This window comes from Pollicipes pollicipes, unplaced genomic scaffold (assembly GCF_011947565.3).
Source record: "Pollicipes pollicipes isolate AB1234 unplaced genomic scaffold, Ppol_2.1 Scaffold_4881;HRSCAF=5763_pilon_pilon_pilon, whole genome shotgun sequence".
NCBI classification, from domain to species: Eukaryota; Metazoa; Arthropoda; class Thecostraca; order Pollicipedomorpha; family Pollicipedidae; genus Pollicipes; species Pollicipes pollicipes.
Genome location: NW_023596576.1, coordinates 50631649 through 50703737, shown reverse-complemented (window position 1 = coordinate 50703737; position 72089 = coordinate 50631649). Strand labels below are relative to the sequence as shown.

Below are 72089 nucleotides of genomic sequence, written 5' to 3'. Positions count from 1 at the left end.
CGAAGACAAAGCATAGACATACATATATTTCAGTTGTTCGGGATTTGTTGGAATTCAGTAGCCACTCCTTGCTATGAGAATGTTCTGACCGCTCTGGGGAAAGCAAGATTCGTAGCGTTTTAGTGGGCCGCCGATCCTCTCAAAGAAAGACCGAGAACGGGAGCATGCATGGCTTGCACTGCAGCGCGTGTGAACGGCTGCACATATCGAGTCACCTTTGCGAATGCACTTGTTCGTTCTCCTTGCCACGAAGCGGCGGTGGTCCTGTTAAGCTGAGAGGCTCGTCCGTCAAGCTACTGCTGTGCTGACAATGTGCTGACAATGTTTGGACAATAGAGTGGTCCACCAATTATATTACGCCAGACGTTTCTGGACATTGAGTTTTCAGACGTCATTGCAGATCATGCCATCGGCGTCACGATATTTTCGTCCATATAAAACCACTTGAAGAGATAAAACAATGCACCCTGGTTGAGTGAACCAAGGCATAATGATCCCAGCAAAAACTTTTGTGTTTCAAATATGGGCAGAGTACTGTGGCAGTTCGTCTTGAACGAAAGAGATTGTCGAGTTGGAAGACTGTTCGATCCTAATGCTGCGAAGTTATGCGCACCGCTGCTTCATTCATCGACCCTACTTCTGACTGGTATACCGGCGGTGCCCCAGCATTAGGGTGCGGGAGCATTCGAGTAATATTCTAATACAGCTGCGCTCGACAGGAAGTACCTGAACGCACCACCTTAGACACAAGGACCCAGTTGGCTGTTAAGATGGTTAAGCTTGATGTTAGCGATGTTTTTTGGATATGGTCAGATGTTCCAAATTCGCAATGCAAGTGCTCAGCTTTGGGCCCCGATAACACATTTCACAACATCGGCTCAAATATTCCGCGGGGTGTGTTCGGAAAAATTTGGCATGCCCCTCAACGCGCATTAATATCCTAGCTTAGAAATAAAACCCGTTAACAAACATGGGAACGCATAAACAGAGAATACCCAGCACGTCATTTCAGCCTCAATATGTCTTGAACGTTACGGTAGCCTATACGGTGTTACGTTGTTATAACGGTTATGCGGTGTAACGGTGCTCTATACGTGCCTTTCCCGGTAATAACACTCCGGTGATAATTTACACTTAGGTTTGGCAATGGCTGGCCACAGTTCTTCTAAATAGAGGTGGTACTCCGAGTAAGTCGTGTCACCACGCTTTATTTATGGCTGTTTTATGTCAGAAATCGCGTACGTTCAACACAATATTCCTTGTTCTAATCTGATCCAGCACATGGTTGGTGACAAGAGATGTGTGCGAACTGATAGTCGTGACATCCTGTTCGTGTCCGTTTAAGTAGCCGCGCTGTAACCATGTAGTGTAGTATCTACGCTAATGTACTTTAGGACAGCCCATTTCACGGCCCCGGCCTGTTTTGGCAAGAATACTAATGGACAGACGCTAAAACCCTGGAACATTGTCGGCCATTCATATGCTAATATCTGTGGGCCGAAATTGGCCGCACTGTGTATATTCAGTATATGGTAATGGCGAAGTATCCCAATGGTTTCTGAGCGGCGCGACGTCTTCCGTCGTTTCTTTTGCCTGGGGAAGCACTTTGTCCCATGCATCGGTACAATGTGTTTGGTCATTGTGTTAAAACAGCTGTCTTGCGGATGGCCACCATTCATGTTTTCCGTGGCCTTGTCCATCCAAAGGGCTTTTTCGCACTTGGTCGGGGAGCTCAGACAACTCACAAATCGCGTGGTTTGGCTGGGAATCTCCGGGTTTGCCGTGCTTGTCATGTCTTGGCCTTGACGGACGGAGACCACGTGCTTAGGTACCTGAAGGAGCAGCTTGGTGCGCCTCGGCATCCGCGCTCCTACCGCTGGGTGAGGCTGCATAAAGGTGAAGCCGCTGCTACCAATGCATCGCTACATGTACGAATGTAGGAATGTAGGAATGTAGGAATGCTACAATGTAGGAATACCTACATTGGGCGAATCAAGTGATGAACGTAGATGTGGACATGGAGGATTTACAAGATCCAGATGTGATGTTATCCAGCTGATCACATGATGATCCAGATCCGGATGTGAATGTCCACCGTATTTTCAGATTCACTGTCATGATCATGTGTTGAGCGTGACCTGTCATGCTCAGCAATGTGTCCGCTTCCAAAAATTGAACGAACCGGTTTTGTCTGTAAGTCTAATACTGCATTATGCTCTGATATGGGCTACTCACATGCTGATTACGAATCGCCGAGCATCTGTTTGCACGCGTCTTGGGGTACACAGGCTGGAAATACCTGCCTTCTTAGAGGAGATGTGTGTAAGATCAAATCCCATGCGATTTCAAACAGTATCAGTTTGACACAGATTCTCTGACATCAGACATCGATGGCTTTGCAATGCCCAACAAAATATCAGCCTTACTCCGTTTGGCCGCTGCATGTCATTGTTGAATGATTTTTCCTTGAATTTATATTTTTCTACTTCTCATTTTCAATCATGTACCATGGAACCGGCGACAACTGCAATTAAGCATGGCTGTCTTCTTAATCTTCATTTATACGTCTGCCTCTTTTAAGAGGTTTTTGGAGCTTTTATATGAATACGATGTGGCTGTGCTGCCAGATTGCTGCCTGTTTAAGAGACCTACCCTTCAGGTGCCCATGGACATAGAAACATTAAGTGTAAGTATTCTATCAAGTCCAAATTACTTGGCACCAACTTGCTGCAGTTTAAGAAATAGCCATAGCAGCAAGATGCACTACAAACTGCTAAATAAAAAGATGGACCTGCATGAAAATATCATCTGGTGGGTTTGAGACCATCTTGAAATAAGCTAAGACTTATTTCAGGCCGACATCCGATGCTACCCAATTATCGCCTATATATGCAGTGTGCAGGGAGAATCCAGTGCAATAATTGTTTGCAGTTGTTATCAGAGCAAATACCGCTCAGAAGATGTATCCCTATTCATTTTAGTTTTGCCACCTGTCCTGACATTTCATTGTTGTTAAACTGCTCTTGAAATATGGTGATTGCCCTACCAGCAAATGAAAATGTGAAGAACGCTGCATATTTGCCGAAATGGGACAGTCTCTACTCAGACAAGATTTTTGGTCCTGAACTGGTCTAGGATATACGGTCTTTGGCTGTTATGCAGCTGTTACGTCGCTGGTGGGATGGGCTTAACCACAGACCAAGAATGGCCAGCAATGTACGTAGAGTACCATTTGATACGAGCTTGGATGGGTTAACTAAGGCATGGGAGGGTTCCGCCCAGAATCTGAAGCTGATCCAGTGTAAATGCATTAGTTGAAGGCTGAAAAATGTATTGGAAAGCGTTTCTAAGAGACTGAACCAAACAGGCACTTAATATTGTCGGTGCCTTATGAGCGCCCGTGGATTTTAGCTTTTCGTGAACTTGTATAGAGTTAACCGTGCACACGGCGCATGGCGTCGCTCTGGAAAATGACCTAAGGAGCCCCACATCACGCACGAGCCCACGTACCTGCCCGAGAGGATTCTCAGGCACCAACAAAGTAAAGAGCTCCGAAAGGATGCCAAATTTCATATCACGTACTAGAGCAGTCAAAGCGTGATATCAAGAGACATCCAGAAAATATCACAAAGACAATGGAGTCCGCAGCAAGTGCTAGCTAGAAGGACAGCAAGCGCTCCTGTCCCCAGCGATCTCAATGTACGTGCTCTAGTCCTTTTCCCTATTTATCCTTCATCGAAAGTCCGGCGTGTGCGTTTAACATACACGAAACCGCATTCAGTAGCGTATGCATAATCTGTTATATATAGTAAGTTATATATAGTAAGTGTAATAAGTTATATTCCTTGCTGATGTTTTTGTTTTTGGTTGAGTCTTCTGAACGTCCGCCGACCAGCCGCTGTTACCCCTGCCAGCCAAGTCCAAGGACTTGGAACCAGGGCCTTAGGTTTCGGGCTTGGACTCTGGCTCATGGTTCTAGCACTCGGAATCGTGTTGAACAACTCAACAAACTCGCACTCAGGTAGTGCGAAAAGAGATTCTCTCATCTCTCTCTCTCTCTCTCTCTCTCCTCTCGCTCTCTCTCTCTCTCTCGCTCTTCTATCTCTCTCTCTCTCTCTCTATCTCTCTCTATCTCTCGCTCTCTCTCTCTCTCTCTATCTCTCTCTCTCTATCTCTCTCTCCTCTCTCGCTCTCTCTCTCTCTCTCAGATCCAAGCCCCCATAACTGCGGCGCATTCAGACTCGAACGCTGGCGTACGACTCAAATGCAAACCCAGTCAAAATACGTTTCTGGTTAGAAGGAAATGTGAAATATATGCACTTTGCCTCTTAACCGTTTGGAGGTTCCTCAAGTTCATTATGAAGTTTAAGGCCATCCTGTCATGTCCTGAGTGGATGCCAACATTGCAGAGCGGATTGATTGGCGAATTTCACCAGTTTGGCTCCCAAGTGCGTTAGCCTACACAGGATTTTGTGAGTAAGTCCATAGGCATATAGGCATAATGCCGTTTTATGCAGCTTGTGACCTGGTGCTGACCTCATATAGCATGACTGACCCCGACTAACTCGTATCAGTCAAAGAGCTGCATTAAAGCTGGCCAGAACAAGACATCCCGCGAGATGTTGCCTGCAGAATTAAAAATAACCGAGCAAGCCCTCGCTGATGGCATAACTCTCTAACTTCACACCAACTGAATGTGTCTGTTCAAGAATGTGTCGCATTGATCACTTGACAGGCACTGCAAATTCGGTGAGCCTGACTCAATGAGCGTTATGTAGAAATAAATGTCATCAAATGGTAACGTGCTAAAGGGTGCGAACGTTAAACACCTGTTTGTGACATCCCCGGCATTGCCTACGCTAACTGAATAAAAGTGTAAATCTAATCTGTCGCCTTCCCTATGCTGCTGTATCGTACCGAACAAGCGCTCCAGTCGAGCCGCCAGGATTATATACTTGGGCACCCCTCTCGAAACGACAGCAAAAAATGCTCATAATATCTAGAGGGAAATTTTGTTCTTCAGGAAGAATAGTGAACAATTGTATTGGGTCGCAAGGCCCGCAACAACTTCCAATACATCTACACATCAATGCAGATTTTAAACATGATTTGGAGATCCATGAAATCCTCGATAAGGTACCACCTTGCGCTGCAGTCACGCTGGTCACAGGCTCAGCGTGACATGTCATGAGATCGCGTGGGCCGTCCAGGGACCTCTCGTCACCATTAAATGCAATTCTGATCTCGCATCGCTACAGTCTTATCCTTGCCATCCTTGCCTCAGTCTCGAAGAATGCGTGAAATTTCCTGTGCGACCCAAACGCTCCAAATAATCATAACTAATTAGTATGTGGTAAAGCTTGGTGTTATGCTACCATTTCCCGTGCAAAATGGTGTTCTTGCACAATAATAATGCAATCGTTGACACCAAAGTTGTGCGCTAAGATGGCTGCCAAACTGTAGTGCCTCTTTTTATTTGATCAGCAACAGCACATGGTCCCGACGGTAGCAGCCCCTTCAATATTTCATTTGCAGCTCATGCTGACAGCGGGGAAGTCTTTGAAATGCATACTAATGCATAGCGGCAGCGGCATACCTCATCCAATAATCCGACAAGAACCAAATGTACGGCGCTAAATACTTCAAACAAATGTTATGCGCAGGCACCGCCGACTCCCCCCCCCCCCCCGCTCAAGATAACCCTCGTCTCTCAGTTACTGTGGGGCGTCGTCATGTTTGGATCGCGTCATTGCAGCGAAACAAATCGGACTGCCTGTGCGAACACTAAACGACTATATGCGGTTCTTGAACCTAGTTTCATTGCGGAGCGTCGCTAGAACAATGTTTGTTGGTAAGTTGCATTTCAACCCGCTGGTAGGAGGTAATTTTTTAGTGCTTGGATAGCCATTGATATCATAAGAGATGATACACCACGTCGACATGTTGTCACTGATATGCCAGGTGCTATATAGTAAGTGAGCGTTGCTGGGGGCCTACGTGCTGCACGGGTCAAATAAGTTCGCCCTCGTGGATGCACTTGCGGGCCACCAACATTTCATGAAGACTTCGTGTAGGCCACACAGTCCACCACCTCAACGTGCTATGCGTTACATTGTCAGACTTACACTAAGCACGTCAATACCATAGCAACACGACACACCATCCAAGGTCACAACAGACCAGCCCAATGTCACGCAAACGCTGCCAGCTGCCCAGAATCTCCGAACGAGGTGGCGTCTCCGAGCGTCAGGTACGCAGAATCTCCGGACGGGTTGGTGTCTCCGAGCGTCAGTTACACAGAATCTACGGACGGGTTGGCGTCTCCGAGCGTCAGGTACGCAGAATCTGCGGACGGGTTGGTGTCTCCGAGCGTCAGGTACACAGAATCTGCGGACGGGTTGGCGTCTCCGAGCGCCGGCTGCGACCAGCACCTCCGCATGAGGCGGCGTTTCCGAGCGCCAGCTGCGCCCAGCTGAGCCGCCGGCCGACGGGCGGCCGATCTCAGACACCTGGGGGCAGCAGGCGGTATCGGCGATCTTTAGTGCGCGGCCCGAGGAGCCCCGCCGCGGCACCGCCGGCCGCAAGGCGGAGGCAGCGCTGCTGCCGCCCCGACCCGCAGTAAAACTGCCGCCGCGCAGTGTCGCGCTTCCACCGACACTCTCTGAGATCGGAGGCATTTGAGAACCTGGCTTCCGGGATGTCGCACTGATGAGGATGTAGCGTCGGGTAGAGTCACAGGAGAACGCTTAAGCATTGACTTCTGTTACTCTTTCTGTTTATTTCTGATATTACTCCTTTTTGAAGAGGTTCGTGGCTGCGGTTGTCCAGATGACCGCTGCAGGAGCTGCCACCGACGTTAGCCTGTTCGAGTCGGCGGGCTGTAGACCATCCACCTGGGTGACTCCGCTGCGCCTAGCCCGTCGGCGGGCTGTAGGAGACCACCCGTCTGGGTGACTCCGCCGCGTCTGGCCCGTCTGCGGGTGTACCTGGCAGTGTATCGAGCCGCGCCGCAACAAAGACGCTTTGTTTCCCGCATGGGAGGATCCGCGAGAAAACAGCCACCTGTACTCCTTTAGAATTTCAGATGAGGCTGTGCGGGGAGGGTCAAACGCGGAGAATGAATGACCAGACATTCCTGACCGGAGGAGGGGGGCGGGGCAGGGGCAGGCCGTCCGTGTTGTGGTTCCCTCTCGGCGATGCCTTTGTTCGAGTCGCGGGGCGCAGTCGTCATTCCTGGCGGCCATTGTGAGTCAGGGCAGTTTGTTTTGGGACAGACGAACCCTAATCCAGTGAAGTGGACTGCCGGTGAACCCCTTCTGTAGAATGGGGCAATCAGAAGACCGGTTCTACCTGGGATTCGTGACAAAGGCTGTAATAGCAGGTCTGTACAGGTTTTACGTCGTGCAAATGCGCTCACACATTAGAGTGAATCATCCTTGGGGGGATTTCGGTAACGACGTAAAAAGGGGACTCTTCAGGACATGCCATCGACCTTGGTACAGCTATATAAATGCTGATATTTACATGATAAGAGGTACGTGAACAGTTCCATGTGATTCGATGTGAAGAAGGGTAACCAGGGGCCGCCAGCGCCGCTTCTATCGCCACTGTGGCTCCACGGTCCGGGGAAGTCCTTTTGGCTGATGTCCCGCATATACCGAGCAGCTAGCTGACAGAAAATCGTTAGTGATGGCGTGCGTTAGTGTGCGTGCGTGCGTGCGAAAATCGTTAGTCCCGTGCGTAGATTAGATCACCAGCTTACCCGCCCACCATAGGATTACCTTCCAAGTGAAGCAGATGACAAAGGTGATGAATTATCCACGCAGCTGTTGCCATTTGGGTCGCCCAGCATACTGAAACATGCAGGTGAAGACACCAGGAGATTACCTGGCGGTGCATCTTGGAGCATGACCATTCAATATTTGGCGGAATGTCATTATTAGGCTGTCCAGTTACTAGGAAGACGTCAACATCATATCAAGCGCCGAATGTGCACCCTGACAGCTGCGATGCTGATTGAGATAGCTTCTTGAAGCTTCAATGAAGCTCAGAATCTCATGGTTATTCCAGCATTTTCTTCAGTTCATGAGAAACATTCATTCAGCGATGTTTTGCTGTATCTCACAGTCAGTGCTACAACATTCCCCGGACTGTGCACGTGGGATATTGGATTTACCAGAGAGTACCTTGCAAAAAGCCACTCGATGCATTGTTTTCCACATTGGCTCCATAGAAGCAGTCAAACCATCTGAGACACCAGTACGATAGGTGGCTAATGGTACAACCGGGTGATCGATTCGGGACGACAGATTGCATTGGCCACCTGAAGGGAGACTCTTCCATGGTCCCCAATCTATGTGCTAGAGGACTGGGCTGGCAACATATCAAATACTTGCATCCATGAACGGGTTGCACTTTCCGCACACAGGTGAAGTATTTCACACCGGAAGTGGATGAACGCGTGGACTAGTACGGGCCCGCATCGCTGGGGTGACGAGATGTGCCTTGATATCGTATGCTGCATTGTTATGTCTGTGTTGTTTCCATTTTTCTCGAGACGGAAACGGCAGCTCCCCTCCCCCCCCCCCCCCCCCCCCCTACTCTCTTCTCCGGGATGGCTGGACGCCTGTGCTCGCCGGTGTTCCGGACCTGAGTGCTCGGTCCAGGTGGCCTGTTGGCAGATAAAGGCCAGGCCCGCCGCCAGGACTCGGTCCAGGTGGCCGGTCGGCAGGTCGCGGCCCGGCCCGCAGCCAGGACCTGAGCACTCAGTCCAGGTGGCCTGTTGGCAGCTCGCGGCCCGGCTCGCAGCCAGGAAACACACTGGTACCTAGAGCTGCTGTGCGAGGGACATTATGCGGCGTGCCTAGGAGCGCCGGCGCGCGCGTCACTGACAGGCCCAGCAAGAGCATCAAAGCAGAGTGAGGTATAACACGCGCACTCCCATAAGCCTGTAGCAGCTACGCGGGACAGGCCGCGGTAAATGCCATGATTCTTCGCCGTCACGAAGGAGCTGTCGGCCTCACACAGGCCGCGGCAGCCGGCGCCGAATGAAGCCCTTCGCCGCTATGGCCGGAGGCGGCCGGCGCTCCACGCTCCACCGTTTGCCGTCAGGCCACCCGACGTCAGCGGCCGCGATGCTCGACAACGTGCTATTTTGGCGGTGCTCCGGCTGGGTGGGCTGCTCAGCTAATGAGACTGTCGCCCCCGGCGAGGTCTGCGCCCCCGGTGGGCGCGGCGGCGTGTCAGAACCCGCCCCGTCATCGTCCGGGCCTGTGACAGCGGTCGTCCGCCGCCAGCCCGATTCGCATGCAAAACGTTTGGGTCAGAGTAGCGTGAAACGCAAAACTAGGCCGTACCTTTCAGCTCGTTTCTCTAGTGAATGAGCTGTATTTTACTGCCAGGTTCGCTGAAACGGAAGAGATGCATTTGACCTAGGTCAGTCTAGACAGCGCCGACGCGTGAGGACCGCGAGGAAGACCGACGTGGACACCATCAGAGGCTAGGAGCCTTCTCCCCCCCCCCCCTCCCAAATCCCTTGAAATAGGGCAAGATCACTGGGACTGAGATGAAAACCCGTCGGGAGAAATGCTACCATACCGGAGCAGTAGTCTAAATGGAGGTAGTCTTAGATAAATGGCAAGAATTCATTAACAGCGTACTGCAGGTGGAGGGTGTCGTCTTTTTTAACCCCGGTGTGAACGTCTGTCGTAGGGATGGTTTCGTTGTGCAGAGGAATGGGCCTACGAATGGGCATGGTTAACCCATTCCTCTTGTAGGAAAGCATCGTCGCCTAGGGCGGCGGCCACGACTTTGTGAAACTTGCTGGATCCCTTTCGGCTTGAGCTTGCGGTGATACTCGTATCTTGTGTCTGCATATTCGGCATCGCCCTCACCCCCCCCCCCCCCCTCCCCAACCCTCGCCACTGTCCAGGATATTCCAGAAATCGACCTTCAGACTCGGCGAAAGTTACAATATGGTGATGAGAGTGAAAAAATAGCTGGAGGCAACGAATGAGTACCTCCGTCTGGTTCTTGGCGCTGCACTGACCTTGGCAGAGATCTTGGCAGTGGAAATTAGCATGCCACGGTCAGCCAGAAGTCACAACTAGAGAGCCAATGCTCCAGCCTTCACCCTCTACCAGGGTACTACCAGATAAATAGGACATACCTCTGATAGACAGTACATCGAGCCAGGCTTCTGGAGCGCTTCCCGAGAGACCACCCTGGTAGAGATCTCCAGACAGTTTTGTTCTGGGAAGTTCGCCAGATAGGTGACAAGCGAGTCACTGAGGTCAACAAGATATATGAAAAGGACCTGCCATCTCCTAGTTATCTGGCTTCTGAATTGCTGTCCTGGATGCCTTGTTAGCCAAGAGAAGATGAGATGTCGTCGTGAGCCCTACAGACTCTCAATTACCGTCACACTGAGAACTGCCCCACCATTTGCGTTCTCATCAACATTCCATGCACATTTCCCCTGAAAACGTGTGTTGCTGCTGGACGCAGATTCAGCGCGCTGAAGCACATCAAAAGAGCCCATCGCTCAACTGTGGAAGAGGAAAGACTCAAGGGACTCACAGTGGCCTATGTGCACAAGAGAATCCCAATGGGCCCGACGGCTGTCACCTTCCAGTTCAAGAAACTGAGTGGCAGAAGGTGCTAGGGATGAAGTGGCTATCATTTAGAGCTGTGCAGGTTCAGCTAAACATATCCATGCACATTAACTGTGTTTCCATTCCATCATCATCTTTCTCCGATTCGGAACACATTCCTTGCCAGTGGAATCAATCACAAGTCTGGTTCTCAGAGCTTTAGAGCGCCAAGGGAACATCGGGAGATGATCGTCACTGGGCGTAACGCATCGAGCCGACTATCTACAAGTGAAAGCTAGCAAGTTGTTTCCGAGGACAGATTTATCAGGTATGCGCTGTCTTTCCTTTTTCTCTTGCGCGCGCGACGTGCACCCAGCTGATACATAATCTCAGTATGCTAAGAGCCGCCTACCTGTTCAGGCGCACTAGACAAATGGGCTGCTCTAATATTCAATATCACCACTAAGAACCAATTGGAGCCGATCTATAACGCGACAGGCGTTCCAGAGGTACGAGGAGGCCATCTCGTCAGTCTGCGGCGTCGGCGGCGATCCGATCGAACGGCAATGAGCGCTGATTTATTCAGCCAACGGACATTTGAATGGCCACTTTATATCATAATACCCGCCATCACCTTCAGAGTAATCACTGAGACTTCACCCGAACTGCAGGGAGGGGCGTGCAGCGCGTTCTTTACCGCCGAGAAGGTGCAAGCCACGAGGCGTTCATTGCATTTGCCTGTGCGGTCAATCGGACGCACGTTGGACTGGGAACAGGCGGCCGCGCGGTCGAGGGATGGCACAGGCGAGACGTGGCACACTGGACACATTTCTAGATTCTCTCGGCGGTGTTTGACTTATCAAGGCTCTCGGACTCAGAAATTCGAAGTGTAACGATTTGGGCAAGGTTGCCGGCGAGGAAACCTGGCTGCGTCTGGGCAGGCCGCGTCCGTCCGGAGCCGTGGTCCACTGAGGTGGGGCACCCTGGCTGCGTCTGGGCAGGCCGCGTCTGTCCGGGGCCGGGGTCCGCTGAGATGGGGCGCCCTGGCTGCGTCTGGGCAGGCTGCGTCCGTCCCGTCTGGGCAGGCCGCGTCCGTCCGGAGCCGAGGTCCGCTGAGGTGGGGCACCCTGGCTGCGTCTGGGCAGGCCACGTCCGTCCGGAGCCGTGGTCCGCTGAGGTGGGGCGCCCTGGCTGCGTCTGGGCAGGCCACGTCCGTCCGGAGCCGAGGTCCGCTGAGGTGAGGCGCCTGCTCAGGAGAGGGGGACCGGCGGCGCGCCGGGGTCGGCGCGTCGAACGGACGGTCGCGGTCCCCGGCGCTGGCCCGCGGGATGGGCGGGGCGGGGGTGGCGGAGTCCAGTCCACGTCGCTCCACCCTCCCCGCAGGACCGGGCTGCGGCCGCGCCCCTCCTGTGGCTGGCACTTGGAAACAACCCGGCAGACACAGGCTCCGACGTCGGCTCTTTGCTCTCGGCCGGGCGACGAGCTTCAGGCATTGGGCAGCGGGAGAAACTAACTGCACGCCTTCATTACGGAACGTGCGCCGACCAGTTAATCGTTAGAACTATAGATGACACTTGAAAATTCTCAGCATTTTTCTAAAAGCTGGCATTTCTCAAATATTTAAAAAGTGCTTACAGGTTGGGGAATGAAAGCTTTGTCAATGCTTGAAACTATGTTTTGTGTTTTGATCCCGTTTGGATGCGAGGTCAGGCAACGTAAATCCATTAATGGGCAAATGCCGCGCATATCGGAAGAATGGGACTAGAACCGAACGTTACCACTTTATTGCTGTTCGCCCTATCTATGAAAATGGCTGAAGACCTATCGTCAACAGATGATTGGGCTTTGTTGTCCTCCTATTCTGGGCATGGCATAGCAATCATTGTGGAGCTATTTTGAACATTAATGCGGGGGAGGGGGCGATGACTCGTTTCACTCGCCACGCGAATGCATCTTGAATGAATGCCTCAGAACAAGTGGCGTTTGTTTTTTTCAGACTTAGCGAACACATCGAACCGTGCCCGCGTAGGACCCAGTGCTATGACAGTTCCTACAGAGTTGCGCGATGACAGTTCCCACAGAGCTGCACGACGACAGTTTCTACAGAGTTGCACTGCGACAGGTGATCATTTGACAGATCTATGAGCACATCGCCGCAGCAGCAGTTGAGACGTGACGTTTAAATGCCAGGGAGCGGAGAACAGCACGCCCACAGCACGTAACTTTCGTCACGGCCCCAAATGATCACCGCCATCTCCGTGTTGACGGCGTCCGAGTCGTGGTACTTGGCCGCACTCAGCTTGCCCGTCGTGACCCCGCACTGACCCCGAAAGACACCGAGGTGCGGTCCCGAGGTGACCGCGGCATGGGCGAGGAGCAGCAGCGACAGCAGGCGTTGGTCAGGATGCTTGGAATCCAGCCTGGGCACGCCTACGAGGCGGGCCACCAATAGGCGACTGCCTTGGCACCACGTGATAGTCCGTCCAACAGTGGTGTCTAGCGCTCATTAAACCTTGCTCTGTTGACGTAGTAACCACCGTCTTGCCCTTATTTTTTGCTGGCAATGAAAGGGAAGGTGAAAAGATCGCTTCATTACTTTAAAGTAACCGGTTTTTATGGACTTGTTTTTAACCACCTATTAGGAATAAGGCTAAGAGAAGTTGTGAGAAGTGTATATGCAGTGTTCTTGCAGATGAACTAAACAGCAAAGGTAATCTTGCTCTGTTAAATGTAGTGCATTATAAACTTTGTGCACTTATGCACGCCGGTTCTGAACGCCGGTTCAGGTCTTGTCGGCATAATGATGGAAGGATGAGAGCAGATGGAACCGGGTCGGATCCCATCGAACCGAACCGGATCAAAGGGCATCATCTCAAATGAAACACAGCATCTACACTCCAAGGAAAAACGACGTTCTTTGCCAACCGAATCGTTACACCCTGCAACAAGTAACCATTAGAGACACAAATGTCAATGGCTTTGATATTATACGATCAGCGGGCCCCAATGACGCAACCCTTACCTAAGCTGAAACCCAAACCTTAACTTAAAGCCAAGCCTAAGCCCCGGCAACCTAGACCAGACCTAGGCCTAAGTGCTGTACTGGAATGGCTGATGTTTATGTCTCAAAAATACTTTAAACCACTGACAGAGAAAGGAACGAAGTGATGCCGGCAGTTAATCCTTACAGCTACCGTTAATGTTTGCACTCTTAAGTTCGACAGCTACAGTCATCACGCATGTTATATTGGTTTGGCTATCACTGCTATCATACATTTCGTCCGCCATTCAAGCTATAGCCATTAAAGCGGATAACCGGGGATGTTATTTGCACAGTCATTAATGAACACAGTTCTTCAGGTCACTTGCGGATGGGACATAAGGCAGAGCGCGATCTGTGCTGGGCGCTTCGACAGCGAGTGCACTTGGCAGATCTGTCAGGTCTGACGTTCCCACCCACGCCATCTGTCAGGTCTGACGTCCCCACTCACACCATCTGCGCTTTGCGTGGAGGGTCGTCGTGGATGCGTCTCCGCACCGCAGACGTCCTGTAAGCTCTCCCTGCATTGTTAATGGTACCGCAGATCTCCGCACCACAGACGTCCTGTAAGCTCTCCCTGCATTGTTAATGGTACCGCAGGCAAAATTATCACTTTGAATGAGAACAGCGGTGTAACGTCCCAGCCTCCGGACAGTTTTGGCAAATGCATGAAAAGGTAAGGGAAATGTAAGGGAGGGTTACCGAAGCGTGCAAAAGGTGCAAAACAAAAACAACTGCGGATTAGTGAACGTGGCCGGCTGTTGGATTCACTGAGCGTTGGCTGCATGCGCAGAGCTGGAATGCCAGAACAAGGGGGTCTGTACCTCTGTCATTTGATGACTGCAATCTCAAAAATAACCTTGCTGCAAACCATCAGCCACAAACACGTGAGTGCAGGCACGTCAATCGTATTCGTAATGTTTCCTATACGAAAAGCGCGAAAACGAACACTGCATCGGTGAAGCATGGGAAAAACAATCTCACCATTGAAAACACTGGGTTGACACGACTGAGAGAATTCGTGTCAGCTGATGCGAGTTCCGTCTGTTCACTAGACGTACGTGAGGGATCGAGTGGCCTCAGTCGCGAGGCGCGCAGCGTAGTGGTGGTGTAGTGGTGGTGGTGAAGGCGTGGTTTAGCATGCCTTCGGACGGGTGCGGAACAGAGCATTAACCGAGGTAACTTTTTATGCTCGTTTGCATGAGAGCTGATGTGCCGATCTCAGCGTGACGCCATCCACGCTCCGCAGGTGGCTGATGAATATCTCCTGCAGCGGGGGGAGTTAGTGCGCCGTCTCCGCGCGGAGCACTCTACCGTGTGCCATGTCCGTCCCGCTACGAAGAGTGCTGCTGTGGTGGCGTTGGCACGCCGCGCTGCCGTATATGTTACGCCCACGGCTGTCGTGCGCGATAACGAGAGGTCGCAGGTCGAGGGAGCAGTGTTGGGATGGTGAAAAAATTTCAACGTCAGTAGCCAGGTCCGATTTTGACGACGGCAGAAGGGAGGACAGCTTCAAGCGAACTTCTTAGGTGTGGTTCGCATTCTGCTTGATTGAGATAAATCTATATATTGGCCCGCATTCTGCTTGACTGAGATAAATATATATACATGTATATATATATATATATATTATATATATATATATATATATATTGGCCTGCATTCTACTTGATTGAGATAAATCTTTATATTGGCCCGCACTCCGCTTTATTGAGATAAATATATATCTTGACGCGCACTCTGCTTTATTGAGATAAACCGAGGCCACATCGTTGTGGTGCATATTGTGCCTGATTGGGTCGATCCAGTTGGGTTTAGATTCGATCCAAGTTTTGTCAAGTCGGAGTCGGAGTCGACTGAAACAGGTTTTGAGTGGATAAATCAGGGATGCAGTTAACCCAAAATATCAGTTGCTGAATCCATGTCAAGATCAACCAAATTTGCTGTAGGCCGAAATGGAGTTATTTCAGATCAGGCCGACTCAAATGCATAGAATCTCGCGTCTTTCCAACTAGCGACCAAAAACTTGGTGCGTTTGCTCAGCAACAAGGCATATAAAAACCACATTGAAAGCTGTGCGGTAGCTGTGAGATCCGTTATGGGTTCACCTACCTTCCCATTCTTAAAGCCGGCTCCGAATTAACACGCCGTGACCTAAGCCGAGAACCGGGTAAACTGCACATGCGTGCATCGCAGCGGACTGTGAGCAATAAATACATTAAGCACTGTCTTCGTCGTAATGCTCTGATCAGTCATCGAAATGTAAACACACCGTTCGTTGATTTTGTCGACTGAAGCTACAGATCTTGCCAGACGCGTAACAGGTGACTCTCAGTGAACCAAAGCGCGATCATTGCACCAGTGAAAGTCCGCCTGCTGGGGCCAATGGGCCAGTAATGTTCCAACGCATCGATCAGACTCATTTGTATGTGACCCCGAAGTCGCTTGACTTTATTTGTTCTCGTTTTCCTATTAGTTCACATTTGCATTTTATATTTACATCATGGCAAAGCTCACTGTCACCCTGGTTGATCCACGCTGCATTAGGGGTGCTACATGGCTGTAAGACCTTTTGGTGACGTTGCAACGTACTCGAAAGCTGTGAAGATGTCCATGTGAACGCTGCCAATCATTTTATTAGCGCACGCCCATTCTTTTCAAGTATCTTTTTCCCCTCTTGCCTGGTTCTAATCTACTCTTTAATCCAAACTGATCGAATCGAAATCGAAACTAATCGATCGATCGATCGTGATCGAAACTAGTCGAAACTGTATTCAAAAGAGAGGTGGTATATCTAAAGGTCTAACCATATTCAACATTACAATATGTCTTTACCATTCTTCAGCATATAATACGTGCTTCTCGACAGCTTGTTATTTTGCCAACTTACCAGGTGGTGCATGGCGGAGAACGCATTTTCTGCTGACGATATTTTTGCTCCATTCGCCGACTGAATAAGGAGAATGGCCAAGCACCAAACCCTAACAAAACAGCGGTAGTGGATAGCCAAACACATACCCTCCATAACTCTGGTTTTCCGACAGGCCGAGCCATGTTTCCGCTAAGCACGGCGATGTTTGCAGTTCCGCAGCGACTGTCGGCGCCAGCTACGCGCCCAGCCAGTCACCTCCCGTGTCCCAGCCTCGGCCCAAACACGAGACGGCCCCTTGTCAGGCCTCCCCATGTGCCATTGAACCGACTGCGGGCTGAAATAGTGCTCCGTCGCGGCAAACCGGCCTCGGCCGGGCCGTTCCCTCGCACCACGCTGAGCCCCGTGATATTTGAAAATTTAAGATGGAGGGGCATGCAAATAGGGGTATCATTGCCAGCATTCCCCTCGACTGAGATATATGGCCAATATACGGCAGAAGGCGTGGAGAATCGGGCAAGAACCGGCGGCTTTATTACTTGTGTATGCGTTATCGCGTCACGAAATTGGGGAGCCGCATTCGGAATTGATGCTTAAATTAGAGCGACGCCTTTGTTTACGGACATATCAAAGCAAGGCGGAGACAAGTCTCTGATAGCATGCGATAGATCTGCAGATTTATCCGCTCGAATTTGTTGACGTTGGCCGAGCCACTCTGGTGACAGCGCGGCCCGTTGGAGTGATGCCGCCATCTCTGATGCGGCAAAAAGTCAATGGCCTTTTTTCCATGCGTAGTCAGTTTGAAGACAGTTGACAGTCTCGTTGGTGTTGTCTGTTTCAAGACAGTTGCCAGTTGCAGTTACCAGGCAACAACAACCAGGATCTCAAATGCATTGTTTATAATACTCTGATTTCAGATACACCGTAAGCAATACTCTGATTTCAAATGCGCTGTATGCAGTGCTCCGATTTCAAATACACTGATGCACTGTGTAATGGACAGACATTTCAAATATCTATTGGATGGAATCAGAGCGACGCTGCATGGAAAGAATCCACTGAGTGAAGCAAAAAAAAAAAAACACACATCAACTGCATTGCAGTGCCGGTTTTGTCAGCATCATCAACAAGAGTAAAACACTTGCTTTTTGAGGCTGATGGATGACTTGTTAGATTTCAGTTTCCGTGCCCCACGATATTCAACCAAACTGAACTTGGAACCGGAGCTATCCGATGGAACAATTGATTTTGCAGGCGGGCTGAGGCAAAATGGGCAAAAAAAAATTCAGAAGAGGCAAATTTTCTGAGCTAGTAGAATAAGCCAACGTTGATTGGACACATCAGGAACAAAGAACAGCCAAGCTCAGGCAAATCACGGCTATGTTTTCGCCTGGAGAGATAGATTTGCGGTCGTATTTGAGCTCAAGGCCTCGGCTTGCCACATCCAATGAAAATGGGACAATATCCCACGCGGCTGTGATTTAATGGAAATATGTGACTGACGGCAGTAACTCTGCACGCATCTGAGTGGTGTAAGAAGGCGGTGAGATAGGACAATAGCTGATAATAAAACATGGATAAAGAAGTTGCTGCAGCATATTATGTATGTCGGAAAACCAATAAAACCATAAAGTTCTACGCAGTGGAGCGACAACGAGATTGCCTTCCATACTACTCCAAGCTGGTTCACATGCGTTTCGTAGCAGTTTCGTTTTGGTTCGTTGTTCAGCTTTGACGTAATATAGGTATCGGACTTTTGGCCACAATGGCCGTTATGTGGAAATGGGCCGCTTGCGAAGGAAGCGTTTTTCTCACCGCAGTTTGTACATAGCTCACGCTTTAGTGCATTCCTGCCCATCGAATTCCTCCTGTTCCAGACCATGCACTCCGCAGGCATGGTCGATGATGGGGTTCGGTACATGAAAAAGAGGCCACACATTTTTCATCGAAACAGGCCACGTTGTATTGAAATATTTCCATTCTGGCCGTTTTCTTACACCAAAGCTTCTGTGCATTCTCCATCCCTGGTTGTAAACCGTCGAGTTAAGTATTTTTTAGTTATTCGTAGATAGACTTTATAGAGATAGACGTAGATGGACTTTCGGACGCGGTCCAGTCGGTCCGAATGGTCCCGATTTAATCCACCCACCAATCTACATTCTCTTTAGTTATAAACGTGATGCAATGCAGTCCGGTGCATGACAAATGTTTATTTAACTAAGTGTCAATCGGCTTCCGCGTCTCCGACTTAAAACTTGAACAGATGTGCAAAAAGACGAGGGACAAAGAATTATAAATTATATTAATTAATATAAATTATAGATTATATATATTATATATAATCATAATATAAATTATAGAATTATAAATAATAAAATATTTAGGCTTCCTTCCTAAGAAGAAAGAACTTCCTTACAAGGAAGGAAGTTATGTAAAAAGCAAAACACTCAGTTCCCGAATACCTTTGGTGAGCAGAAATATCGGTGAAAATATTTTTGAAAACCGATATTTATTTTATCTGAAATTGTCGAGCTCTTGCCAAGGCATGGTAACATTCTGGAGCATGCATGTGCAAAAAATGGCAACAAGAACATGCCCATATTGTAAGTTAGTATAGTTGTGGTTCCTGTGCTAGCATGCGATAGAAAAACGATCATACCCACCTAAGCACTAGCAGGGTAGAGCTGTTTTTAATTTTTGTCATTTTATGTTACTTAACGGGGCGGGCCTGGCCCTCATGTCGTGTGAGTGAACTGACCGGGGTTTGGTTCGGACCGGGATGGGTCGGTGTCTTGCAAGCCGCGGCGGGCACTGCAGGACAAAGATGCAGCAGCATCAGGCTACATGTTTGAAACAGTTGCATCAGGTGACCCCGTCCTTATATAGTTAATTGCTACCCTGTGACCGAGTTATCAGCGTTCTGCACGAATTTGAAGAAAAAAATTGATGCACGGCATGTATGCGAGCACGTCTCTGAGATTGGGATATAAATAAAGATCGGATGGGTCCAACCGGAATCCGAGGGGGGGAACCTGACCTGAAGGTGACACTTTGAATATGAAAACGTGAAAACATGTCACATGTTTTCAATGGCATTGAACAGTCGAACTTTGAGGGGACAAGATGGCACTTAAAAAGAAAATGGAAGGAGGTGTCCTCCAGCCCCACCTCCCCCCCCCCCCCCCAAGGTAATTACAACTACAGCCACGGCGCATTTTTGTTGTACATGCACCACGTTTTCTTATGCAACGGTTCCGTAGCAGTGAAGGATAAATGAACGTCACAGTGTTTGGAGCCCTTCCTAAGGCGCTTTGATGTCAAGTCCACATCAGACGGAAGTCAGAAAATGACGTCAGATATACCCTCAACCCAGCTTAATTGTGAACCAAAGCCACTGAACCATATCAATGGCAGCGTAGGAGAGACATTAGGTCAAACACAAGTCAAGTCAAGACTTTAAGCTGCCGAGCATTTGTTAGCAGACCTTGTGCACGTCACGGGGTACCGTATAGTGATATCTTCATGGTGAATCACGACTGCACGCGCAAGAGCTCCAAGGTCAAGATGGTGGGTGCGTCATAAGATGACCTGAGGTAGCTTCGCATTATTGCTTTGGAGCAAACGTTGGCACTCTCTGACTTGTACCAGCTTCACACTGAGTGCATACCCAATGTTGCGCGGAAGCGAAACACTTAGTTTGAACTCGTTTTGCCGAATTTGACAGATTAATCATGAGAGATGCTGCCAAATGACCTGGGTAAAGCCGGTACCCCACCCGGTTATCGCCACGTTTATTTTATGTTCGTGCTCGTATATCGTGTATGAAATTGATAGCGTGGAAGTTCGTACCGATACCGTATTTCTTACGTGCTGTGGAAGGTGGCGGGATCGGCGAGGCTGGTGGGAGTAAGGTCCGTTGTATAAAAAACCAACAATCGCAGCACTCACACTCAGCTGACAATTAACACGTGTGTTTCACAAGTGTGTTTCATTTCCATAGTTGATGTCTCCGACCCTTTTTAACCAGGACAGCGGAGGTATTTTTCATTTTCGCCCAATGCCACACCACGGTCGTTTCGTGCTCCGCCAGCCCTCGTTGGCCAGCTGCCAGTTGATTATTTCATTCCGTTTGGCCTAAACAGTGCGCACGCTCTGGACCGTGCGGCCAGAGCTGCTGAATTTGACAAGCCCAGCACATGTCTGGCGGACTGGAGCAACGGGTGCAGCACCGTTCACCTGACTGATGGACCGGAGCAGCGGGTGAAGCACCTGCCTGACGGACTGTAGCAGCGGGTGAAGCACCTGCCTGACGGACCGTAGCAGCGGGTGAAGCTCCTGCCTGATGGACCGGAGCAACGGGTGAAGCACCTGCCTGACGGACCGTAGCAGCGGGTGAAGCACCTGTCTGATGGACCGGAGCAGCGGGTGAAGCACCTGCCTGGCGGACCGTAGCAGCAGGTGAAGCACCTGCCTGACTGACCAGAGCAGCGGCTGAAGCACCTGCCTGATGGACCGAAACAGCGGGTGAAGCACCGATCAATAGCCAATGCCGGACTATCACAGGGCTGCGTTGTCAAATATATGCGATGCTGGAGGAGATATGCCATTCCTGCCAGCCGGTGTACTCTACGGTTCCAGTATGTTTTGGTAAGGAGCTGTGTCATCACAAATGTGACTTCAGACTTAACTGCAGCGCAAATAATCGCCCTATCTAAATCTGAAAATGTTGGGAATCTAGCAATTGATTGGATCTCTCTCTCTCTCTCTCTCTCTCTCTCTCTCTCTCTCTTCTCTATCTCTCTCTCTCTCTCTCTCTCTCTCTCTCTCCTCTCTCTCTCTCTCTCTCTCTCTCTCTCTCTCTCTCTCTCTCTCTCTCTCTCTCTCTCTCTCTTCTCCTCTCTCTCTCTCTCTCTCTCTCTCTCTCTCTCTCCTCTCTCTCTCTCTCTCTCTCTCTCTCTCTCTCCTATCTCTCTCTCTCTCTCTCTCTCTCTCTCTACTCTCTCTCTTCTCTCTCTCTCTCTCTCTCTCTCTCTCTTCTCTCTCTCTCTCTCTCTCTCTCTCTCTCGCTCTCTCTCTCTCTCTCTCTCTCTCTTCTCTCTCTCTCTCCTCTCTCTCTCTCTCTCTCTCTCTCTCTTGCCAATTGTGCACTGGAAAACATAGCTTTGGGTGGAATTGAGGAAGTTCTGCAAACCTCTCACAAAGCCTTGCTGCCAGTTTCTATTTCTGTTTCTGTTTCTGTTTCTGTTTCTGTTTCTGAAGGCAAGCTGAAGAGGATCGGTTTAATCACGTTGGTACCGGGCTCAAGGGGAAACCAGTGGTGTAACATGCGATCACCTTGAAGTGATGAATACAGCTTTGATATGGATAAAAAAGCCTCCACCTACAGAGCCGTTGAAGCCATTGGTCGTATTTCACTTTAAATGAGACTTCTTGTGGCAATCTTTAAATCCTGTTCGTCTACAATGGATGGGTAGTTAATTATGTGTTCAGGGCGATGCCGACTGGTGTTCCAATATGTCGGATTTAGTAAGACGTATGCAGATTATGATGTTACCGTCATAAATAATAGGTCTGATTCGGTATAAGTACAGGGTAATCCTTGTGATTAATGGCCGCGGACTTATCAATTCATCTGCCGTCATCAGTCTTCGACGTCGACTGTGCCTTTTACTGTTGTGTATAAGCGCACGTTAGACAAAAAATTCGGATTCCAAAACATCTAGCGAAAATAGTTTATATTTGATTCTACAGTGAACGTTTGTGGTCCATTTTTGTGTCCAAGGTGTGGCTATTGTGAACAGAAGTGCGACTGAATTTTAGATTCCACACACTGCGCCTGTCAACAGAGGGTCACCTGATAACCTGCTTTTTATTCCAGTTAGCGTGAAAAACGGAAATATTGACACATTCCTGCTTCATCCCCAAGCGCCGAAGATTCAGCACACCTCTCAAAATCTGCGAATGATTTTACCGCCCCGAACTACCCGCCGTTACGCAAGGATTTAGAAATCAAACACAAGAGGGGAATCCGAGCGGATTGTGTTTTCTCTTGGCCGAATGCACGATAGGTATCTGTCAACTAAGCCGTTTGCTTTATTTGGCGCCCCCTAGAGCTGGCAGCATGCTCAGCAGTTGTTCATCACCTCTGATGCACAGGCGCATTATATCACTGTAACCTGCGGCCTAATACCATGGACCTGACAAGCATGCATAGAATTGATTCGTACCTAGGTAGGTATTACCTCACAACATGTGTAGCTAGTTAACTGTCTGGTAATAAGCGTCCAGGGCCGTGGACTGAAACAAATGGTGACCTCGCTCTTTACTGTGCCGACATCCGACAGCAAATGACGCCGCAAGGCTACGCTATCGCTGTTTATGCCCCAGATAAGCTCGTGCCTCCACTGCCCACGCCTTGACAGTATGGGTGAAAAACTGCCTGCACGGCGACACATTAGCCTAATGTATGACGCGCCCGCTAGCACCGGGTAGCTGTGAACGAGCAGATGTGTCGCAGCTCGTGCCGGCCCGTGTCAGACCCCGCCTGGTGACGGGTCCGCCGTCTGCCCCGCACTGGAGCGGCCCCGTGATAACAGTCCAGTCACGGCCGCAGCTCCTCTGTGTCGTAGCAGCCGGCGTCAGCGCGTTAGTCTCTGGTCCCTTCGTCATTTCCGTGCCTTAGAACCTAGCTCCTAACGGGCTTTGCTAGGCGTAATAGACTTTCTTAGATCTGTAGCCTTAATGTAGATATTAGATTATATCATTGGTGTAATAATTTGCTTGAAGAAACATCTGCAAGCATGACATCTTGACAACACTCGGCAATAGGTTCATTTACAACAGTGCGTTGGTGTCGCCAAGTAAGGTGTCCTGTGATCTGAAATCTCGAGCGGATCGGCCGCACACCGAGAATGCTCCATTGTAGCTGATGTCGCGTAGGGTCTTCGCCGGAAGCATCTCTGTTTGATGGCGGGCAATCTTTTGTAATCGGTCTGTTTAAGCGTTAAAATCAAACAGATGTCTATTTTTAGCACGGGCCCTGTCGACGGTGGCTGCGGTCGCTCCGATCAAACAATGGCGGCACTTTCGGCTCGTGCGTCATCGAAAGGGTTTCTGCCATGAACGCTTCTGCAGTCGTAAATATCAAACGAGGCGTGCGTGCGACAATGTGTTTCGCAGTTTTACGATAAGTTTCGTGGCGCAGTCACTCGGCGGGTTATTCGCTGCCGATGAGTCACGTCTTGATAAACGGTTACCTCTGCTGCGCGTGCTAAGAACCGAAGCAAAGCGCAACAGGGAGCCTCCGAACTGATCGTTTGGGAAGATACTGCATAACACCGATGTTTGTTCATCGAAGCGGACAGTTGACTGCCGCAAGCAAAAACTGCATGTCTAGTTTAACAGCCATTCAGCATGCGGTCTGGTCGCGGTGGGTTGAAGGGAGCGTCTCTGATGTATTTGGTTTTCTCAATGTACGCCTAAGGGGAGTTTGGCAATTATGTTTGGTTAATTCTGGTTGCTTAACGTGCATTTGGGTGTTGCAACGGTTTTGATTTATTTATTGTATCGATCTCATTGATGAACAAATACAATATTTAAAGATAAACCAATCAGCGGGCAGGAAAGGACGAAAGCAATGGCTTATATGTGGCGAGTCACTGCGCGCTAGAGGAATGGCCATTACTTGGTTGCTAGGTAACGCAGAACAATCACATTTCCCTACAGCCAGGTGCAGCTGATTGACATGACACATTACTTGTTCCTCATCCCAAAATATAATATGCCGACATGAATTGGTGTGTATCAACTGACCAGCGTTGCCATATTTCTGGACCCGTACACTTGCAGCCCTCAGCGGAATGTAAAAAAACATCAACATAATGGCCGCCGCCATCGCCGCCTTCGCAAGCTGCTGTCAGCGCCGGCAAGCGACATCCTCGAACAGCCATCGGTTAGAACAAGCGATACCATCTCGATGATGACCATGTGTTTAGTAGTGAATAATGCTTAGGAGCTATCCGATAGCTTTGTTCTTCTATACAAACCACAGAAAATTTCGGGTTGTGACAATATCTCGTAAGTAGAGGCGAATTTGTGGAAGCCAGTGATACCAAAATTTGGAAATCGATAAATCCCTACCATCCCACGCGCATAGTCAAAAATCCTAACGTGACTAGGCACACTCCCTTCAACAAAGGATTGAAAAATTGGGAAGGGATCTGAGAACATGTCGTCATATTTGTTAAGCAAAAATCAAATCCATTGAGAATCCAGAGAGCCCGTTGGGTAGTCGCAGCCTCTTCAGTGTAAATGACGCCGGACAGTTTGTCGCAAGCTGCTAATTGTCTGCCGGCCAGATCCGGCAAGCTGATATCTACTGTCGGCCCAAATCCTTAAACATTCTGTGACCATTTAACATTTGTATTTTTTCTTGGCACCCTCTGATCGTCTCAAAATGTCCACTGACCGCGGCGTTTACGCCAGCTAATCTTGCGACAATTTGCCGTGCTCGGGAGCTGAAACCGTTTGTGGCGCCTCAGCCGCCTGGCCGGCAGTTGTAACGACGTAGTGGTCCATGTCGCATTCCATCCCCCGGTTTTCTCAAAACCACGGCGTCGGTCTTAACACTCTTAGCCTCACGTGTTTGTAGCTATGTCACCTCACAGCCCACTGAACCACTCAAGACACCCCCCGCCTCGTCTGTGCCCCCCCCCCCCCCCCCCCCCCCCCCCCCCCCCCGGTCGGGCGGGCCGGCCTGCTGTGTCCCGATGGTATCGGATTCGAGCGTGCGACACGATAGCACCCAGGACGCCTCGTAACACACTCGAATGGATGTCCAGCGCTATCTGATCCAGCCGACAAGGATAGATGGCCGTCCTCCGTGTCAAAGGGTCAGCTCGAACAGCACCGGACAGCATTTTTGGGCCAAGAATCGCCTGGAATGTCGGGAATGTGGTATGGCGTCTGCCTCACGCTCGGCGGCCTGGAATGCATGGCGACGCGCACGGTGTATTACTCTAAGGAGAGAGAAATGACTGCAAGTGTACAATGTGATTGATTGTGCGCAAAAACGCTTTCAATTTAACTGTCGGGTTTCGAGTTTCAAGTTCTATACATAACTTCATGCGTAGAAATAAACGCCGCATTCGATTGGCGCTGACGCTGTGCTGCTGCAAGATGGCGCTGCTTATTTTTGCCTTCGGCAATCTCTTTCTGGTGAGAATTGTCTCCAAAGTCAGCCAACGCCGTGTCTTAAAAAGAAAAACAGGACCTAAGCCGTGACACGCAAAAGCGGCGCCGACGTAGCTGAATGTCCACGTACGGATCACATCATGAAGATAGACAAATGGGATTTCTTCGGTCATCTGCTTGTGAGCGACCCGGCCAGAAAGATTGCGACCGAAAGTTTTGAACAAGTTACAAAATGTAAAGTAACGATAGATGTAGACCTTCAAAATGTCCACCGAAGCTCGCGGACATTTTTATGTTCAACGACACCTAGTATTTCTTAATCATAGATCTTAAAAAACAGCTCCGCATATCCGGAACATTTCCGATTTTCCGTTGCGATATTGCGGGTGTCAGGCTGATTTGCAGTCAGCTGGGCATTTGCACCGTGCCGGCTGTGTTATCTGTCTGGGTGCGATGTTATCTGTCTGGGTGCGATGTTATCTGTCTGGGTGCGATGTTATCTGTCTGGGTGCGATGTTATCTGTCTGGGTGCGATGTCATCTGTCTGGGTGCGATGTTATCTGTCTGGGTGCGATGTTATCTGTCTGGGTGCGATGTTATATGTCTGGGGTGCGATGTTATCTGTCTGGGTGCGATGTTATCTGTCTGGGTGCGATGTTATCTGTCTGGGTGCGATGGATGTCGAATGCTCGATCACTGGACGGCGGGATCGCGAGTTACATGACACGAAATGGTTCACTTGACACAGGGAGCAAAGGTCCTGCGCATTCGTGAGCGTTGCAGTGTCAGCGGCACCACAAGTGTGCGAGATAACGTCCTTTTCCGAGCGCTGCCCCCCATTCGCGTCGACTTTGCTGATTTCGACAGATAATAATGACTGCTGATTCAGGAGTGCGCTATGCATAATAACAATTCTACGCATTATGTTGAGATTGGAGTGTTTTGTTTCTTCGCTGTCATTTGTCAGAGTGAATGCGTCATCAAAATTACAGCGGACATATTAGTAACGTTTTGGAGCGCAGGGAGAGAATCAGTTATCGGCGATTAAGTAAAAAAGAGACTAAGCGAATAAGTCAGGCAAGGACTACGGAAGACTCGAAGTCAATATGTGGTATGTTGGTTAGTCCGACCGTGACATAGAGCCTGTCACAAATGGCGTCACATGGCGTGACACATCGACGTATAGCTGGCCATCATGCACACGCATGCTTGCTACCAAGGAGTTCTGTCACCGAAGGCTGCTTTGGGTATATTGAAAACTGATATGTGTGCCTATATTACACGATCATTACTTAAATCGTCATTTGACCTCTGAAAAAGTTTCTGCATTTACATCTCCAGAAGATCCCTCAAACAAATATTCGACCTCCAAGATGAAAGCGTGACATGCTTCGCTTTGGAAACGTGCTCTGCTCAATCTTGAGTTAGATACACGTCTTTTCTAGCGTGAACCGGTTACCAAAATGACTATAACTCTGAAGTCAGTAAGCTGACCAGGTGCCTGCTTCCTGGTAATGAGAGCTACGGAAATGTTGATGGAGGACTGCTGTCTGGCCGCCGTGCCTCGAGTTCAGTGGGACCGGTATCCCTTCTCCGGTCTGCGTTGAGTCGGGGCTGGCCCGGTCTGCGCTCTTTAGTCCGGTCTGCATTCTAGCCAAGTCTGCGCTCTAGTCCGGTCTGCGTTCTAGGCCAGGCTGCGCTCAAGTCCGGTCTCCCGGGGCGCCTCCCGGTCTCCCCGGTAGCCGAACGGAATGTATTTGTTTACGGGGGCAGCTACCCGCGCCGCCGCCATCATCAATCACCCCGTGCCGGCCACTGGCGCTGTTTTCCCCGGCGGCGGCGCGGCGGCGGGCCTGGGAGGTGCCCGGCTCCGCCCGGTCCTCCCAGGCCCTAACCAATGAATAATCCGCCCGCGGCGCCGCCGGGGTCGGCGAACGGACGCGCAAAGACGTCCCTGCACGTCTTCGGCGGCTGCCAGGCATCGTCAAATGCAACGCGGACGATCGATCATCTCGTAAAGGATTCGTTGTGTGATACTTACTGATAGTGCCGCCGCCCAGGGCGAGCCCAGCCTGCTGCCGTGCGGTGAGAGGCCCGGGCCCCCGGCGCCCGTCCCTGCTCGGGCCTCCGCCCGCCTCGGGGACGGGCGGCGGCGGCCACTCGGAGCCCCTCCGTCCCGCCTCTGAGGCTGCCGTCACCAACGGCGGCTTTGGACTCAAAGCCGGTGAGTCATAAAAATGATTGGGGCACAAAGCGCGCGGTCGGGGTGGCCGACGGGGCGGATAGAGCGAGCGGCGGCGCGGGAGAGGGTCGGCACGCGTCCCCCGGCGCCGCTCGGCCCATCGGCGGGTTATAAATGTCCCGTATCGCAAAATGTGAAAGCGCCCGCCCGCGTCGCGCAAATGAAACGAGGCTCATTCAGCCACCATCCGAGGGGAGTCTACCAAAGATTGCTGCTCGACCGATTGGATATTGCCCACGTTGGGGTAGTCACATTATGATGGACTTAAGTCACGATATTTATTCAGTGGATGCTCGAAGCTGGCAATGCCGCGTCCCACCGAAGAGCGACGAACTCTCATTCCATGGCACATTCCGTGAAACTAGGAATTTACTTTGGATTGAATGTGTGCAAGCCTTCATCGCCAACGGATTAGCCCCATGCAAGATTTCCCAGCCGGGCAAATGTGCTAACTCACGCGAATGGGATCCGATTCGGTGTGCCCAAACTTGCAGGATATAATTCCAATGATATAATGTGTGTACACAACGGAAATAACATCAAACAATTTCGAAATGTTGTGCAAACCATTGCGTACTTCTATATGGACGCTATGACTTAATAATGACCTTTTTTGCCCAGTGTCCAAAATTGGCTCAATTCCCATAACACTCACAGCGGGTTATTTCATTACATTTTGTATCAGTCCAGTTAATGCCCTCCCATCTGCCCTTCTGTTGTGTTCAAACAATTAAAAGATATCTCCCCAGAGCACTAACACGCGCTATGGTGGGGTGTTAATTTGACCCCCGAAAGTTTTGCCAAAATAACTTTCAAATGGTGCAACCGCACTGCGCCAAACTTGGCGGAGCTGTAGGCAATTTAAAAACCGATGCATTGGTGTGTATATATATATATATATATATATATATATATATATATAATGCAAGTAAGTGAACTTGTAAGACCACTTACCAATGAGAGATCAAAGTCACAAGCCTTTGACCTGTGGCAGGTCAAAGACTATGATGACTAAGTCTAGCCTATGGTGTCAAAGCTCTGCTCGAAGGTACGCGCCACTACCATATATGTCCTCTGTGTGGTAATTCTCTGATACGGTCACCAGGTCCATTGGAGTGGCCAGCAACTACGGCCATTTCATTGAAATGTCTGAAAACCAAATCAACATATACCCATCGAAAGTTTGTCTGATGTTTTGGCACTTTCGCTTCAGTTGTTTAGTGAATACACGGTTAGTTTTGATTTGATGTTGCCAAAGCTATTTTTCTAGCCTTCCCCCTCCTGTTTGCAAACCCACAGCCGCACGCTTCTTCAGGAGTGACTGCCTCATGGGCAAAACAATTATCGAAATCCCAGCAAATGCCTGGGTTCGAGTGAGAGTAGCATCAGGCTATTAAATCATTTATGTGCGGCGAACCATCAGCTACACAGAAAGCAGCATTAATTAAGTTGCAGTCAATGTAACAATGCCCCCCCCCCTTTCCTGGGCTCTAATCCAAGGGGCACACCAGCTTGAATAACTAAAGGATGCAAACACATCAATCCAAACAGAATCACACAGTCACTGTCACATCACAATGCAACCACAGCCACAATGGAGAGAGCTATAGAACAGAAGATAAAACAAACAACACAGATAAAGGCGGCACGCTCCACGACAAAATTCGTTTATCTCCGTAACAAAACGGTCAAAATAGCCCTAAAGCTCGTGTAGTTCACGACCGCTGACATCCGCTCGTCTGCAAGCAGCAAGTTCCATTCGCAAGATGCGCGAAACATGTCCAAACGGCGCCCAAAGTCAGTCCGGTCATGTGGCAGCTACAGCTGCTCGATGGCCGTTGTCCAAGTGGCACGGGTGGACACAGCATGATCAGAGCGGCGTACTACACGCCCTCGTATAGCACCCCCCGCGTCTGGGTGAATGCTACACGTGACTGCGATGTCGCGTTCACATAAAGTTCGGCGATTTAGTCCCATTCTGGTGCGCGCAGCGTGGTTGCTGCTCGTTTTCAATGATATTGCATGCGATGCGGGCACCAAAGTTTAAAGCCTTTTGCACGCGTCGCTTCTGTGTCACATTATTGTTCCTCTACGTCCGTTTACGTTATCGTTCGTGGGGAAAAAGAGGTGTCTCGATGAGCAGCTGTTTAGATTCTTTGAGAGGATGGTGTCGCATTCTAGCGAGCCCAATGAGAACGCCGTAGCAGCGGTGCACAATGGTGGAGATGTGTTCTTCCCATGGAAGACACGAATTGATGGTGACTTTCAGAATCATAACCCCCTGTGACGGATTGATTTCGTTTTGTCGAATGTGGCGAAAAAGCTGCGGATCGGTTTTTGGTCGGCGTGATTTAATTTGGAAGATTTCTGTCTTGAGAGGATTATTTATCGGACCGAATTGAGCAAACCCGCTACTTGCTACCACCAAATGGTTCCCTACACGACTTTCTAGCCCGAGAATGTGCAAGGGTAGGTCAACGTCAAGCAACTGGTCTTTTTAACGCGACAACGCGTCTTGTCGCTAGCGTACATAATTATCCTTTCGTACGGCCATGTTGGAGTTAAGTCGATAGTAAACATGAGGGAAAGGACTCCGCCCAGGATCAATCCCTGGACCACCCCATTTGCCACATCAAGAACGCTGGTTCCGCGTCCCAATGACTGTGCGCGACCTTGAGCTCACGCACCAAGCCACGAGGCATTGATGTTGTACCATCCCAGTTTCTTCCAGAGACGGTCACCGTCAAGGAGAAGAGAGCACCATTAAATGCTTAGGACGCGTCAGCGGTGACCAGTGACGTCATCACGCATCTGTCCATGTTTTTAGCCGCGTATTTGACAGAGTCGAGCATGGCCGTCTCAGTGGAGAGACCTGGGCGGAAACCATGCTGCTAAGGACGTGGGATGTCATGCGATGACAAGTAATGCATCAGCTAATACCACACCACACGCCCGCAAAGTTTGGCAACAACTAGCAGGGTGGAGATCGGTCGACAACTGTTCGGATCGTGAGGTTTTCATAGTCTTGTTTTAGGTAAGCGAGACCCTTTGGTGGATGATTAGAATGCCCCTTCCTATGTACTTTTAACTATCGACGGTTATGTGGGGGAAAGCGGGGCAAGACAGACACCTTAACGGGTTTTTTAATATGGAAGTTCATAAGTCTGTCCAGAAAGTCTTTAGCAGGTGGATATTGAAGGTTGATCAACCGTCTATTTCTTATACAAGCGCTGGTTTGATATCTCTTCATGTTAAAGTGTGATCTCCTTATCAGGCAATGTTTTTTCCTCATTTTGCCCCTGGCTTGGGGTAAAACGAAGCAGTATTCGGGGCAAAAAGGACAAGTGACGGGATTGAATAAGCGAAACAAATATTTTCAAAGTTGTCATTTTTTAATGAAAACGCATCAATAAATGCATTGCTCGGTGAGTAGGGATTTATCTAGACATCCAATAGCTATATTTCTTAAGTTTGGGCTCATATTTTGTTCGAACCATCCCACTCCATACTCGTTTCCTCAGTATGATCCCACGAATGAAAGTTATAATGGCCAGCAACTGTGTATTACGGCTTGGTATAAAGCGACGGCCATTGCTGCATGGCTTAGACACAGAACTAGAGGAACACAGCCTGGTGCTTACACAATGAGACGACAACGATCGAGTCTCAAACACACAAGTCATCGAGCAAAGTTCGCTCAGGAACACTCACTCGTTCTTCTCAACCCACTTCTTAGTCACTGTGAACGCAAAACACGAAAACAGCACAGCCTAGTGGACCCGTCAGCAGGTACGACCAATGGCGAAACTAGACAGACACCTCCCTGTCTAACTTCTTTTCCTTTGAGCCTCTTCTCGAGTTCCTCCTTGAATGGTGTGCCAGTCGAGACACATGTGTTACCTTCCTTTCGTCCCTAACCTCTCTCCTCCCTTGAGTGCACTTTTGGCACGGGGAGGATTTCACGTGGAGACACATAGGAGCTTGCTGGTGTGTCATTTTGGCCTTGGGAAGCATGGCTCGGTCCAGCTGAGCATGACACTTCCAGAACGTCATCTTCGTCATCGCTAGAGCTCGAGAAATCACCTGGCAGAGCCCCAGCGGTGAGCAACTTCGCCGGAGTTTCCGCATTAGTCGAGCTTCCCTGCCCCGACATTCCAGCCTGCGTTGCGTCTCCTGCGACAGTTTCCGAGGACTCCCGAACGTTCGTGCTCACCGAGACATCAACGTCAGAGCGCCCAGGCATAGGCAGAGGAGCTGCTGCGGAGTTGAGACCCACTGGTGCGTCTGCGGTGCCGGTCAGCGGGATGTTCGTTGTTTCTGCCGCTGCGAAGTCCTTCGCCAAATACATAGCGGTTTGTGGGAAAGATCCCCGTGACTTCGAAGCCCTTCAGCGCCGTCTTCACTGTTGCCGCCTGCACGTAGGCTGACCCGATCAGCTCCCTCATCTCATACAGTGTGATGACTTTACCAGGGCTGTTTCCGAGCCACGTTCTCTGACCTTGGAAGAAGAAGGTGCTGACGGGAAGCATGAACGTCCGTTCCAGTGGTTGAAGGCGGTGTGGGGTGTGCGGAGGAGTGGTGAGCACACCAGGACCACACCTGCTTCCCTGCACAGCAGGATGGCTGCGAGGCTCTTGGTGTGGCTGGCATGTCCATCCAGTATGAGAATGACTGGATCCTGTTCCGAGGGCTTCGCGTGCTGTATGGAATGGTCAAGCCATTTCACGAACAGATCCTTCTGCATCCAACCAGACTCATGGTACAGCACCAGGATACCTGGGGGAAGACCCTTCTCCAACTGCTGGTTGGCCCTCTTTCTTGGGAATATCACACCTGGAGGTATGTAGCTCCCCGCAGCGTTGATACACATCATCCAGGTAACCAGCGTGCCTCGTTCCGCAGATGTCAGTTGGCCGACCTGCTTGCACCCTTTCCTCGCCAGCACCTTCTCTTGTTTTGTCGCGACCGTGTTGAATCCCGTTTCATTCATGTTGTGGTTGCGTGTGGGACCGTAATGGGCAGAATCCATCTGCGACTCAAGGTTGTCGAAGAACGCGTTGACATTGACTGAGGCGCGAGCAACGTTTGTGGTCTCTGGTGTCCTCAGTGAGACCGTGGGGTTCCTCTTGCGGAAGCACCGTATCCACCTCTCCCCTGCCATCTTAGTCACCGTGTTGAATGGGTGAGTGATCTTGTTTCTGTCTGCGAACTCATACGCGAGCTTCTTGAGGTCAGTCAGCGTTATTCCGAACATCCGGTTTTGGAGCTCCATTATGTGCTGTACCAAATTTCGCTCCTGAGCTTCCGTGAAAACAGGTTTGTGTCGACTCAGGACCTTCTCTGTGGTCTCTGTTACTGACATTGCCCGTGCCTTTTTCAGCTGTCTGTCGAGAGTCGACTTCGGGACCAGAAAGCGGCGTGCCGCTTCTTTGGTAGAAATTTTTCCCATCTTGACTGCTTTGGTGGCCTTTGCCATCGTACCCTGCTTCCAGGATTGCCGATCGATTTTTCTCTTGTAATTTCGAACCATTCTCCGTCCGGCGAAGTAGTTCCTCTGTAAAAAAAGAACGTCAGCGTGAACGTTGAACGGATTTGGGAGGGTCATTTACCCCTTAAGCCCCCCCCCCCCCTCTTCCCACCCCTCCCTGGACCCATCAGTGTACCTACATTCTTTTTTATAAACTAGGAAAACGTTTACCTGCTATGAAAAATTAAGTATAATCATCAAAGCGAAATGCCTAGCTGCATGCCTACAACTGGTTGGTAATAGGGCGTTTCATTTCTTTTGCTAAATTAGTTTCGTTTAATATGAAGGGCGATATGATGAAACACCTTCTATGTAATACTATATAATAAGGCAATCCTAATGTTCAAGGAACAAGACACCGTTGCACTATTTAATCACTTAAAAACAAAACATTGAGTTTAAGGGGAATGCAAGGCCTTTTTCCCACTTTATTGAAGTTGGCAGCGTTTCTGGGCACAACATGATAGATAAACATTAAAACTTTCTACGATTTGCTGGGTCTTGCCCAAAAACAGAGAAAAGAAAACTTAAATTCATTTTTTACGCCAGTTCTGTCAGACAGAATAACTATGCGTTAGTACTTACGCCAGTGCCTGTGCACGCAGAAAAATACACCCTTTAAATGTACGGAAAGGTATGAAGTGTACTGTGAGTTTTGTGCAATAATGACCAAAAATGTATTAACTTATCACCTTTTCATGGCCTAAGTTAGCAAATGCGTGGTACTGAATCAAGTTATCACAGGTAGGTACTTACAATGTTTATGTTCACAAATAAGCTTTGTTAAACAACATAATTGCAATAAATTAGTCCTAAAAGGAACGATAGATATACAACTATCACATGCGCACCTTCAATAAATTATAAACGACAAATCGCAAGCCCGCACATTCCCAGTTTGACGCAGTAGTTCGACCATTATTTAATCATAGAACTGAAACAGGATCGATTCACTTGTTTCGGGCTCTACTCATGTGCCTACCAATGCCGTTGAAACATTGTGTTCGTGGCTTATTTAAGCCAAACTTTCATTGCGATAGTCATGTTTCAGGCGGGGCAAAACAGGACCTTTTGCGTCCTATTTTCCCCCGAGTGTCCATTTTGTCCCAACCATTCCGTCCCATGGACGCCAATAACACAACATGATTCGACACGCAACGAAAACTGGCCCGAAAAATTCACAATTGCTCACGAGGGATCTGCATGCATACACCATCAAAGCGCAGCAATTTTGAATTCACAATTCATTATACTCGTAGAATAAACAACGTTCAAATCACCATAAAAATAATCACACAAAAAATGGAAAGCGAAAACTCACGTTCACCTCCAACGACGGCCGCCGACAGAAAGGGCCTGTGCACGTCATTTCCGTCCCCTTTCAGAGAAGCTTTAGTTTAAACCATTGATTTCCTACGGCGCCACCTCTAACAGCCGAAATCGCGGGGTGCCCGTTTTACCAGGGGGCCTCATTTTGCTCCGTTTTCCCCTACTTGTATGCGATGCACGTAACAGGCTGACAAAGTGCCACATGCCCTGGGTGCCTCTTCCCCTTGAATACATTGCACATGAGCTCCCCCCCCCCCTCCCCCCTCCCTTGAGAAGGCCATACTTTATCCAGGAGGACCCTGGAAAATCCTACCCCCAACTTAAAATCCGTGGCGCTACTCCTGGTATGATGAACAGCATGTACAATTTAATATGGTTTTGACTGCATTCCGGAGAAGCCGGAACGCCCGCTCAGTCCCCCTCGCATTGAGTCCGCCCCTTGTCAGTGCGCGCGTGGTCGCGCCCTTTATGGAAGCCCTGACGTCATTATTTTGAAGCCGCAGTAGGACGAGTACTTAAGCTTTACCCTCCGCATTGGCATAACAAAAGAGAACAAGAGCAAAGAGAACAAGAGCAAAGTTACACAAAGCAAAGTTACATAGGTGCAGCTCAAGTAAGCAAAAGAGCCAACAATTGTTGCCAATGATTGGGGGTTCTATTCAGAGCTGACGCCCTGACCTCCCTTAACTGTGAATTTCTCAATATATTTGACCCGCTACATGTTGACGAACGGCAGTTATTATTTTCAATCGCTGTATCATTTATGAAATAATCTTTTATCTGAGTGGAGTGGTATTTGCAATGATAAAACAACACCCAAAGACCGGAGACTCTCTGCAGCACTTAACTCTTCCTTAAGTTAGTGATGTTTCAACGGGACCATATCAAGGGACCAAAACGAACATTGATGACCCGATTGAGCATTGCGGGAGGGGGCGGAACTCATAGAATAATACAAGTCGGCCCCCTGCCAGCACAAACGGCAATTTTTTTGTTGAAAACTTCTGCAAAGTCAGGTCAGTTAACCTATCTAACTCCTTCGTTGACGTATGTATAAGCTACGGCGCAATTGTTCGTGAGCAAGTGCACGCACGCCAATGTCGCGAACGGATGAAGCTCTTTTCACGAAAGTACGTACACAAACGTCCGTAACCAATAAATCTGAAATCATAAGTTTCAATAGATAACACTCCTTTGGCGAGTGTTCCAGGACCGATCAACTCCCCGGATACCAAATCACGCGCCGTCAGCTCGCAGACTTCGCTGAACTTTGGGGTTTGCACGAGATAAGACTGTTCGTAAACTGTGCAGCTGTGTCTGTGTAAGACATAGACTGTGTTAGCTCAGCCCCATCCAGCGTGCGTTTAATAAATTATAGCCTTGGGAAATCGAAGTCGGGAGCCAACAAGGCCCAAGTCAAACGGTGCAGCAAAGACGGTACAGGGAGTGCGTTTTTCTCTCCGCACTGGATTACGTTCTATAAGCGATCTTTGATATAGGGTCAGGCACGTGTCTGCACGTCGCATTCCACAAATCATCAGACTTCGCCGCGGCCGTCAGCCAGCGTCAGTGGCGAGCTCAGGAGACGTCAGGCGGGGGTGTCGACAGAGGCGTCGTCAAGGTGAGCCATAAAGGGGCAGCAGCCAACGCGGCAGTTGGGTTCGGTGATTATCTTTGTATTTTGTAAACTTCTGGTCTCTTCCATCTCAGGACCATTTTGCACTGCCCCCGTTGACTCGGGTCCAGTTGGCCGCCGGACAGCGTTTAAATTAATGTCATGAAGAGCTGTGCAAGCCATGATATTTGACCTGGCCTATGCGGCTGCTGCTCTCCACCGCCGTACCCCACCCCTCCTCTCGCCGGTCGACGGGATGTGACGGCCCCGCCGTGACATCTCATCCGGGGGCCGGCTCCGATCATGGTGGATCTACATCGCAATCTTCAGCACACACCCGCGTACGAGCTTTTGCGCATGCCCATGCGCTAGACAAACTTGGTCACTGAGGAACAGTTGCGTTCGAAATTTGTGTGCTCACACTGAACATCAGTAGAGGAGCTTTTGTGTGCGTATTTTTTTGTGAGACGAACTTCGTTCCCTACGCTTCTTTGCCAACGAACTTTGCATACCTACACCGTGCATCAGCATACAGAAGTTTGTTTACGCCGTGATTTTTTCACACGTTCCTTATGCTGGGAAGCATTTGCGTTCAAGCACTTGCGTGTGACCTTTTTCCATACGAACTTTTCCTCGCATGATATGAACATTTTCGTTGGATCGATACGAGCTATTTCCCAGCCTACAATATAACGTACGAACTTTATCCTATGTAAACTTTAAACCCTTGGATGCTACGAAATTAATGCCCTTCATTCTGGTGGGCATTAGACACAATAACTTTATCTCAGGAGATATTGTCACACGCAATTTATATACGTACTTTTGTCCTCAACACGAACTTGATCGATTCTAGTAGCGACACTACTATTGCTGCGGAGGCCGCGCGAACTAACAAAAAGGTGGCGCCTTTGTACTTGCTAACGCTTCACACGAAACGATGAGCTTCTCTTAGCTGGTTTTGCACAAATCTACCTTTCAGTGACGCCCAAAATAATATATGATGCTGAGATTCGTTTCAGAAATTCTGTCACCTTTTTGCACTTATGTAAGGCTTATGTTTTGCACTTGTGTTAAAGAAATTGCCCGGTGCTGATAGCTTCATGGGAAGAAAGAGTCGTATCTAATCTAAGCAGGCTGCGTTGACTAGAACGAATCGAATACCTACATTCGTCAAGAACAGAAGCTGTCAATGAAGCATTCTGTGATGCACTTTTGCTTGAGCACTAACTCCTGTGCTGTGTAGTTATCACTAAAACTTGTTTCGGGATACCTGAAAGCTTGGCAAGGCATATTTGCCTAACCTGCGGCGGACCCAGTACATCATCTATGGTGGGCCAGACCGGGAACCTCGTTACGAAACAACTTATCATGAAACGCATCGCAAATACGAGCCCTCGCAGAGAAAATCTTCCCAATGCTGCAATGAGATGACATCTTTTACAACGTTCGCGAAAGCATTTGCACCACACGTCAAAATCCCCGATATAAAAGATCTTGTCAGAAGTGGGATTCGAACCCACGCCCTCATACGAGGACCAGAATGCTCGCCCTCTATCGGAGGGAAGGGAACCTTGAGTCTGGCGCCTTAGACCACTCGGCCATCCTGACACGTGCCAGTACGTCTCTTATAGTTGTACGAAATATTGTCTAAGCTTGCTTATAGTTCAGCACACTTCTATTGGTCTGTGTTCTATCCAGTTTCAAATGCACTGTTCAGAACTGTTAGGTGGCATTCTAACCGTCTATGCTACCGTGGGCATCCATCGTTTATCCGGTACTTCACCAATGTTGGTTTGGCTGCTTCCATGTATTTCCCGGAATATTGTAAAAGGATAACAGATAGCTGAGAAGCTTAAGTATCAGATCATTCCTATCTTCTTTGGGATTATTTCTTGTCCAATTCTACGAGGCTGCTCAAACACAGAATTGTTGTAATCACAGATGAAAAAGCATCTGCTTAGTGTCAACATAAAGTGGATTAAATATATAAATGAACACAACCATTAGGCAGCGTAGAGAAAGGTTATAGGCTGTCGGGACTTCTCTTGATTCCCTATCATTATACCAAGCGACGCCCCTGTTGCTGTTACGTACCCTAGCTCGGAGAACTTATCCAAAGAGCAAACTTTTAAAGGGAATGTTCCACATTTGAAGATATTAAAGCAAGCGTCAGATATGATGAAATAAGCTCACTTAAAACTGTTGGTATATCTAACTGGAAAAGACTGTTCTATAAAATACAACTTCCCTCTTAAGCATGCTCAACATGTCATTGTTTTTCATAACGCCATGAAGCGTTTGTATAACGTTCCAAGTGTTGCCCAATTGGCCGGGACCCATCGGCTACGAGGGGGGGGGGGGGCATAGCCGACCGAACAGACCCAGTTTTTTTACACAGACCACAACATAAATTGGACGTCTTTCGGCTTCCAGATGACCCATAACAGTTGCAAACGAAAGTGAAGGGACCACGAGCAGTAGCGCAGGCAGGGGGCACAAGGGGCACGTGCCCCCCCCCCCTTAGGCTCCGATGGGTCCGAAGGGCCACTTGGAATCTACTATGAAGGGCTCGAAAAGCCAGCCAGGGGTTTCATGGTCCCGGCCCGCAGGGCCGAACACTCAAATGCCAGCCAGAGGACCCTGCGCGCTGATCAGGGGCCTTTTGAGTCGACAACGGCCTATATTTTGGTCAGACGCCGCCAGTAAAGCACAGTCGGTTCCGTGATGGTATGAGCCTAAGGGCCTAAATTTTGAGCCTGAGCCTAAATTTTTCCAAGCAGGGACAAAGCCGGAGCCAGCGATTTACATCGCTCGGGGCCCCATAGCGCTTGACAGGGCCTGTGTTGTTAAGGGCCCCCGAGTTGGCCAGAGGCAATGTTCGAGTAGGTCTGAAGAGCGTAGAGCGCGCACCTGGTGCGACGCCAAATGATCTAAGGGACCCGGGACCCGGTTGAAGGGTCTGAGGTCATGAAGGGCTGATCGCGGTCTTATTTAGGGGCCCAGACCCGCGGAGACCTATTCCCAAATAGCGGTCGGGGGGTCCCTTGCACAGATTTTGGACAATAGGCCCACATCAACATATAGGCCCATATCAACCTCCTGAGTTGATATGGGCCTATATGTTGGTCAGGTGCCACCGTATCACATAGCCGTCTCTGTATCAGTATGGGCCTGAAGACCCAGCTCCCAATCAACTATAAAGCCAGGGCCAGTGATTTACATTGGTTGGAGGCCTTATATCTGTCGCCGGCCACAGTGCCTAACAGAGGGCCCTGTGCTCACAAGAGCCCCGAGCCGACTGAGGGAAGTGTCCGATGAGGCGAAGAGGGGCCCGAGTAGCCCACCGGGACGGGCCATCACGGGCCCGGTTGGAGGGTATAAGGGCCCGAAGGACTGGCTGTAGGTCACAGAAAGAACCGCGGCCCGTAAGGTCGTCACCTGAAATATCAATCAGAGGTCCTCTTGCCCCGTTTTAGGAGCCCTTGAGACAATGCGGGTGTCTAATACGGTCAGAGACCACCAACACCGAACAGTCGGCTCCATGTCCGTCTGAGCCCTTGAGATCCATTTCCCAAGCAGAAACGAGGCTGTAATCAACGATTCGCAATGTTTGGGGTCCCTGACACAATGAGCGAGTCGGAGCGGTGTTTGAGGGAGCCCAAAGAGGGGCCGAAGGGTCTCTCGAGACCAAAGATCAAGGGCCCGATGGGATGGCTGAAGGGTCCGGAGGGCTGGCTGCGGGTCATATTAAGGACCTTTGCCCATAGGCCCGTTGACGTGATCTCATATGTCGGTAAGATGATCTTTTGTACCAATGGGGACCGCTGACACAGAGCGTTCCTCTATTTCGACCAAAGATAGCGAACAACGAACAGTTAGCTTCATGTTGGTCTGAGTTCTGGGGGCCCATTTTCCAAGCAAGAACAAGGCCAGGCCCGCGATTGACATCGGTCGGGCTCCGGTATCGTTCAGGGGCCCACAGTGCCTAACAGGGCATTCTGTGTCAATAAACGGGCCTCGAATCGGTCAGAAGATTTGTTCAACAGGGACGGGGACGAGAGCCCGAATGGCAGACGGTCTCTTGCGTTGGTCGGGGCCTTCTGGCAATTGAAAGAAACAAGAATGCATGATGAGTGCTCACATTGAGGTAGTAGAAGAGTCCTGTGCCAGTCAGGGCCCCCACTACCGAACGGCGCACCCTCTAGCCTTTCCAGCATGGGCCGTTAAGTCCAACTGGAGTCTGTGTGTCAATTATGTGGCCACCTGCGGTCAGGGATGAGATGAGATTAATGACTGTGTTGATCAACAGGGATATTGTGGCGTTAATGACGGCTCATGCCCCGATCCAGGGTCACCTGCGCGGGTCAGGAGGCCTCCTGCGTCTGGAAACGGACCAACGTGATATGATGTATCCCTTCAAGGGTCTCCGGATCGGCCAGGGGAAACGCCAGGTGTCGCCAGAATGACGGCTGGAAAACGTTTAGACGAAATGGCTTTTCACCTTTTGACCGGGAGCAGCGATGTGCCCCGCAGTGTTGTTCTCAAGGAGGTCTCTTTACCGGAAATAAGAGGCCTCCTTAGTGCTGAATGGGGTGAGTCGAAATGGGCTTAAACGCACAAGGCTATCCCTTGTTTCCCTGAGAATGTTCAGTATTTTGCAGAATCGACTATTGAAACAAATGCCATCAAAATGTTTAAGCCTGCGCGCCGGAAGCCGATAGTGTGGTGGTTCACGCGCCTGCGTTAACCATTGCGCATCTGGGAAACCGACGCTGCGCGGCCTAACGAGACTGCAGCGCCTGGTGTCGAATTTGTTGTTTTTATGGTATGCGAGCGTGCACGCTCAAAACTACGCCATATAATTTGTACTATAAATCAATTCTGAATGCATGTTGAAGATATCCAGTTAAACGTGGCCTGGCCATGTTAACACAAAGTTGACCCATTTTGATCTTCAAGTTTACCTTTGCGGAATCCTTGCTATTTCAGTACCGCACAGATCAAAATTCTGCAAAGTTTCCAGCTTCTATCGGTTAAAAGAAATCCGCTGGATCGTTGTAAAATGAAGAGCGACGGCGATTTAATTCATACACTCATTTAACGCGTGATTTTATCAGTTTATTTTCTATAAATTTGAGACAGAATTGAAATCGCGGTAGCATCTGGCCTATATTCCAGTTTTAGAAGGCAAAATGTGTAATTTATAGTTATATATATATATATATATATATATATATATATATATATATATATATGTGTGTGTGTGTGTGTGTGTGTGTGTGTGTGTGTGTGTGTGCGTGTGTGTGTATGTATATATACATATATGTGTGTACACATACATATATGTGTGTACATATCTAAAAGAAATCATGTCCTTTATAGCAAATGGTTCATATCCAGCGATTTTTGGGGACCTCTTCACGGTCAGGGAACTTTTTGTCAACCCTGTGCCCCCACCCTCTTCTCAAGGCTCTGCCTGCGCCCTTGCCCACTAGCAAACTTAAGTTATTCTTCACTGATTAAGAGGGTGGTGATTGGAAGGTCTTAAAACTGCATACGCTGTTCAGAGGCCCCACACTGTTTCCGGGGGGCCCTCCACGGAGGCCCTCCACAGCCCTACGTTCTTGTCAGGGCCTCATTTGATAACCCGTTCGGACACACTCGATCGTTCGGGGGCCTTATCATTTGGGTCTTGGGTATTTCTATTTCGATGGGGGGCACTTCACTCCTGTCAGGAGCTCTATCTGTTAACCTGCGTGGACACGCTCGGTCGCTTAGCAGCCCTCTACATTAAGTCGTGGACATTTCTGAGCTGAATGGAGGGCCTGTGGTCTTGTCGGGGGCCCCCATCTGTTACCCTGCTCGGGCACGCTCGATGGTTCGGGAACCCTTCAAATTGCGCCTGGGTACTTCCTATTTTACTTGAGAGCCCGACGCACTTGTCGGGGACCATCTGTTCACCTCCTCGGGCACACTAGATTGTTCGAGGGCCCTGTTCTTTTAGTCTTGATATTTGAATGTAGGGCCCTACGCATCTGTCAGGGCCATCTGATAGCCGGCATGGGTACATTCTATATTTTGGGGCCTTCCACACTGGGTCTTGGGTATTTCTTATTTAAATGGAGTGTCCTACGTCCGTGTCGAGGCCCCCTTTGATAAGTTGCTCTGGCATACTGTATCGTTTGGGGGTCATGTACATTGGTTCTTGCATACTTCTTATTCGCATGAATGGTCCCACGCTCTTGTCGAGAGCGCTATCTATTAACCTGCTCAGGTGCACTTGATCGTTTGGGGCCCTCCACATTGTGCCGCAGGGCACACTCGTCATTCCTAGGCCCTCCATACTGTGTCTTGGGTACTTCTTAGCTTGAAGCGATCCGTATGTCCTTGTCGAGGCACCATCTATCAAACTGCTCGGGCCAATGGCGGATCCGGAAGAGGGGGAGGGGACACCGAACCGTACTCGTCCCCTTGTGCTTCTTGGGGGCCCTTGGGCTCTGAAGGGGCCCATGAGCAGGCGAACGGGGAGCTTTCAAACACAAAGCACACAAAAATTGGACTCCTTTGGCCTTCCAGACGATCGCGAACAGTCACACGCGAAAGTGAAGTCCGTCAGCAGACAAGCTCATTACGCTGTCTAGAGGCGTTACGCTGTAGTTGGTGTCATATATGGCTAATTGCTGGGTCAATCCGATCGCTAAGGAGCCTTCCACGTTGTCTTTGATCTCTTTGCATGTTTGCTATTTGGAACTAGCTACTCACATGCCTGGGCATTCTTCATCGAACAGGGGCCCACGTATTCTTCCGAGAGCGCGTGGACCCCTTCATGGTGAGATTCTTCGATCCACGTATTCTTCCCATTTGACAGACAGGCTTCATACGTTTTTGTTGGGGACCCCATATGCCGCGTTACGCTCAGTTACTCAGATGCTCTTCATATTGGTCCAGGATTCTTTCCACTTTCTCGGAGGGCCTTGTGCTGTTGCTGGGGATCTTGTAAGGTAAGACACCGAGACACTCGATGCCCAGGGGCCCTCTACATTGATCTCGGACTCTTTGCCTTTGATCTCATTTGCGGAGGACCATTTAGCTCCCATCGTGGTCCTTTCCGTTAACCTCGCTGGGCGCCCCTAATCGCGCAGGGCGTTAATTCACACACACTGAGCTTGGGTGCGCGCGCACACTGGCCCCTTTGCTCTGGCTGGGGTCCTATCTGTCAGCCTGTTAGGGCACTCCAGATCGTTCAGGGGTCCATCACGTTGGTATTGCGTTATTTTCGCTTGCTTTGAGGACCCCATACTAGTTGACGAAAACTTCTTTGTCGTGCCTGCCGCGGCACCCATGATCGCTCAGATTTCATCGCTGTTGGTCTTGGTGCTTTGGCCTTAGAGCAGCAGTCTGATATGCGCCGATGAATTTTTACGCTCAGTTGTCGCCGAAGTCGTATGTGATATTTCGGTTGGTTATTGAATTTGCTTTACCTATAATACTTTTGCATCACACCCTTAACTATCTTATTCGTCACATTCTAATTCTAGGATATTATGTGCTCATTCATAACAAACAAAGCAAAAACTCTGCATTAGCCATCAGCCATCACCTGATCACATCGACCAGCCTGCTAGCTATAATATATTTGGAATCAGGTTTCTGCTGGACTTTTTCAACTTAAGCGTTTTTGATAACTTTTGATGTCATACCTTGTGGTACGTTCTTACGCCCCACTGCTCATCACATTACGTAGTGCTTCATGCTCATGATCGAAAACAAACAGCCCACAAACGAGACCGATGCCACTGTGAACAGCACAATCGCTCAGAAAGGCCACTGGTCAGATCCCATGAGCCGCACATCTCTTGCCTTGTTTACCGAAACATTCATAACTGGACGATATAGACAGGTACACCCACCCTGACAAGTATGCTGAATGACATGTCATAAATGAGACAATCAATGTCCTTGCCTTCAACAACATGCTCGAATACCCGCCTATTCAGAGCTTGGCAGGGCTTAATCGCTTCCTTGAGACCATCGATACATCAACGGTTAGATAATTTCCTACAATCTTAACTTATCTTCAGTGGGTGATGATGTCATTTTCCAAATGAACTAACAGGTGATTCCAGTCCTTTGCCCAGCATACTGGTGAAAGCAACTGGCCTGTAATTTTCCGTGGTGTTTATGGGACTGATGCACGTTGGCATGTGGGTTTGAACTGAGAAACCCGTCTGTGCGATCGTTCCCTGCCATTCACTGTCATGGCCTTTTTAGCGCTTCAAATCCCTTACTTCTGGGCTTGATACACTAAACTTGTGTAGTATGTGACGCGTCGCCCATGGAAAGCCCGCAAGGTACGCCTAACGTCACAGGAACGGCATGCAAACACCTTGCTTGATTAGCTAAAAATGCAAACGCACTGAAACCCTGAAAAATGAAGCAATGATAGAATCAAAATACAAATGTTCATGCTCAAGAAAAGAAAGGACCCTCATTCCTTCCTCTTTACAGTCATGCAGCACCAAATGACCTAATGACATAGAGTAGTTGGCTTAACGTCTGATTCCACTGCTGGTTGCGTGCCTCGATATCGGCTTAGGTTTTTTCTAGATTTAATCTGAACCTCTTGAATGAATGGATTTCTCGAATTAGAGTTCAAACTAAGCAATGCTTGTCGTGTGAGCCCTGACCCCTGCTATTCGATCTTGCAATTCCAGGTCAATGGCAGAATTTGGCAGGCGAAAGTTTCACGTGTCGCAATGCTCGGCACAGGCCGTCCTGCCCTCTGACGTCACCTGACCTTCAGTGTGACCGCTGGGGGTAGGTGGATCCAAGCGCAGGCGCCCTAACCACCTGAGCTATAAAGATGCATAGACTGAGCTATTAGGATGGACCGACCGAGCTAGCAGGCTGTTTAGACTGTTTTAATTAAAACCATTCGGCCAGTTATGACCATTTCCGGGCTATGGGATGGAAAATGGATAGTGGTGGGACAGGTTTACGTTCACCTGGGGACCCTTCCGCCGAGGTTTTGGCTGCACAAGGAACCCTCCGCAGGAGGTGGGCGAGGTGTGTAGATAACACAAGTGAATCATGCCGTTCGTTACAGCGGTGGACTCTGACGTGTCAACGTTGACAGCGACTCTGACGTCACAAAAGCGTTCCACGACATGATGAAACGATGGCATTTTGAGGACCATATGTAATACTCAGTGAATTTTTTATTATTTTGAACAGTCCTTCTCATCTAACAATCATGATGCTTCGCCTCAATATCTTTAAATGTGGAGCAATCCTGTTAATTTACCCTGCATTGTTTTTGCCACCGACAACAATTGTCAGCTTTCATCATGGAGGCCAGCCATACACTGTAAGTCATAGAAAGGTGAATAAAATACTCAGCATAGGTATCAGAAGCTTAGAGGCACTCTAAAAAGGTTCCGCCAGTTGTACAGGTTGTTCCAAGCTAATCTCACAAATCGCACGTTCGATCTTTCATAATCCTCCACAAACGTTTCAACCTTATGAGTTTTATGTAAAAAAGTAAACAAAAGATAGCTCCCACTCTTTTGAAATGGCTTTCAGTGTAATTTTCATATATCTGTTATTGTTTTCTCTCAGCTAGCTGTCTCTTTGTCTGACTCTGCTAGGAGCAATGGTATATGACATTATTTTATACTACGGCATTACGACATTCATGACAAGACATTTACGTTACTGATCTCCTTCCAGAGTCTTCGACATCTCTGAATAAACCTGAAAACGTTTATTGTACCGAGCTTTGGGCATTGCAGGTGTTTGAAAGACAGGCCATCTCCGGGAATTCCAGACACTCGCCAGGCTGTACGGCCATATCTCGGGAACTGGCAAGATTATGGACACACCCGCCCAACCAGATTTGTTACGCGATTGGTCATTCGTCATAAACATGTGGTGCACGGTCCTGCCTGCTGCCGGACACTTCAAGCCTTCTATTATGCATCCGAAAAGTTACACCTATATGCCTTAAGAGCAGTTTCAAGCCTTAAAGCGTACAAAGTTCAGGATTCCTGAGTTTTAGCGCAACTAGTTGTCTCCTGATTATTGCGGGTATTGGGGGCCCATTTTGAGGTGTGGTGACCAGCAGGGCGAAGGGCCAGTCATGCGACGGGTGTTCTGCGCGAGATTCTATGGCATCGGAACACAAACTACCTATTTTGCGAAAGAAAGGGAACGGATTACATAATGGCCCGGACCAGGGGAAGAAGCTATGCCGGCAGTGGTGTCTGGTACATGGTGTCTGTATATGGTGTCTGGTTTTTTGTCATGCCATGGTGCTGGCGTTGTAAGCGACATAATTGCTTTCATATGTACCAAAAGTTGTATGCAATAACGTCAAAATGTGCATTAGTTTCGTGACAATTATAGCACGTTTGGACAGTCGCCAGCTTCATTGCTTTACCGCCATGCACTGCGAGGGAAATGAGCCTCGCTGATTTTGCGTCCAGCTTGATTAAGCAAAAAAAAGTACAAAATGGGGCTGTAAAGTCTGTTCGTCATTTGTAACCTTTCAACATGGCATTTTTTGCATAACTCAAAGGTTGACTTGTCGTGCTATATGTCACTGAATGGGACAGCCTGTGGCCAGTGGCAACGACCGCAGTAAAGGTCAGGTGACATCATAGGGCAGGTTGGGCCGTACCCAGCGGTGTGTTACGCTTTCACCGCAAAGCTTCTACCGTTCATCTGACATTTCACGATAGGGTAAGGGTGTGGAGGTTTACGCAGCACGCACTGCTTAGCTCTGGCTCTGGGGCTCTCACCCCGGAAATTCATGCTTTCAAAGGGCTCAAGCGAAATCTTGATATAATCCTCCGTCCGCTTTTATGACATCTCCGAAGGACGACTGTGTCCGTAGCAATGCGGCTTTGTCCAGAATTGTTTTTTATCGGAGATGCGTGAAACTCTCGAGCTTTACTCAGTATGAAATACTTCGTTGTGTTGCGTTCCAATGGGTTATTTCGAATCTACTGGGTAGTCTTTTATTTTTTAAGGAGCTCTTTGTCGGCGAATGAAGAACCATGGTATGAAGCCATGGTCGCAGCATCCAACTCCAAGAGAGCCTGCTAGCATGGTGCTGGAATTTACCAAACAGCATCAAGACATCGCCGCAACACTGTAGCGCGTATTCAGGGAACATAAAAGCCCGGTTTGGTCTGTCACCCATAACTGATATCGTTCGTTTGCTGTTTTTATATGAATGTATTGTTGTTCGTGTGAAAATATAATGTTTTCTGGTTGCAGTGAGGGTTCTTACAAGCGTCTGTGCACAATACAACCTGATAATTTTGACTGTAAGAGTGCATCTCCTCACTTTTGGAGCAACACTTATTTAAAACACCCTTTCCAGACGGAACGTGCCACAGAACTCAGGCCACCGTAAACATCATCAAACTGAGGGCGTCCCCAGCGGGAGGGGAGGGTGTGGCAGGACTTGCATGCCTCGATCCCGTGTTTCGACAGCTCGGCTTCCAAACTGGCTCAGCACTAGCAGTGGCCCTCCCTCAGCACTTGCACTCCCAGGCGTGGAGTTCTGGTGAGCTCGTCATACAAAACTTATCACAGATTCGAGCGCAGCATCACTCTCGCATCCAAAATCGTCCATGAACGCCTTCAAGATGCGAAACGAGGCCGAAAGCATTTGCTTGTTGTGAACACGAGACACCCGGCGTGCCCGGCTGTTGTTGACCTTGGGCCGGCAGCGGCGCGCGGCTCGGCCGGCGACCGTCGCAGCCGGCCCCGGCCGCCGTCGCGTGCCGCGGCCGTCTGACATCACGGGCCGGCTCCGGCTGGCGGTCAGTGGCGGAAAACCCGGCCGCCCGGTCACGGACGAGCTCGGACGCTCTCGTCACGAGCTGCGCCAGCCGCCTGGCCACCCCGGGAGGCTCCAGCCTGGCAGGGTGCACCGTCGGCCAGTCGGCCAGGCGAGACCCCCGCCGCAGGTCACCGGGTGACACATCAGGTCTGGCACCTGCGCGCACCGTGAGTAGCGCTCTGGCCGTCACGGGCTGCGGAAAGCTGCACCGGACGTGAGCTGTCGCTGTGCTGCGACCTGCGGGTGCCTGTACTGCGCCTGCACTGTAGCCTGCGAGGTGGAGTATGGCATACCTGTACTGAAATATGTGACGTTTATCTCTGCTGTGCACTCCAGCTGCAATACTGGCCGACCGGTCGATCGTGCACCTCGCCAGGCCCGGGTTCCCCGGGTGACCAGGCGGCTGGCTCGGAGTGTGAAGGGGGCAACCGTGCCAGTCCGTGTCTGGGAGGCTGGGTTTTCCGCCACTGACCGGCATAACCAACCCCAGTTAAAACAGACTGTCATGCAGTGTTCGCTGTCATCCTAAGCCCTTCATTACTCGTACTGAGTTGATCTTTCTACTTATGGGCGCCGAACCCGACCATCTAGTTCATAGCGGTGACTGATCTCCCATGACCTTTTGCTGATTTACTGACGTACCTACTGTGAATCAAAGGTATGTCAGTAGACGTGCCACGCCCATGCCGTTTCTGAGACACCAGACTGCCTATCCCGTCATAGTATTTCTCTGCTCTGTTGGCAGAGCATCATGAAGTCGCCTTTGGCGAAGATGTCGCTGCTCACGTTGCTACTGGCAGCACCGACTTCCTCTGCCCCCACCCGCATCTCAGCGGGGCGTGCCGTCGCCGGTGGCTCTCGATTCTCAGCCACGGCGGGGATTTCAGTGCAAGGGGACGTCTCCTGCTCTCGAACTTCCAGAGCTGATGGGGGAACCACGCTTCGCTGCGTGGCCGGTAACCCTGGCTTCGGCACGGTCACCTTCGCCGGCGGCGGCACCGTCACCATGTCAAACGGCGGCAACTTCGTTATATCTGTTGGCAATTATGCGCCCCAGGTCTTCCACCATAGCAATTCCCCAGGTGATGCTCCTGTCATCAAACCGGTTCGAATTCCAGCTGTTCCACCAGTGAAAATCCCCAAGATTCCACCCGTGAATGTCCCTAAGATTCCGCCCGTGAATATCCCAAAGATTCCGCCTGTCAATGTCCCAAAGATTCCGCCTGTCAATGTCCCGAAGATTCCGCCGGTGCATATCCCGAAGATTCCGCCTGTGAATATCCCAAGGATTCCAGCCGTTATCATTCCAGCAATTCCGCCAGTGAAAATCCCGAGGATTCCGCCTGTACATATCCCAAAGATTCCGCCTGTACACATCCCTAAAATCCCACCTGTGATTGTTCCGAAGATTCCATCAGTAAAAATCCCCGAGATTCCTCCTGTCAACATCCCTGCGGTCAACATTGACGGAGCAGCGGGCCCTTATCGTGCCGGCTTCGTCGTCATAAATGGCCAAGGCAGCGTGATCAGAAGCGGCAGCCCATCTAGAGTAGTGGTGCTGGGAGACGGCAGCATCGTCACTTACGGACCATCAGCCCAGAACGTGTACATAGGCTCATCTAGTGTCGGCAGACAGGAGAACAGTGGGGCCTCCTCTGGACCGGAGGCAGCCACCGAAAGCCGAGAACAGGAAGCCCATTACATCGAAGCCAGCGGCAGCCAGCCGGGCAACGATGGCACAGATGGTAGCGAAGTAGCCCCGGCTGCGCCGAGAACAGAACCTGTCACAGGCACCCGTGAGAAGGGGGGATACGGTTCAGTGCGCGCTGAAGACAGTGCAACAGCGGTGGCTGCGCGAAAGCGGAGAGACGGGTTCAGTTTGGTTCAGTCTGGGGACGGGTCTTCAGTCATCAATTCCAGACAGAATGGAAGTCATTTAAGTGCTGTTCAATCTACGGGCGGATCCTCAGTCATCAATTCCAGACGTGACGGGAACAGGTTCAGTTCCGTTCAGTCTGGAGATGGATCGTCAGTCATCAACTCCAGACAAGGTGCAGGGAACAGGTTCAGTTCCGTTCAGTCTGGGGACGGATCTTCAGTCATCAGTTCCAGACGGAATGGGAACAGGGTCAGTGCCGTTCAGTCTGGAGACGGATCGTCAGTCATTAATTCCAGGCGGGGTGAGAATAGGTTCAGTTCAGTTCAGTCTGGGGGCGGATCTTCAGTCATCAATTCCAGAAGAGATGGGAATCGTTTAAGTGTTGTTCAATCTGGGGGCGGGTCTTCAGTTATCAATTCCAGGCAGGGTTCAGGGAACAGGTTCAGTTCCGTTCAATCTGGGGACGGGTCCTCAGTCATCAATTCAAGACGAGATGGGAACAGGGTCAGCGCCGTTCAGTCTGGAGACGGATCGTCAGTCATTAATTCCAGGCAGGGTGAGAACAGGTTCAGTTCAGTTCAGTCTGGGGACGGATCTTCAGTCATCAATTCCAGAAGGGATGGGAATCGTGTAAGTGTTGTTCAATCTGGGGGTGGGTCTTCAGTTATCAATTCCAGGCAGGGTTCAGGGAACAGGTTCAGTTCCGTTCAATCTGGGGACGGGTCCTCAGTCATCAACTCAAGACGAGATGGGAACAGGGTCAGTGCCGTTCAGTCTGGAGATGGATCGTCAGTCATCAACTCCAGACAGGGTTCAGGGAACAGGTTCAGTTCCGTTCAATCTGGGGACGGATCTTCAGTCATTAATTCCAGACGGGGTGGGAACAGGTTCAGTTCTGTTCAGTCTCGGGACGGATCTTCAGTCATTAATTCCAGACGGGGTGGTAACAGGTTCAGTTCCGTTCAGTCTAGGGGCGGGTCTTCAGTCGTCAATTCTAGACAGGGTGGTAACAGGTTCAGTTCTGTTCAGTCTGGGGATGGATCTTCAGTCATCAATTCAAGACGGGGTGGAGAGCGATTCAGCTCTGTCCAATCCGCGGATGGTTCTTCAGTGATCCATTCCCGACAGGGAGGCAACAGGGTGAGCGCGGTGCGATCCAGAGACGGTTCTGCCGTCTTCAACACCATCATTGACGGCAGGCGGGTGAGCGTGGTCAGGTCGGCTGACGGCTCTTCCGTCATCAGCACACGCCTCGGAGGCAGGAGGGTCTCCGCCGTGACCTCCGCGGACGGCTCGCGTGTCATCTCCGGCAGGGGAAACAACCTGGACAGCTTCTTCGACAACCTGCTGCTTCAGATTTACCAGTAACAGAACTGGCCGCCTGGTTGTGCGTCCAATCTTCGTAAGTGAAAGAAGCAGCATTCGCAGAGATGAGACCGGATCATTAACACGCTTTGTGAATATGTGGCGTACTCACCAACTTGTACCTTCTACCAGCTGGTGCCTCCTGCAATGAAAATAAATTACTAGTACCGATACATGACCAGATGGCGAATGCTCTAAGCAATCTGTTTCATTACCATTGTGTACAAGCACGGAAACGGTTACTCTTGCAACATGTATGAAGCCAGAGTCTAGAAATGCGGCAACACACGTGAGCTGATTTTTCTTCGGATGATTGGCTTACGCTTTGCCCTTTCCACGAAAAATGCGGGTAATTCCCGATGGGGCAATGCATAATCGTCTGACTAGTCACGACAACAACACGGGATCACTGCGGTGCTCGGCGATGGAATTACAACGATGCATGACATCAAAGATGATGCAAAAGCAGCAAGGGTGAGCAGAAAGCATCCTACGTGAAACCACAACACAAAACACACAAGCTTTTGCCGAAGGCGACGAACGGCAGCCATTTAGGCTATATTATTCAAAGCACCATTGTTTGACAACTGTTGCTAACGCCTGGCAACGACGAAACCCGTTATGTGGGATTTTGACGTCCCCGGGATTCCGTCATCCATTCGCTGACCACATCTCACAATCTTGCTTCTGTCCGCACCGAGGTTAACTTACGACCTCAGCCGGAACAAAATGTCCTTACCGAGCTGTTCCCGGCCAGGTTTTGCGCTGCAGCCTTGAATAATGACAATCACGTGGCAAAATTATGCAGCTGGGATGATGCAATCTGCGATTCAGGAAGACCATAAAGATCATCTCCATAATGTGCTTTGGGTTGCGAAACGAGTGCAAACTGGCATCGTGATGTCTGGATGCAGAACATCTCACCAAGAAGGCGAACAACTCGGCGAAGAGTGCTGGCAGACGATGCGATGGCAGGAACTCATGAAATGCTCTGCGACCCGCATCAAATGCATTTATCTAACATGGCACATGTGGTCTTGCACACCATGTTTGGAATTTCTTCTAGGCGTAATGGCGTTTCCAGCTGGTACTTTTTCAGTGGTGTAGCCGAAATCTTTTTAACGGAAACACTTCTGGGATCTGGTTTTACACTAAGAAGTGCCTGTTGCGCCAGCCCTGAACCTCAGCGTGCGGTCATGAAACTTTTCTGAACGGCATAATTTCACAGCGAAAAAGTTGGGTGTCACTGACTTAAGCGCTCACCACATCAGCAGAAAACATTACACTATGACACAAATATAGCAGAAGTACACAACCATCGTATCCCAGCAGGGGCCGTAGTTCGGCGAAATGAACTTGGGGGGGGGGGGGGGGCGGGGCTGAGCAGTAAAAAATAACTCCAACTCCCCGAAATTCACCAACACTTCACCAAATTCACTGGTTTATCCTCGGATTTGGCTCATTTTACACTCAAAGTTTTGGGCTGGAGCCCAAGGGTTATGGTGAGGGGCTGTCCCCTCCCCGCCTCCACTGAAGAGGAAACTACATCCCTGTACCGCTGCACAAACCAGCGAGTGTGGTGAGGCGTGGGCGCCGCGCCGGCGCCGGGGAGGGGCCGTCCGGTGTGGGCCGCCGCCGGCCGGCGGTGAAGGCAACGCCAGTGGTGCGGGCGCCGCGGTGGCGCCAGGGGGACAGTATGGGCCGGGCCGGGGGCGGCCGGCTCAAGGATGACACTGCTGCAGCGCGGCGGCCCTCCGCCAGGGGGCGGGAGTGGGCTCTGAGGCGCAGGGCGAGGTGGCTGGTTACCGTCAAGCGCATTATATGTTGCACTCGTAGCGGTAACTACTTGTGCTCTTTCAATAAAAAGCTGACTTTTTCAAACTGAATCAGTAATCCTGGTTTTTATTTTTGACTTGTTGGGATCAACTATTTTGATGGTTACCGGATGAGTAACTACTAGTGCAGTTGAGGCGGCAGGGAAATAATATCTCTCTCATTTAGTTGGTATCTTTATGGGCGTAGGAGCAGGGTGCTCAATGGCAATGCCCCTCCCCCCCCCACGCACACTTTTCAAAGTGGGGGCCAGCAATGTCCACCTGCGTCCGACCGGGGGTATGAGACAACCGCGCCCAATCGGGGGAAGTTGAGTTCCCGTCTCCCCTGAGATTTCTAATTTACATATGCCGTATGAGAAAAACGAAGATGCCCCTATGAAGGTCTCGCCAAATCATGAAGAATGCGCATCAAATTTTTTATCTTCGATCAAACGTAAGGTCGTCAGAGGTCACAAAACGCTAAAAGCGGTCGGTGTTATGGATGTAATTAAAACCTTTGTGAACACGTCAAGAAGGATATTAAGAGCACAGGAATAAGCGTTGCGACTGAGGGAATTCTATTATTACCAACCAGTATCCCCACAAGGGTCAGGTCACATCAAGTCACCGTTTAAAGTTGGTCAACCAGTAGCCTGCAAGAACGACACTTCTTCACAATGTGCTTCTGGCTAAATTTATTTCATGACGTGCATCTTTAGGATAAAGGTATTCCAGAAAAAAACAGCACAGCTTTGACGTGACTTAGAGGTCATCTGAGGCTAACCTAGGTCAAATTTGTAAACCATTCTAGTGAACAAAAATTGAGGTCCTAACTGGGTCTATGTGGCCAGTGCAATCTTTACTGTGGTCAGAAATAGCATTTTGTACACCTACAGGCGCTCAAAATCGCGTAGCCGTTGTCTACATTGTACATACTCCCTTCGACGTTTCGCAATGTACTTGTAATCAACTGAAAACGGACACGTTGATTTATGAAATTACGCGTCGTCAGCTTCACAGATACGATAAGGATGTGGTTATACGCGTCACACTTGTTCATCTAGTTTCTCTGCTACCGACAACATAGGCCATTGACCTTTGACGACCTCGTATGACCTTTAATATACTCACGTCACCTTTTGTGACGTCAAGATGCATTACAATAATACCGCAGCATGCTCCACTGGAGTATTTGCACTCGGCGTGACAAAAACAAATATTTCGCCATACTGCCCACTTGGAACTTAGCACGTGTTTTGCGGCAGGTATCCATAGGGGTAGATCATGACCTATGACAAGGTCACCTGCTTTATCGTCATATGATGGCTATGCATGTCAATTAGTAATCTCTTCCCCATACACCAACGCCAAAACTACAAAATCCGTACAAATCATGCATGTCAGTACTCTTTTCTCCATATACTAACACCAAAACTACAAAAATATGTACAAAGCTGCATCGCTTACAAAAAATAGGAAAAATTAACTTGATTTCGGATCACTCATACCGTTTGTTTAAAAAAAAATATGCGAGCTGTAAGTACTATCATGTTTTTTTTTTTACTATAGCAAGTTTGAACGATGGCAAGTGACCCACAACAACGTAATGTGTTGTCAAAATTGTTCACATGCTGACCTCTTTGACCCAACCTAGGTCACTGACTTTGGCATATGAAAATGTCAAAGTTGTGCAAGGGTGTCAGGTTGATAGATAAACAGCTACTGAAAATGTTGTGCCGCTGTGAGCGTTCGGTTTTTACCTGTGCTCGAAGAACCTTAAAAGGAAAGTCAACTCCCCGCACAGGCTAGGCGCGGGTTAGCAGGTCCATTCACTTTTCTCATTCAGTTTACGTTTTGCCCATTTTTGTGCTGTCATAAACATGTATACTTAGTGGCCCAATTTACCAGCCACCAAGCCGCGCTGGTCAGAACTGCTGCATGCGGTGCTTAACAACATATCTTCCCGCCCGTACGACGAATGGGGATGCTTTACTTTGGAATGCTTTGGGATAGGTATGCTTCATATAATTATTGTACCATAAGCTCCGTTCTGTCTTTTGATGTAGTCCTAGTTCTTTAACCTGTCCGTTTACAGCTCCTTCAGCACAGGTTCGTGAAGTCCAAAATGGATATTTCAAGGCACCTGGCGTAGTTCAGCATGTGAGGCAAAACAACAGGCCTTTCATACAATGCCGGTGTTTCACGCTACTTTTACAAAACTACTGGTATGACGTTATCTGGTTGAGTATTTCAGGCAATGCTCGAAATGCCAAGAGCTCGTCGGTGTTTTTAGTGGACACCATTATAATACTATTTGCCTTACCTGTACATTATTTGTAGGCATTTTGCGAAACCCCGAAAGAAGAGTTCGGCGTGTTAGGCAAGGCTTGACTTAACCAAGTATACATTGCTATAAGAAAGCATATGGTTAACTGTACGCTAATGATCACAATGCCAAAATAAAAGCAATCAAAATCACACGAGCTTTCGGTCCCAAACCATCTCCGGGTGGTTTTAGCCATCTACCATTCTGGACAATACGTATACGGCTAGAGGCCGATAGCTCGTGGTACATTTTGGCTGGCTTATGATGTTTAAAATATAATCATTGGCGCGTAGTTGATCATACTTGTTCTTATAACAATGTCAACAGTCGTGCCAGAGACCCTCCGAACACCAAAACCGAGTAAAGAGAATGTTATGGAGCCTTTTCTGTACATTGATTGAACCGTTAGGGTAGCTCGTTGTGGTTTCGCCTTACATGATATGATGAACTACACTTACTCCTCATGCGTCAGTCATGTGGTACTCAAGTGTTTCAAATGCAGGATGTTTTTAGAGTAAGTCTTCAAGAGGGTGCTAGCACGTTCGTGTAAGGGCCGGCAGCCGCTGCGGCCAGCAACAACGATCAGGAAACCATGGGCTTGCGAGAGGTATTTCGGAGTGTTTTTTTTTTTTTTTGGTTTGAGGGTCGCGCGAGAGTGTGAGCATGGGTCAGTAGGATTAAAAACTAAGGCTGAGTGGATGGTGGATTTTCATATTGGTGGGTACACATAGCATCTATTATCACTGTCTGCTTACCTGACGGGGAATGTTACGCCTGCAGCATCTGGCGCAGCCCAGGAAACAGTCGTTTGCTATGAACGCAAACAATCGCAGATTGTCGATTGAATGGAAAGGAGGGATGGAAGGATCGTGGCGAAGCCTGCCTAGATCGCGTAGATTAACATTTCCTTTATGTACACTCAAAATCTGGCATCCTGAAAAGACCAGGGGCTGCCTCACCTGGTTGTAAAATGATATATAAAAACGCTGTCCACCATAAGTTGATGAACCGAAGGATATTACATCTGAATGCTGCTACATAACAATGAAGTGGTAGAGCAGCGAGCATAACACATCAAAAACCTCATTAATTTGCAATTCCTTTCTCCAAGACCGTCCTCCCTTGGATCAAGAGTTTGCTTAAATGGACACTTGCCAATTTTAGCACTGAATGATTACTAGCAATGGCATATAATTTTCGTTCGCGCGCTAACGTTGAAATATTCGTAGGTGGCGGGCAGCCGTTAGGTGAAAACTGTTTTTAGCAATGGATGACGCAGGTTTTTTCCCATTGCAGGTACAATTGCCTTGTTTTACTGCTACAAGGCACCATATAACCAGACGTCCCTGTTGTTGAACGTTTTTCTGTGCGTCTGTGATTGTCGTAAGAGCGTCGCTATTGGATGACTAAGCAGAACATTGGAATGAGGCTCTAAAGACGTGGGGTTGGGTTATGTTCGCCCAATATCGTTGCAGTGGTGTGACGTTGTGGTTCATCTCTCATCAGATTTCCACAAGCAACAAATGACTCGCTTCGCTTGTTCTCTGTAGTCACATACACTGCTGTTCAGAGTTTGCGAAGGAGACTGTATGTTTGTATACTTTTGGGGTACATTTGGCATGCGCATAGTAGTGCACTGCGAACTGCACATTGGCACAGCGGCTGCTATTTTATGCAAATGAGTGTAATACTTGTAATGTAAGTCACGTGCTTGTTATTTTGAGTACGAAGTATATTTTGTGAATTGTACATGATAACTTGGCGGGAAAACTAATAAACTTCAAATAGGTGGATGCCAGTCTATCGAGCAAGGCATGGCGAGCAGTGGTGGAGCAGTGACGAGCAGTGGCGGAGAAATGACGAGCAGTGGCGGAGCAGTGGCGAGCAGTGGCGGAGCTGAGGCGAGCAGTGGCGGAGATGAGGCGAGCAGCGGCGCCGCCAAACAAACCACGCAACGATATATCTGATTCAAACTTCCGTGATGAATGTCATGGAAGAATCATACGCTGTGTTTATTTTAGTCTTGGATACAATAATATCATACTATTCAACCCTCTGATTAAGCCGATATCCCTAATTTTGGGATGTTCCCCTTCGTGAATCAAACCGAACGGCTCACATGGCATTCTGACCAGCGGATGCCACGGCATGTTAGGCGACCTTTAATGCACTTGCCCTGTGTAGGCGTTCCTTAAATGCGGTTTGCCTTAAACATCCGTGCTCATTTTTTCCAAACAACACAGTTATGTAGTTTACAAATTTCGTGAACTTTCGTCAACGTCGGTCTAATGGTAACCATTAAATCCCAAGTGACAGGTTCTCTTAAGAGTTTCCCTTCAAATGCCTGGTCGTTGCAGCCCGGTATAAATTGATGCGAAGTCGTCCAAACCTTTGTGTGCGAAACACATCCACCTATGTCCACAAGTCGCTGACGTTCCAATGCGACTCACAGTCTATGCAGACATGGGAAGAAATTTCGAACTTCTCACTTCTGACCTCTGGCTTTGAATCCAAATCTTAAGCCGAGACAATGACATGAAGCCAAAGTCGACGCCGAAGCCTTTGGTTTTCATGGTTTGAACTGCAAAGCCGAAGCCGAAGCCAGCAGATTCGCATTTTTGAGGCACAAATCCGAATCCGAAGTCAGTTACCTCGAACTTTTTATGCGTAAAGCCGAGCCAAAGCCGGTGGCTTCCAACTTAAAAAATGGCAAGCTCAAGCCAAACCAGTCAGTTAAAATCACAAGCCGAAGCCGAGGCTAAATCCAGTGTATAAGCCTGGACGTTGCATCACAAAACCAAAGCCATTTTTGTGTCTGCTAAAATAGTGTGGAATCGAAAATATTCCAATGGTATTATGGCGTGATCGAGGCTAGATATTAGGATTAAGGATGGAACGGAATATCCTCTCGTCTTTTGTGTTAGTATGTTCACATCGTTTCGGATAGTTAGTTCTACAACCGTTGTCAGGCGTTGTGGCCCTGAGGATGACCGGTTGATTTAGGCTTGGCAGGCAGTCATGTATGCGTCGTAGCTCTGGCAAGTTGTGTTGTATACTGGGCTGATGAGACAGGCCAGGTTGCTTTTGATTTTCGCAAACGGAAGCAATAACTGCGATGAAAAATTGCATGACAAATCCGAAACCCAGCACTTCCATTTCTCATGGAGCCGAAGACGGTGTAATCATTCAAAATGTGTTAGAGCGCTGGCACCGAAGCTGAATAGCAGAGCGAGTTGTCAGAAATGTCTCAAGCCGAAGCCGACCTCAAAGACAACCGTTCAGGGTGTAGGGAAACCGAGGTCGGAAGACAAAGCCAGCCGTGGAAAATTGCTCAATGACAGAGCCCAAAGCAGAAGGCGACGGATAAAACTTGCAATATATTACACTTAACGTTTTCACAAACCACCTTCATGATTTCTGAGCATATGAAGGAAACAAACTAACGTTTGACACGCCTACTCCGGCGAGCTCTATGAGCCAACAGCCCAGCTGTAGTTCACGGCCTATCCGCCAGGTGCGGCGGCGGCGCCACGAACGCACCGGGGGCAGCAGGTGGTAGAGGCGTGCAGCACCAGTGATGCATTACATGTTGCGAGAACGGTAATCCGGATGTATTTCAGATCTTACCCCAAACCACCAACCCCAAGCCACCTCTTTCCCTTACCATGATAAAGACATACATGTGGTTTGTGTCAGCGGTCATACGGCATACTTCCAGCCGCACGAATCGTCGCCAGACGGGGCACTGACCACTAACTCACGGGTCAAGGCAAGGCAGAGCTAGGTTGACATGTCAGATGCTACATTTTTACCAAGCATTTTCATGTGGGGCCATTACACGGGCGCACGTTGCTGGCATTATTTGGAACCCACCATACTGATCATTGAACTGTGTAATCTACTTATTTGACCCCGATGTTTTTAGCCGAACATGGCAGTTCCACCTTATCGCCGAATGAGCACTGTCACAGCTGGATTGGTGAGTGCTTACACTGGATGGACGCTGTTTGCTGCAACCACTGGAGCCACGAGGGTTTCGTTTCTTCGTGGTGATAAGATAGACTTGGCCATTGGGTGAGAAAAACGTAGCAGCAAAGACACATTTTCCATTTCAGTGTGTCGATTTCAAGACAGCTTGTAAGCCATATAGAGCACCATCAAGTACCGTTCATACAAAAAAGGCGAGCGATGTGAACAGCTTCCACCCACGTGTTCTTAGAGACGGATCGTGCGGTGGATTCGATGGTATCCTTCATGTCCTCAGTTGTGCTGCGGGGTTCTCGTACACAATCTTTCTTCATGGTACCCTTGCAGAACAATGTCCACCGGGTTAATGTCAGAGTGAGACACTCACTCGTGCTGCAGTCAGCAGATGGTAGTAAGACTTCCGCACGTGGCTGGGGCCAACTGAGAGAATGTGTGGGGTGGCATCATTCTTTGAAACAGCTCTCCCTCCTCTCTCTCCCTCCTCTCTCTCTCTCTCTCCTCTCATCTCCTCTCCTCTCTCCTCTCTCTCTCTCTCTCTCTCTCCTCTCTCTCTCTCTCCTCTCTGCTCTCTCTATCTCTCCTCTTCTCTCTCTCTCGTCTCTCTCTCTCTCTCTCTCTCTCCTTCTCTCTCTCTCTCCTCTCTCTCTCTCCCTCTCTCCCTCTCTCCTCTCTCCTCTCTCTCTCTCTCTCTCCTCTCTCTCTCTCTTCTCTCTCTCTCTCTCTGGCCTCTCTAGCGGTGGCCTCTTTCAGAAAAATGGTTGCTTTCAGGGAATTGTGTCTTTGCAAATGCCAGCAATCGTTCACAAGCATGCTGTGGCAGAAACACCAAGGGTTTGGTGGCGTTGGCAGAAGAAATGCTTGGGGCTCTTTGCCAGGCAGCCTCAACCCTCTACGCATTGTCAGAGCCTCAAACGTGTTTTTTTGGGGGGGGGGGAATCCTGAATGTTCTTTGTTTTGGTAAGATGTGCGTCACCTTCCAGCATCCTAGGTTCAGAACAGTACACTCACATTGCAAGATTCGTTTTTGCGACCGATTATTTTCCGGCACCCTATCGCACCCTGAAGCAATATGGGGTCGGGTAGGAACACGACTGCGCTGCAGTATCCTTGTGCTTCCGGGAGATATCCTGAGAACGGGATGGCCCCTGTAACTGAGTGTAGCCCCGGTGACATGGGATGCGTTATCAAGGCAATGAAACGAGAAGCAGTCGGTTGGGATTAGATGTGGCGATTAGATCACAAATCTTTGGAATTTAGAAAAAAATAGATCTGGAAATCGGACGAGCCAGAGCCGGAGCAGAAAGCTTTGGAATTTCATGGACAATTGATATAATTTTGCCGTGTCGCAAATTGGCATGCGTCTCAACCGATGCTCATAACTTGTCGACGACCCTCTTCATTTTTTTTTTTACTCAATTCAAGTGAGGGAACGCAGAGACGCGAGCAGTGACTGAGGTTACTGGTTAAAGGCAGTACTAGTTCTCCGATGTAAGCAATCGGATATTTGTGGGCAGCCTGATACTTTTAGACACTTTTGGACAAACAGCTGGTGTATCCTTGCTCTTTGGATTGGACTTTGGACAAGAAGTTCCAAAAGCGGCACCTCTGGTTAGGATGAACCCGGTGCTGCTCGGGCAGGATGGTGTGTACAGTAATATACGCTTTCAAACTGGCCTCCGAAGGAGTCAACGATAATTTTGAAGACCTCTTTCTCTCGTACAACACGCTGCAACCTCGGCCGATGCGCTCAGCGGTTTAAACATCCCTGCATTTTGGGTATCTGACTAGCAAGGTTAGGCGGAACATCCTAAAACTGTGGGCCGAGTGCAGCGACCTGTAACTTCCCAGCCACACGCAGCTGCCACCGGGAATGCGTCGCGGTGCTGAGGCCGCAGGCTGCGCCGGGGCATGTAGATCTCTACCGTGCCCGAAGACCTGGCCGGGAGAGGTGTTTCACTTGGTCGCTCGACGGTAACATGAAGCCGGATCACATGCAGAGGTTCATGCACAGTCCATTCTGAGTTGATATAGTTTTTGTGTGTATTGAACACTACGCACGAAAGGTTATCAAAATACCTCATCACTTTTCCGGCCACCACTCCTTGGCGGGACTGGCGAATCGCTGGACAAGAAATCCAGCAAAAACTGCCCGGCGGGTGTGCGCGGGGCTGGCGGCCGAGGTTGCGGTCGCTGACTCAACGCTCAACGAGCGGGGCTCGTACAAACAAATTGGAGTACGCGAGCACGGAGCCCACGGGCACGTGACATCACAATATTTGGAAGATCAAACTCGTGGCAAGATGACTTGAAGACTAGAAACCCTCTCTCCCACGCGAAGGCCGATGAGGCAGAGGTCCGTGCTTGCTGGCAGCGAGAACTACAAGCACGCCGCACTATCAGATCCCAAAACGACACAAAGACGCACACTGCAATTCAGTAAAGTTGACTTTGTCACCCCGAGCCGAGCCTCGTACAAGCGGCGGACAGCCCTGGTTGCCACACCCGGCGGACTCCGAGTACAGCTGATGGGGGTGGGAGTGTGTGGAGCGCGCTGTGCCGGCCCACTGGCGGTTAGAGGAGGGCTGGCAGCGATTCCAGCTAGAGCTGGGCAGCAGGCGTCGGCGACTAGAGCTGGACCGGGGGCGTTGGCTCTCGGGGCGGCGCGAACGGGTTCTCCTGCGGGTGCCGACCAATGGCGTCCGAAACCTCGCTGCAGCTGACGAACGGCGTCTCCACCGCGTACACCACCACGTCACCCGCCACGTCTCCGACGGCGCGGCCGGCGGCCGGGGCCGAGTCGGCGCCGGCGAAGGCGGGCGCGCCGTCGATCCGCGCCAGCTGCACCTCGCCGCCGTCCAGGCTGGTGGCGCGGCCGCCGGCGGCGAACCGCGCGTCGTCCGGCCGCACCGGCTCCGTCAGCACGTGCCGGCGCAGCACGGTGCGCTGCAGCTGGTCGTCCTGCCAGAACGGGTCCGCCACGTCGGCCGGCGTCATCATGCGCAGGCCGTCGTCGGTGACGGCCAGCACGGTGCAGGGCGCGGCGAGCGGCGTCAGGCCGTCGGCCGCCTCCCGCTCCAGCACGCGCCGCCACAGCGCCACGAACGCCGCCAGCTCCGCGACGCCGTCCAGGTGCGCCGGGACGGCCGGAGCGCCGTGTTTGTCGCTCATCTGTGGAGCAGAGACGCGGCGGGACGGGACGAAGTTAATTGGATGCCAATTAAGACATACCTTATTTCTAGGCTGCTGAGTTGCCAGTTAGACGTTTGAAGGATTTCTGAGCTGTGCTCAGACAAAACACCATGGTCAGTTTCGGAATATGTCCGTGCTCTTTCTAAAAGTGCAACTTCAAGTGTGAACACATGCACAATTGGTCCATAATCCTAACGGAAGAGTTTGGCAAGCCCGTGAGGCTAGTAGCCCACAAGGTTTCACTGGATCAGTGTCTGGACATCATTCGAGGATGCACCAATGTCATCAGTTGTTGTGAATCAGAGGCTAGCACGAATGTGCACGCTAAATGTATGCCAACAGGGAATCTCAAGGGCGAGAACAGAAAGTGTGGAGGTCCAAGGTTGGATCCGCACACAGAATAAAGAATAGATAGAGGCATCCATAAATAACATCGCGCATTTCTGGCCATTCCTCGCCTCCTCCCCCGTCTGTGCACGTGCTAGTCACGCTAGGCGAGGCCTCCCTCTCCCTCCATAACATTTTGGTTACATTTCAGCATGGTTTTTCATCATGCCTGAGCCTAATGCTACACTGCCCTCTACTCCTTATAACGCTCTATCTATTCATCCATTCCCTATCCCATCCGTTCGCGGCGCAATTTATGGACGAGCCCTAAACTTGACAGTGGACCACGTAAAAACACAAGCAGCCCGGAGATTTGCACCGCACCTTGTCCCATTCGTTGCGGCAACGATGCAAATCGTACGCACCTTGCTATGTGGCGTTGTCGGAACAGCAGCGGCGAAGCCTGTCCTCCCACCCACCGTCGCTCCCTCGTCACCACTGGCGCCGCCACGCCGGGTCCGGCGCTCGACAGCGAGCCGACGAACCACGACTGCCGTGTGAGTCATCCTCGCACTGAATGACGTCACTCCCGCTGCCACGAATCGGTGACGTCACCCACCGGCCAGTAGCGTCCCAGTACCGATTCAGCGTCCGCTGTTAGTTACGATGACGTGCCAGGCCGGTCCGTGGCGGCCCCAGAGGTCACCTGAAGGACGCCGCCGCTGCGCAGCCGCCGTTCGTCTCCCCATTCGAACATGCCGCACGGAGGAAGGCGGGTGGGGCGTGGCGGGCAGAATGGAATGCGAGACAGAGGGACTAGACGCTCAGCTATTCCCTACGATTCAGCAGCGATAGACGTCACTGGCCAACTGGGCTGACAGCTGTTCTCAGCGAGAAGAACGGAATAAGCATGATCCAAGCAGACGTCTGTTCCAGCAGTGCAGTTAATCAGGACGTCTATGTTCCGATCCACCCACCCGTGTCGAGGTGGGTTCGAATCCATAAAGACGCTCGGGATTTGTTCTTAACTGGGGTGCTGTACGACTACGGACAGCAGCTGCGTTGAAGTTCACGTGACGTCCTGGCGCAGGATGTGCCGTGATGGTCACAGCGGAACGTTTCACTTTCGCCATCAAATTTTGCCGTTGCCTTGGAAATTCACGATCGAGCTGTAGGGGACAGGGCTCATGCAATAAGCGTTGCATAGCGTGACCTCCGATCCCGGACGCAAAATGTACCGTCGGAAAATCTTGCGAAGGTTATTCCTAGGAGTCCGGCCTCCGTAGCCGAAATATGATTCGCATTTAATCCCATTCAATGAAATAAAGCTTTGCCCAGCGGTCGTAAGTTTTTCCGCAAAATGTGTGGATTGCCGGCTCGACACTGAAATCCGCATGATTTTGGGACGCGATTGTTGGGTGTTACGCTTTATCATACACTGCGACCCTGTTCCCGGCATTCTAAACGAAGCGGTGCAGGCGAACCTTTGACATCATTCGGGTTGCTCCTTAAAGTGACGACAGTCGGAAATCAAAAACTCGGCCAATCGAACACCGATGCAAGCGATTCGGCTTTCGGCCACCCACAGACAAACCTGTCGAGCATTTCTTGAACATCAATTGAAGGAACATCGTATACATTTATGCGCCACATGGTAAGAATATGGATTTACCTGCGATGATACATCAGTTTGTTATTGGAAACAAGCACTTTCCAATCATGGGGAACATTTTTAAAATGAATGGTTCGGAGCTTACGGCAAGATAGAGTGACATTGAGAAGCAACGTGTGGTACATGTCTAACAATAACTGTGACAAATCAGCACGTCGTTTTGTGACCAAACAAAACTACGAGAACAATGCTGCCAGCAATTTAATTGCTGAGTACATATGAGAACGTGAGTTTGATTGCTGAGAAAGAGAGAGAAAGAGCGCACGCGAGAGAGAGAGAGAGAGAGAGAGAGAGAGAGAGAGAGAGAGAGAGAGAGAGAGAGAGAGAGAGAGAGAGAGAGAGAGAGGACGAGAGAGAGAGAGAGAGAGAGAAGAGGAGAGAGAGAGAAGAGAGAGCAGAGAGTGAGAGAGAGAGAGAATAAAGAGAGAGAGAGAAAGAGAGAGAGAGAAAGAGAGAGGAGAGAGAGAGAGGGAGAGAGAGAGAGAGACCCCGAGAGACGAGAAGAGAGAGAGAGAGAGAGAGAGAGAGAGAGAGAGAGAGACCATGAACCATGCGCATGGACAAAACATTGTGCTGCTCCAATCAAGTAGAGTTTCGCTCATCACAATAAAACTTGAAGAGGAAAATAATAGCTGCTCCGCGTTCCGAACACATACCTCATTCTGAAGCTATCCTCAACGTCGATTCAAAAAGCTCTTGACGCCGGTACGCTTGCACATACTGTTATTATTAACACGGGCTCGGGTGGGCGGGGGTCAAATTGGCCCTCCTCCGAAGGTTTTTCCGGAATGGTTTCTAAGCGGCGCGGCGTAGCCGCCTCAAATTTTGCGTAGCTGCAAACGACAATTGAATAGCGGATCGTTAGGCATCACAAATTTAGATACACCTTGTAAGGTCGCTGACCTATGGCAGGTCAAAGCCAGGCCATGGTTTCAGCGAAGGCAGTTTCTAGGGAATCCTTCAATCTGATACAACAACAGAGTGTTAGACGAAGCCGTACATCTCTGAGATGTTTTCCTAGGCAACGCAACAGTTGAATGGGCAAATTACATCAACTTAAGGTCAGGTATGAAGGTCACACCAAGGTCAAAGCCAACCTGTTCTGTTACTCTAAGGCTTGCTGTATGGGATAGTTTGTGGTGCTCATTTCGAGTTTACTGATAGCAGGAACCGTATTATACATCGTCCATGGACTTTTTAAAGGTCATAATAGGTCATTGACCTAAAATGACCCCGGTCAACATTTTTTTAGGAGCCTACTGCGTAGCGTAACCTTTGTCCCTTAGTCAAATGCAAGACTCAAAGCAATCTTGTATCATTTTGTTCACCTTGACCTTCAAAAGGTCAAACAAGGTCGCTGACTTTGAATTTGAATGTGAACTTTTGCTTAGAAACGGTCATCTAGGTTCTGGGGGCACTTTAGAGACCAACCTGGAACTTGACCTTGTTTGACCTTTTTGACACAAAGGTAATGATCTAGGAATCTGAAACTTTGACCTAAATAAGTCCACGTACAGGTCAACACACCCTGTAAATTTGGTGTCCCTAGCTTTCTTAGTTTCCGAGATTTAGGGGGTTCAAATTGACCCCTTCCCCGAACAAAGGGTATCTAGCCGGCCACCCGGGCGCGTGTTAAAGGTGTGGCATGAAAGTAAAAAGACGAAAATGCAAATGCCGCATAGCACGCCCATACCATATCAAACCTAGGTGACATTAACAGAGTTTAGATCATCTTTGTCCCAAACGGGACATCGAAAATGGATTGCGTATCTTCACAATATGCAAACCACATTTCAATGCGCCATTCTTGAAAGAAGGCAGAAGATGCCAAAAGTGCTTGTAACAGCAAACACCCGTCAAATGTGCCGATATTTAAGACTTCACAATCGCAATTTTGAGATCATTTGTAGTAACTGAAGTAGATTTATTTGACACGCACCATCCATTCTGATGAACACTTTACCGCCAACCAAACAGATTGACTGATGTGCCGGTCCGTGGCTTTAGAGACGCGGGTGAGCTCGTATGCAGTGCACATAACGTATAATTGTCATGAGATCAAAATTTAAATTTCGAAAATGACCGTGGTATAGTTTGGACCGCACCATTCATGCGTGCTTTAGGCATTATGTTTACGTTTACGTGGCAATAATTGTGGTCCTACCAACGGACGGCTCAAATACTGCATGCTTTACTACATCGAGCAGCTTTTTAAACAGGCAGGCAGCCAGCAATTTCAACAGAAAAAAGGCACCAACTTCAGTTTTGGTGAACTTTCTTTCTGAATAGTTTCAGTTGTTAATTTTTTGACTGAGGCCAATTTTTGAACCGCTCAAATCGCTGCGATCACAGATGACTTAGTTGAGCTAATAATACGAACTTGCACGCCTTCCCATATGTGCTTCTAGCAATAAGATAACGCATAAATGTCGGCGAGGCTGCTCCTGAAACTTGATGCGCAAAGAGTATCCCCCCTGGAGCTACCGATGCTTCGGTCCAGCTGTACTGGCGTGTGACGCGCGCCGCCGGACGTGACCGTCGGGCGGAGCCGGTACATCACTGTGCACGTGGTGCAGCGTTGCGCCGGCCCCGGCCATTGTCCCGGCGGCTGTTGCGGCCCTATCGATCCCCGGCCGCCGGCCATTAGTGCCCGGCCCGGCCCGGCAGCTGTGGCGCGGCGGACCGCATTCAGCCGCGGGCGGCAGGTGACGGGCCCTAAATCACGTGTGTCGTCGCCCGCCCCATTGTGTGACGCGTTCCGCGGCGGTGTGAATGTTGAGAGCTTGATTCACCGGGCGGGAGGCGTGCTGGCAGCGCCCTCCAGCGGCCGTGTCGTCAGGACCAGCAATAACTGAAACTGGGTGTTGCACGCGGTTGTCAAGCGACAGCGCTAGCATGCGCCACGGCAAAACGGGTGGCGAAATTCAGCTGGGCGGCCTATCGGGCGGTGGTGGCTTATGTGAGCCAGATTTAGCTGCTGCTTCATCAGTCTGTATCCACCATTTCGGAGCTGCGAGATTCTTTGGCCAGCTACAGCCCTTTGCCACCTCCCAAATTGGATGAAGAGGAGTGGTGGGCACTCCTTACTGATTTGACACCCAGTTTGCTGAGAAAACACTTACAACAGAACTTACTTAAAAACTTAGAACAAAAGACGGCTAGAAAAGGGGGCAAAACCCAACCAAGGGAGAGGAATCGACGGTCTGTGGTTCCGGAACTCCGGGTCCTGCAAAGGTAATTTAGGATAATATGTCGCTTAGGGCCGTCGCAAGTATTTCATCCTTGGCATTGACTGGCTGCATTTGCGCCATCCCTTTGTGATCACGATATTTCTGCCCTGTTAGCGATATGTTGACAATATGCTTGGCTTCCAAGACTTCAAATGAATTTATATCAACTCTGACTGACTTTAACCCGGCAGGCGGTGGGATATTTACCACCTTCCATTTCCTGGGATGCCCTGCGCTAGATACCTCCGGCACCGATGCACCGATCGGGCAGAAAAAAAAACAAAGATGTGCTTGTATTGGACGTAATTACCACATTGCCAATTTGTCGCTCTGCAAGTCATCGATACCGCATAGATCAGGTCAAAGATCACCACATTCTATCCCAACTTATCGTGAGGATATTACTGGATGGAACTAAAAAGGTAGACCAGGATGTGTGCTGCATGCGAGATACATATTGCATACGCCTGTAGAACCAGCACTATCTCAAGCTTGGTCAAATCGAAATATTTGGATGGTTTCATTTTCAAGCACTCATGCGCCTCACCGCCGTGGCACTGATATTTGATACGGCGTGCAGAAGGCCAGGTCGCGGAAAAAGTGCTTGTGAAAAGTGAAATTTCTGGGCGCTACATTATTACTAAATTGTATGAACATTTGAAATAAAACAACTCCAATGTGGTGATGGTCGTCCGCCTTTATGAGGGAACATGTTGCCTTTTCCATGAAAACCTTGAATTCAGCACTGAAACTTTATTATATAAGGCTATTCGTATGTTTTGTGAGCATAGAAGCCATATTTGTTGCTTGTTTACGCGTAATAAACTGTTCCTCTACGATTTCCGGAAGGATTTTCAGACACCCGCTAGTAGCGCCATCTATTGCGCGGAAGAGGAACCGATACACCGACTGCAGTTTCCCGGCCGCTGACGGCTGCAGGTCGGCTGCGGATGCACTGCGCCGAAACACCAGCGGGTGAACTCCATAAGCCATCGGTCGGAGGTGGTTGGAGACGGGTTTGTGCCCGCAAATTTTATGGCATGCTTGATCTGCCTCTCAAACAAATTTTACCCGTGCCTCCACAGCACGGCAGATTTCAATTGAACTAAGGCGCAAACTGTACAACGATTATCACCGTTTAAGTCATAAAATCGCCCATTTATTTACAGTTGATTTATGAAGCAGGGAGAATTTGATGATTAAAGGGTCGTATTACTTGAGATACTTATGTGGATAGGAAGTACGCGCTGTAAAGTGCTTGGGCTAACTTCTTCTCCCCCAAAAGGCATGGGTTGAGTACTTGCCTGTAATTGGGTACGGGCGTACTTCGAAAATAGGTGGTCTCAGCACACGGACCTAGCAGCCATGGCGTATCTGCGTCACCTCCAACCGACTCCATTCTTACGCGTCAGTTCTCACCATTGTCTCAGACTGAATCCTCCCGCGCATCCGATTCGGGCAGGGCCGTTTGCGGACGCTCCAGGTGCCGGACCTGGCAACCTGCCAGATGCCTCATGCTCGCGGGCCCTTTCAGCCGACTGCGGCCGGCGTGGCCGGTCTTTCAGTCCATGGGCTATGGGTGTTCAACGACGACCCCGGCTGCTCAAACGCAGAGCGGCCGCCCCAGAACCCCACGGCTGGGATAGCCCTCCACATCAGCTCCAACGATTGGTCGACAGGGCGACCATGTAACTGGTGATCAGAAGCACAGCTTTAATTGTCGAGCACTGTCCACATAATCTCGTTTGGTCTGTATCGTCGTTTAACCAGCACCTTCCGGTAATCTGAAGGTCTGTAATTTGGCATAAAAATTCTGAGCTTCTGGTGCCAAAGATGTTTCCCGTGTTGCGGGAGCTTTGCAACATTTCTTATTTGACGGCCAGTTTTCAGCGGTTCAGTGGCTGCCCACACGTTTATTTTAACGTTAACGTACACATTACACGCTCCTTTTATTTTTTCCGAACTAGTTTCAAGAGTTAACGTTTTGCAGATAACCTGAGTGGGACAGATGGCCGCTGAGCAATTCGTCTTCCCACAATACCAAATTGTTTGAGGAGGGGATACATTCTTTCAGTGCATTTGTATGGATTTAACCACATTCATGTCTGAAATTGCATTTCTACATTTGTTTAAAGAGCTACCGGAGTTCAGTATTGTGCGTCCAGGACATCACGCTCCCAAAAATGGCATGTCATATGTATTTTTTTGTTGCAAGCTTGATCTAAAAACTATCTGAGGTGGGATAATTTTCCATTGTTTTGGAAGATCGTTACATGACCCAAAACTGCGTTGGGGGTTTCAGCCGTCTTCGGAGATCGTGGTATCTGATCCCAATATGTTACGCCTCTTCTTAATCTGCATTTGCCCTGATTGCTGGTATCTGACCAAGATCCTTGTAAGCCGTCTAAAGCCGGTGGATCCATGGCTGTCCCTCGGGCGTCAGAGGACGCAACATGTAACAGTGCAAGCTTGTGCCGAAACTATAGATTGTCAGCTTCCTAGCTTTCCTCTCTCAAATTGTACTAACGCCTTGCCGTTACAATCGCGATTGACGATTTCTAGGACCACTAACGTTCGGCAGGTGCTAAATTTCTGCGGATTGTGCAACTACGGTTTCCATGCTAGTGAGATGAACAATGTTAAATTTAGTCGCATTGCAGGAAGAGCAAGTCTCCCTAGTTTGCATGCATATTCCTTCAACATGTGACAGCACCAGCCCAACCGAAGAACGTTGGCAGCACAACCGTTCCACCGGCGTATTTTTCATTTTAGCCCATAGGGTCCAGGTGGCGAAGGCCCACTTTTCACAGGGCTGTAAACTATATTCTGTAAACCGTGTTTCACGGAGCTGTAAAGCGGCGGATCCTTTGTAAAAGCTTTACATCGCTTGACCGATGTAAAGTTTGAGTGTCAGGGAGTTGGTGTTGTGTCATGGAGTTGATATTTAATATCACTAACTTCACATAAGAGTTTTCAGCTCATAAAACCACCTTCAACCACAGCAGTTCCGACTAATCCAGCACAAAAAGGGACAATGTTTATGGGTCTTGCCCCGATCCATTGATCATGCCTGGTCTAAAAAGCCGAACACTGGCATGCCAGGTTAAAGTTCTAATGGACGGTACGTCGTGCATTTTCCGACCCGTGTGGTATGCTGCTCGGTCCCAGAAATTAATCGGTCAAGTACTGGATGGATAAACAAAAGCCAGCACGATCGAGGGCAGAGCGTTTCAGGACTTGACTCCAAGTTCCAAATGGAATATGCCGAATCGTTTGCTAACAGCCAATACATACCACCAGTGTCATGCAGTGTGCAATTACTTCACTCTCCTGCTAAAGCTCTCATGGCATATAGTTAAATTTTAAATGTATTCACCATCGTGGCATCTACGCCACGTTAGCTTCAGTCACGGGGTGCCAACTGTTAAGCGTAAGCTAAGTTTTAGCCGATAGCGCATATCTAGTGTATTTCTAGCATCATGCTGTAATTTATATGCTGACGTTCGTTCTTACCGGCATCTCTTACCCTGTTGTGGCACAACCTTTAAAGAGCAGTGCCCCTTGTTGCTGCAACCGTTTGAGGCCACGAGCAGCGCGTACAACGATTTAAAGATTCTGAAACTCGTGAAGAGAATGGGGGCTATGCACAAATGGGGTTAGCTCCGCATTTTCCCACGTTTAAGCAAGACTGCTCGGGCTACCGTCAAGTTCATAATAATGTAAGTGTTGACACTGGGGCTTCATATATTCGTGATTTGTCACATAGTTGTGTTGCACCTCATGCAGCATGTTCTCGTGTCAACATATAAAATATTGCGTCTGCATTCCCCATATGGATAAAACTCCATAATTTGATTAAAGCATTCCTATCACTTGTCATATAGCACATGTATACGCTTCTAAAATAATTTGCCTCGAATCAAATTTTGTTTGCTTTTTGCTATGAGTGTTCCGTAGGTTTGTGCTTGTAGAGGTCATAAACCTATACGTTTCTAGATTTGTATAGTATAAAGTGCTGATCAAGCGCACTGATTACGCCG

General features: G+C 49.5%; 1 protein-coding gene and 1 non-coding gene across 2 annotated transcripts; one reads left to right on the top strand and one right to left on the bottom strand.

Moving 5' to 3' along the window:
- Positions 1-37904: 37904 nt before the first annotated feature.
- Positions 37905-38017, bottom strand: TRNAL-CAA (transfer RNA leucine (anticodon CAA)). The gene is made up of 2 exons: positions 37980-38017; positions 37905-37950 (listed from the first exon to the last, which is right to left on the bottom strand). It is a non-coding gene; the product is annotated as a tRNA-Leu (tRNA).
- A 10224-nt stretch (positions 38018-48241) lies between these two features.
- LOC119101791 (protein qua-1) lies at positions 48242-51807 on the top strand. The gene is made up of 2 exons (XM_037225216.1): positions 48242-48427; positions 49006-51807. The coding sequence occupies exon 2, from the start codon at positions 49012-49014 to the stop codon at positions 51505-51507; it is 2496 nt and encodes an 831-aa protein (XP_037081111.1). The 5' UTR covers positions 48242-48427; positions 49006-49011; the 3' UTR covers positions 51508-51807.
- Positions 51808-72089: the final 20282 nt, after the last annotated feature.

Coding starts and splice junctions, on each gene's coding strand:
- LOC119101791 (XM_037225216.1), top strand. CDS start 49,012: ATGAAGTCGCCTTTGGCGAAGATGTCGCTGCTCACGTTGCTACTGGCA.